Source organism: Haematobia irritans, chromosome 2 (assembly GCF_050003625.1).
Source record: "Haematobia irritans isolate KBUSLIRL chromosome 2, ASM5000362v1, whole genome shotgun sequence".
In the NCBI taxonomy this organism is placed as follows: Eukaryota; Metazoa; Arthropoda; class Insecta; order Diptera; family Muscidae; genus Haematobia; species Haematobia irritans.
The window spans coordinates 173,868,800-173,940,888 of record NC_134398.1 but is presented as its reverse complement, the minus strand read 5'-3'; the positions used below and the strand labels follow the sequence as shown (position 1 = coordinate 173,940,888).

The 72,089-nt window shown below is 33.2% G+C and overlaps 1 long non-coding RNA gene across 1 annotated transcript; it reads right to left on the bottom strand.

Annotated features, from left to right (window-relative positions):
- Positions 1–47,451: 47,451 nt before the first annotated feature.
- On the bottom strand, positions 47,452–47,940 carry LOC142224375 (uncharacterized). The gene is made up of 2 exons (XR_012719134.1): positions 47,862–47,940; positions 47,452–47,793 (listed from the first exon to the last, which is right to left on the bottom strand). It is a non-coding gene; the product is annotated as an uncharacterized LOC142224375 (long non-coding RNA).
- Between the last annotated feature and the right edge of the window lie 24,149 nt (positions 47,941–72,089).

Sequence of the window (72,089 nt, the reverse complement as noted above, 5' to 3'; positions counted from 1 at the left end):
GACTAACTCACAATTTAGAAAACGATGTTAAGAAGTTTTAAGATACCACAACCCAAGTAATTCGATGGTGGATGACAGTCTTTCGTAGAAGTTTCTACGCAATCCATGGTGGAGGGTACATAAGATTCGGCCTGGACGAATTTACGGCCGTATATACTTGTTTTTTTCTATATTCATTCATAAATACAAGGAACTCCAAACTCGCATTTGCATGTCTCCAGTATCTTGCTGTGGCTCGAAATCTAGATCTTATTCTAGCTGCAATAAGATCTAGATTTCGAGCCACAGCAAGAGACTGGAGACTGGATTATTATTACTGATTTTCTACAGCAGAGCCTTTTGCTTTATTTTTTTCAAAAAAAAAAAATGTTATAAATTTTTTGGGGATTTTGTGAGGAAATTTAAATTGGGGATTTTTGCGGACGAAAACATAATTTAGGGACAAGAGCCAGAAAAATACTGGCAATTATGGGCTAGAGTTCTATAGAACCTACTCTGATCAAAAATAGCATAAACTCATTGAACTAAGTTTCACTAAAATTTTAATATTGCAGTCTTTGTATAGAAACTCATACTACAAATTCATTATATATCGCATGCATTAAACAAATCGCATGCTACAAAATTTTCGCTTACAAATCGAATAGCCGATTCACCCCGTAATTCGAATCATAATGCTCATTTTACGCTATCATTTGTACTCGCGAACAATCACTACGGTCACGATAGCAATGCCAGATTTCATTCATAAAAGACCATTAATTTATGGGCCGATGATAAGTTTTATGGTCGTGTAATTAAAAACACGAACACTCTAGGCCCTCCTCGTGTCAAACAAGAAGGCAATAACAACAAAACGACACATTGACTATGTTGCGGTTGGAGTTGCCTATGGTTCGTTTCAATCGTAATCGTTGAACATACAACATGTCTGCTCGCAAACATGTAGGAGTTGCAGTTTGAATGTTCGTTATATACTTGTGTCACAAGCACTGCACCATTTAGTCTTAAAGTTGATGGCATGGTGGAGAATCGTTTCACGGAAGCGGATATTAGAAATCTGCACCTCACTTATTTTCAGATGTCGCGTCTTGTTTTCCAAATGAATCGTTTAACATTTGTTTTAATAAATTTCCTCTATAGCCCCAATATCGTTTAATAATTGTTTTGGTTGAGACAGACATATTTCTATCTAAAAATAATTGAAATTTTTTATTGATCAATTGAATGGAGCCGCTGGCTTTTCCCCACCAACGTTTCTTTTGTTTATTTGTTCATATTTTGAAATTTATGTGCCGCTATCTGATATTTGCACATGCTAACGACCGTACGTAACATTACGTTCGACCAAAGTAATTAATTGCGATTTGTAAAACAGATGTTGAGGATATGTTGTGGTTGTTGCTGTTATAGTTGTTGTCAGCTTGGCGGCAAATTTTATGAGTATGATTTTCTTCTTACCGACCCACTCCTGATCTAATTATTAGGCGAATAAAATGAGCTGCCCAGATGCTTTGGACTTTTTGTTGATTTATAAATTAACATTTTATGGATAAATTTGTTTCTAATTGCTAATTCCGAATGTCTAATTAATATTAATTGAATTCTATATTTCTTAAGATATAATAACAAAATCGAAAATTTCCTATAAAAATGAAATTTTGACCAAATGTCCTATAGAAATAAAATTTTGACAAAACATCCTATGGAAATTAAATCTGGGCTGTGGAGTCGGAGTTGATCAAGTTTGAAATTTTGACAAAATTTCCTATAGAAATGAAATTTTGACAAAACGTGATATAGAAATGAAATTTTTAGAAAACTTCCTATAGAAATGAAATTTAGACAAAATTTCCTATAGAAATGAAATTTTGACAAAACATCCTATGGAAATGAAATCTGGGCTGTGGAGTCGGAGTTGATCAAGTTTGAAATTTTGACAAAATTTCCTATAGAAATTAACTCTTGACAAAATTCTTATAGAAATGAAATTATGACAAAATTTCCTATAGAAATGACATTTTGACAAGATTTCCTATAGAAATGAAATTTTGATAAAATTTTCTATAGAAATGTTGACAAAATTTTCTATAGAAATAAAATCTTGACAAAATTTTCTATAGAAATTAAATTTTGACAAAATTTCCTATAAAATGAAATTTTGACAAAATTTCCTATCTAAATGAAATTTTGGGAAAATTTTCTATATAAATGAAATTTTGGCAAGATTTCCTATAGAAATGAATTTTGACAAGATTTCCTATTGAAATGAAATTTTGACAAAATTTCCTATAGAAATGAATTTTTGACAAAATTTCCTATAGAAATGATATTTTGACAAAACATCCTATGGAAATTAAATCTGGGCTGTGGAGTCGGAGTTGATCAAGTTTGAAATTTTGACAAAATTTCCTATAGAAATGAAATTTTGACAAAACGTGATATAGAAATGAAATTTTTAGAAAACTTCCTATAGAAATGAAATTTAGACAAAATTTCCTATAGAAATGAAATTTTGACAAAACATCCTATGGAAATGAAATCTGGGCTGTGGAGTCGGAGTTGATCAAGTTTGAAATTTTGACAAAATTTCCTATAGAAATTAACTCTTGACAAAATTCTTATAGAAATGAAATTATGACAAAATTTCCTATAGAAATGACATTTTGACAAGATTTCCTATAGAAATGAAATTTTGATAAAATTTTCTATAGAAATGTTGACAAAATTTTCTATAGAAATAAAATCTTGACAAAATTTTCTATAGAAATGAAATTTTGACAAAATTTCCTATAAAATGAAATTTTGACAAAATTTCCTATCTAAATGAAATTTTGGGAAAATTTTCTATATAAATGAAATTTTGGCAAGATTTCCTATAGAAATTAATTTTGGCAAAATTTCCTATAGAAATGAAATTTTGACAAAATTTCCTATAGAAATGAATTTTTGGGAAAATTTTCTATATAAATGAAATTTTGGGAAAATTTTCTATATAAATGAAATTTTGACAAGATTTCCTATAGAAATGAATTTTTGACAAAATTTTCTATAGAAATGATATTTTGACAAGATTTCCTATAGAAATTAATTTTGGCAAAATTTCCTATAAAAATGATATTTTGACAAGATTTCCTATAGAAATTAATTTTGACAAGATTTCCTATAGAAATGAAATTTTGACAAAATTTCCTATAGAAATGAAATTTTGACAAAATTTCCTATCTAAATGAAATTTTGGGAAAATTTTCTATATAAATGAAATTTTGACAAGATTTTCTATAGAAATGAATTTTGACAAAATTTCCTATAGAAATGAATTTTTGACAAAATTTCCTATAGAAATGAAATTTTGACAAAATTTCCTATAAAATGAAATTTTGGCAAAATTTCCTATAAAAATGATATTTTGACAAGATTTCCTATAGAAATGAATTTTGACAAGATTTCCTATAGAAATGAAATTTTGACAAAATTTCCTATAGAAATGAAATTTTGGGAAAATTTTCTATATAAATGAAATTTTGACAAAATTTCCTATATAAATGAAATTTTGACAAAATTTCGTATATAAATGAAATTTTGACAAAATTTCGTATAGAAATGAAATTTTGACAAAATTCGCTACAGAAATGAAATTTTGACAAAATTTCCTATAGAAATGAAATTTTGACAAAATTTTCTATAGAAATGAAATTTTGAAAAAATTCGCTATAGAAATGAAATTTTGACAAAATTTCCTATAGAAATGAAATTTTGACAAAATTTCCTACAGAAATGAAATTTTGACAAAATTTCCTATAGAAATGAAATTTTGACAAAATTTCCTATAGAAATGAAATTTTGACAAAATTCGCTACAGAAATGAAATTTTGACAAAATTTCCTATAGAAATGAAATTTTGACAAAATTTCCTATAGAAATGAAATTTTGACAAAATTTCCTATAGAAATGAAATTTTGACAAAATTTCTTATAGATATGAAATTTTGACAAAATTCGCTACAGAAATGAAATTTTGAAAAAATTTCCTATAGAAATGAAATTTTGACAAAATTTCCTTTAGAAATGAAATTTTGACAAAATTTCCCATAGAAATGAAATTTTGACAAAATTCGCTACAGAAATGAAATTTTGACAAAATTTCCTATAGAAATGAAATTTTGACAAAATTTCCTATAGAAATGAAATTTTGACAAAATTTCCTATAGAAATGAAATTTTGACAAAATTTCCTATAGAAATGGAATTTTGACAAAATTTCCTATAGAAATGAAATTTTGACCAAATTTCCTACAGAAATGAAATTTTGACAAAATTTCCTATAGAAATGAAATTTTGACAAAATTTCCTATAGAAATGAAATTTTGACAAAATTCGCTACAGAAATGAAATTTTGACAAAATTTCCTATAGAAATGAAATTTTGACAAAATTTCCTATCGAAATGAATTTTTGGCAAAATTTCCTATAGAAATGAAATTTTGACAAAATTTCCTATAGAAATAAAATTTTTACAAAATTCGCTATAGAAATGAAATTTTGACAAAATTTCCTATAGAAATGAAATTTTGACAAAATTTCCTATAGAAATGAAATTTTGACAAAATTTCCTATAGAAATGAAATTTTGACAAAATTCGCTATAGAAATGAAATTTTGACAAAATTTCCTATAGTAATGAAATTTTGACAAAATTTCCTATAAAATGAAATTTTGGCAAAATTTCCTATAAAAATGATATTTTGACAAGATTTCCTATAGAAATGAATTTTGACAAGATTTCCTATAGAAATGAAATTTTGACAAAATTTGCTATAGAAATGAAATTTTGGGAAAATTTTCTATATAAATGAAATTTTGACAAAATTTCCTATATAAATGAAATTTTGACAAAATTTCGTATATAAATGAAATTTTGACAAAATTTCGTATAGAAATGAAATTTTGACAAAATTCGCTACAGAAATGAAATTTTGACAAAATTTCCTATAGAAATGAAATTTTGACAAAATTTCCTAAAGAAATGAAATTTTGACAAAATTTCCTATAGAAATGAAATTTTGACAAAATTTTCTATAGAAATGAAATTTTGAAAAAATTCGCTATAGAAATGAAATTTTGAAAAAATTTCCTATAGAAATGAAATTTTGACAAAATTTCCTACAGAAATGAAATTTTGACAAAATTTCCTATAGAAATGAAATTTTGACAAAATTTCCTATAGAAATGAAATTTTGACAAAATTCGCTACAGAAATGAAATTTTGACAAAATTTCCTATAGAAATGAAATTTTGACAAAATTTCCTATAGAAATGAAATTTTGACAAAATTTCCTATAGAAATGAAATTTTGACAAAATTTCCTATAGAAATGAAATTTTGACAAAATTTCCTATAGAAATGAAATTTTGACAAAATTTCTTATAGAAATGAAATTTTGACAAAATTCGCTACAGAAATGAAATTTTGAAAAAATTTCCTATAGAAATGAAATTTTGACAAAATTTCCTTTAGAAATGAAATTTTGACAAAATTTCCTATAGAAATGAAATTTTGACAAAATTCGCTACAGAAATGAAATTTTGACAAAATTTCCTATAGAAATGAAATTTTGACAAAATTTCCTATAGAAATGAAATTTTGACAAAATTTCCTATAGAAATGACATTTTTACAAAATTTCCTACAGAAATGAAATTTTGACAAAATTTCCTATAGAAATGAAATTTTGACAAAATTTCCTATAGAAATGAAATTTTGACAAAATTTCTTATAGATATGAAATTTTGACAAAATTCGCTACAGAAATGAAATTTTGACAAAATTTCCTATCGAAATGAATTTTTGGCAAAATTTCCTATAGAAATGAAATTTTGACAAAATTTCCTATAGAAATAAAATTTTTACAAAATTCGCTATAGAAATTAAATTTTGACAAAATTTCCTATAGAAATGAAATTTTGACAAAATTTCCTATAGAAATGAAATTTTGACAAAATTTCCTATAGAAATGAAATTTTGACAAAATTCGCTATAGAAGTGAAATTTTGACAAAATTTCCTATAGTAATGAAATTTTGACAAAATTTCCTATAGAAATGAAATTTTGACAAAATTTCCTATAGAAATGAAATTTTGACAAAATTTCCTATAGAAATGAAATTTTGACAAAATTTCCTATAGAAATGAAATTTTGACAAAATTTCCTATAGAAATTAATCTTTGAAATGGAATATTCGGAAAATTTCCTATAGAAATAAAATATTCCTATAGAAATGAAATTTTGAGAAAATTTCCTATAGAAATGAAATTTTGACAACATTTCCTAAAAAAAATAAAATTTTGAAGAATAAGAAGAAGAAGAAGAAAAATATTAACAAATATGAAAAAATAGGAAATTAATTTTAACAAAATTTCTTAAAGAAATAAAATGTTGACTAAATTTTCTATAGAAATGAAATTTTGACAAAATTCAATATGGAAATGAAATTCTAACAAAATTTCCTAAAGGAATAAAATTTAAAAAAAAAACATCCATACAAATGAAATTTTGATAAAATTTCCTATAGAAATGAATTTTTGACAAAATTTGCTATAGAAATGAAGTTTTGATAAACTTTCCTATAGAAATGAAATATTCAGAAAATTTCCTATAGAAATAAAATTTTCAAACTAGAAAACTAGAATAGAAATGAAATTTTGACAACAGTTTCCATAGAACTGAATTTTTGACAAAATTTTCTATAGAAATGAAATTTTGACGAAATTTCATTTAGAAATGAAATTTTGACTAAATTTTTTATAGAAATGAAATTTTGACAAAATTTCCTATAAAAATTAAATTTTTAGAAAAATTTCCTATAAACGCGAAATGTTGACACATTTTCCTATAGAAATGAAATTTTGAGAAAATTTCTTATAGAAATTACATTTTGACAAAATTTCCTATAGAAATGAAATTTTGACAAAATTTCTTACAGAAATGAAATTTTGACAAGATTTTCTATAGAAATTAATTATTGACAAAATTTCCCATAAAATGAAGTTTTGACTAAATTTCCTATAGAAATTAAATTTTGACAAATTTTCGTATACAAAAAGAATATTGGTAAAATTTCGTATAGAAATGGAATATTGGGAAAATTTCCTATAGAAATAAAATATTCCTATATATATGAAATTTTGAGAAAATTTCCTATCGAAATGAAATTTTGATAAAACTTCCTATAGAAATGAAATTTTGAAAAAAAAGATTTCGACAAGATTTCCTATAGAAGTGAAATTTTTACAAAATTTCCTATATTAATGAAATTTTGAGAAAATTTCCTATAGAAATTACATTTTGACAAAAAAATTTCCTATAGAAATAACATTTTGATAAGAAATTTTGACAAAATTTCCTACAGAGATGAAATTTTGACAAAATGTCCTTTAGAAATTAAATTTTGACAAAATTTCCTACAGAAATTAAATTTTGACGAAATTTCCCATAAAAATGAAGTTTTGACCAAATTTTCTATAGAAATTAAATTGTGACACAATTTCGTATAGAAATGGAATATTGGGAAAATTTCCTATAGAAATAAAATATTCCTATAGAAATGAAATTTTGTGAAAATTTCTAATAGAAATGAAATTTTGGGAAATTTTCCTATAGAAATAAAATTGTCCTATAGAAATCAAATTTGAAAAAATTTCCTATAAAAATTAAATTTTTAGAAAAAATTCATATAAACGTTAAATGTTGACAAATTTTCCGATAGAAATGAAATTTTGAGAAAATTTCCTATAGAAATGAAATTTTGTGAAAATTTCCTATAGAAATGAAATTTTGAAAAAAAAGATTTCGACAAAATATCCTATAGAAATGAAATTTTCAGAAAATTTCCTACAGAAATGAAAAAAAATTCTATAAAAGTGAACTTTTGATAAAATTTCCTATACAAATGCAATTTTGCAAAATTTCCCATAGAATAAATATTTTAACAAAATCTTCTATACGAGTGAGAATTGGTTGTGTTTAGTTCCCAGATTTCAATATCAAACCTTGCAATTTCTGGCAAGTCTGGTATTTTTGTTTTATTAGTTAGAGGATGGTAATTTAAAAAATATGGATTTTAACAAATTTTCATACAGACAATCCAAACAAGCAAACGTATCCCAAATGAATGGCAAGAATAATTATAAAAACAAATACAATCCATAAAGATGTCAAGGAAATGTGTTTTGTAAATTTGTTCAATTGCTAAATATTTCCAGCCCGGTGGATGGGAAATACACTTAGGTATCGGAAAACATCTGGAACAATTTGTATCAAAAAAAAAAAAAAAAAAAAAATGTAGTTGGCGATGAAATGGGATTAGTGATGGGGGGAAATAGTAAAGTAGAATATTCAACTGTGACAGACTTTTTGATATGAATTTTATAGGTGATAGTAATAAAGATTGTTTGGTATATTCTGATATTAAGCCTTAGTATTTAACGAAACTCAAACCTTTACACTAGCACTATGGCTAACTTAAATTAGCCACGAAATTTACATTTTATAGAAATTGTTTGTGAAATTACAAGTAGACCTTTATTTTCTACGCGATTTATCTGCATATTAAGAAAATATACTCGACTTTGATTATTTATTATACCCACCACCATAGAATGGTGACGGGGGTATAATAAGTTTGTCATTCCGTTTGTAACGCATCGAAATATCGATTTCCGACTATATAAAGTATATATATTCTTGATCAGGGAGAAATTCTAAGACGATATAACGATGTCCGTCTGTCCGTCTGTCTGTCTGTCTGTCTGTCTGTCTGTCTGTCTGTCTGTTGTAATCACGCTACAGACTTCAATAATGAAGCAATCGTGCTGAAATTTTGCACAAGCTCGTCTTTTGTCTGCAGGCAGGTCAAGTTCGAAGATGGGCTATATCGGTCCAGGTTTTGATATAGTCCCCATATAAACCGACCTCCCGATTTGGGGTCTTGGGCTTATAGAAGTCGTAGTTTTTATCCAATTTGCCTGAAATTTGAAATCTGGAGGTATTTTATGCCCATAAAGAGATGTGCCAAAAATGGTGAGTATCGGTCCACGTTTTGGTATAGCCCCCATATAGACCGATCTCCCGATTTTACTTCTTGGGCTTATAGAAACCGCAGTTTTTATTCAATTTACCTGAAATTTGAAATCTAGAGGTATTGTAGGACCACAAATACGTGTGCCAAAAATTGTGAGTATCGGTCCATATTTTGGTATAGCCCCCATATAGACCGATCTCCCGATTTTATTTCTTGGGCTTATAGAAAACGCAGTTTTTATTCAATTTACCTGAAATTGGAAATCTAGAGGTATTGTAGGACCACAAATACGTGTGCCAAAAATTGTGAGTATCGGTCCATATTTTGGTATAGCCCCCATATAGACCGATCTCCCGATTTTACTTCTTGGGTTTATAGAAACCGCAGTTTTTATTCAATTTATCTGAAATTGGAAATCTAGAAGTATTGTAGGACCACAAATATGTGTGCCAAAAATTGTGAGTATCGGTCCGTATTTTGGTATAGCCCCCATATAGACCGATCTCCCGATTTTACTTCTTGGGCTTATAGAAACCGCAGTTTTTATTCAATTTACCTGAAATTGGAAATCTAGAGGTATTGTAGGACCACAAATACGTGTGCCAAAAATTGTGAGTATCGGTCCATATTTTGGGAGAGCCCCCATATAGACCGATCTCCCGATTTGGGGTCTTGGGCTTATAGAAACCGTAGTTTTTATCCAATTTGTCTGAAATTGGAAATCTAGAGGTATTTTAGGACCATAAAGAGGTGTGCCGAAAATGGTGAGTATCGATCCATATTTTGGTATAGCCCCCATATAGACCGATTTCCCAATTTTACTTCTTGGGCTTCTAGAATCCGAAGTTTTTATCCTTTTTGCCTGAAATTGGAAATCTAGACGTATTTTCGGGTCACAAAGAGGTGTGCCAAAAATGGTGAGTATCGGTCCATATTTTAGTATAGCCCCCATAAGAACGATCTCCCGATTTAACTCCTTGGGTTTCTAGAAACCGTAGTTTTTATCTGATATGCCTGAAATTGTAAATATTCTGGTATTTTAGGCTCACAAAAACGTGTATCGGATTAAGTTTTTATCGGTCCATTTGGTAATGCCTCCATATAGACCGACTTCACTTCTTGAGGGTGTAGAAGGCGCACTGATCATGAAAATTGTTTGAAACTCAATGTAAAATTTCCAGATTTTACTTCTACAGATTTAAGATTTCAAATCAAGACGTTATTTTATAATTTTCTTGCACACTTACAAGAGATGTTAATGATTCCTCTAAACCTCAAACAAAAATGGTTCTTATAAATCCAGAATCTGATATAGTCCTCATAGGTGAAATCTTTAAATTTATCTTCGGGTTGTGTCCTCAAGTCCTCAAGCCCTCCTGAAATTTCAAAGGAAACCCTAATATTTGGTTCATGGTGGTGGGTATTTAAGATTCGGCCCGGCCGAACTTACTGCTGTATATACTTGTTTTTTTGTTAAAGTTTTTTTCTTTTTGTCCTTGCAGGCATAATCTGTGGCTTCTTCTAGAGCGGTTGGTCTTCAAGAAATCATGTTACCGATAAAAGGAATACAAGTATGTATAACATTTTGGTTGAAAACAAAAATAATATATTTCTCTCTGTATAGCTCTTAATTTATTGAATTTCATACCACTACCTCGTATATACCCCATACATAAAAAAAAGATCCCCAGATTTCACTTTTTGCGCCGCTTGGAGCAACAAAATTTATACGATCGTTTTAAAATTTATTATCCCAGCAAAAAAATTTGGAAGTTGTCCTAAAGGCACAATTTTAAAAGCACTTCCGAAAATTTCATCTCAAGGAAGTTGTTTATTTTAACTACCCAAGAGGTTCTTTTAATTCAATTCTGTTTAATTTGATTTTTTTTATATTTTTAAGAAATATTTTTTACTTTTTTGTTTGTTTCAAATACTTTAAAAAAAGAGTAAGAATTAATAAAATTGTACAAATTTTTAAAAATTTGTCGAAGAATGTGCTGAATCACTTCTAGAAAAATTGCGAATTTTTGAAAGTATTTAAGGTCAAATGTTCCAGACGAGTGTTGGAATGTATTAAAAAACGTAAAAAAATAAAAAATAATTTATTTGGTAAAGTATTAAAGAATTTTTTTATTCAAATCCACGGATCACACCTTAAGAAGTGATGCAAATTCAGTGCAACGACTGTCAAAATGGCGGACATACGTCTGGTGACAAATTCATCGATTCTACTCCATTTTTGCACCACTTCCGGATTCAAAAACAATATTTTCACTCGTTTGTTGGCATCGCTTTTTAATGGATTTGCGATGTCTGTATATGCCCATGAAAAAATTGGTCCATATCGGTACATTAACCGATCCAGAAGTGGCTCCTATTCAATATATATATATACAATCTTCCTTTTTATACCCTGCGCCACACTGCGGAACAGGGTATTATAAGTTAGTGCATATTATATAATGTAGACTCCATACACTAAAAAAAAGGGGGCGCTAATGCCGAGTTTTAGTGGAATCATAATCATCTCGTGTAAGTGTGCAAGCAAATGATTAAATAACTCCTTGATGAAAAACTGATCTGATAGATTTTCACCCCCATTATTTATATGATTACGAGAAGAAAAAATCTGGAAATTTTACATTCCATATCGGTATATATGGCGGTTCTAGAATCTAGACCCCAAATCGGAGGGATGGTTTTAAAGGGGGGCTATATAAAAACCTGTACCGATCGATACACAATATATTAGCACTTCTATTTGTAGTCCTAAAAAACCTCCAGATTTTCAATTTCAAGCAAATTGGATAAAAACTACGGTTTCTACAAGCCCAAGAAGTAAAATCGAGAGATCGGTTTGTATGGGGGCTATATAAAAAAATGGTCTGATACTCGTCATTTTTGGTGATATACCTCTAGATTTTTAATTTCAGACAAATAGGATAAAAACTTCGGATTCTAGAAGCCCAAGAAGGAAAATCGGGAAATCGGTCTATATGGGGGCTATACCAAAATATGGACCGATAATCACCATTTTGGGCACACGTATTTGTGGTCCTACAATACCTCTAGATTTCTAATTTCAGGTAAATTGAATAAAAACTGCGGTTTCTATAAGCCCAAGAAGTAAAATCGGGAGATCGGTCTATATGGGGACTATACCAAAACATGGACCGATACTCACCATTTTTGGGACACCTCTTTATGGTCGTCAAATACCTCTAGATTTCCAATTTCAGACAAATTGGATAAAAACTACGGTTTCTATAAGCCCAAGACCCCAAACCGGGAGGTCGTTTTATTTGGGGACCATACCAAAACATGGACCGATACTCACAATTTTTGGCACACGTATTTGTGGTCCTCTAATACCTCTAGATTTCCAATTTCAGGTAAATTGAATAAAAACTGCGGTTTCTATAAGCTCAAGAATTAAAATCGAGAGATCGGTCTATATGGGGGCTATACCAAAATATGGACCGATACTCACAATTTTTGGCACACGTATTTGTGGTCCTACAATACCTCTAGATTTCTAATTTCAGGTAAATTGAATAAAAACTGCGGTTTCTATAAGCCCAAGAAGTAAAATCGGGAGATCGGTCTATATGGGGGCTATACCAAAACATGGACCGATACTCACCATTTTTAGGACACCTCTTTATGGTCATAAAATACCTCTAGATTTCAAATTTCAGGCAAATTGGATAAAAACTACTATTTCTATAAGCCCAAGACCCCAAATCGGGAGGTCGTTTTATATGGGGACCATTCCAAAACATGGACCGATACTCACAATTTTTGGCACACGTATTTGTGGTCCTGTAATACCTCTAGATTTCCAATTTCAGGTAAATTGAATAAAAACTGCGGTTTCTATAAGCCCAAGAAGTAAAATCGGGAGATCGGTCTATATGGGGGCTATACCAAAACATGGACCGATACTCACCATTTTTGGGACACCTCTTTATGGTCATAAAATACCTCTAGATTTCAAATTTCAGGCAAATTGGATAAAAACTACTATTTCTATAAGCCCAAGACCCCAAATCGGGAGGTCGGTTTATATGGGGACTATATCAAAACCTGGACCGATATAGCCCATCTTCGAACTTGACCTGCCTGCAGACAAACGACGAGTTTGTGCAAAATTTCAGCACGATTGCTTCATTATTGAAGACTGTAGCGTGATTACAACAGACAGACAGACAGACAGACGGACATCGTTATATCGTCTTAGAATTTCTCCCTGACCAAGAATATATATACTTAATATAGTCGGAAATCGATATTTCGATGTGTTACAAACGGAATGACAAAGTTATTATACCCCCGTCACCATTCTATGGTGGTGGGTATAAAAATATAATAGATAATATTTTCCTAAAATGGAAGCAGTTTTTTTATAGAGTTATTAAGTTTCTCAAATAAGTACATTTCACTAAATTTGTACCTGTCTTGAACTTTGTGCAACGCTAAAAACATTTTCACAATTTTTAAATCCAATTTTTTCCTTGAAAATATAAAGTTTTCCTAAACAATTTTACAAGAAAGTATTATTTTATTTTTAACATGTTGCAATTAGAAAACTATGTTAGTTAACATTTTCTATGAAAAACCTACATTTTCTTTCATGGCGCGTTCACTTTTTTTTGGTGTATGAACTAAATTTTAATTTAGAAGACAATGTTTAGAAATTTTAGGATACCTTGCCATCGGTAGCCCTTACAACAAACCAAATAATTCAATTATGAATGACAGTCTTTAGTAGAACTTTGTACGCAATCCACGTTGGAGAGAACATAACATTCGGTCTGACCGAACTTTCGGCTGTATATACTTTTTTGTTTTAGTATATTCTTTCAGTTTTTGCTGTCATAACCTATGGCATCTTCAGCAACTATTGGCTTTCAAAGAATTATAATATAATTTCAAAACATTGTCGATAAAAATGATCCAAATTTATATGTGGGTGTGTGGGACTCGAGAAAAGAGAAATAGTTGCCAAAAATCGAACTGATGAGGATTAGTGAACAAAATTTTCATCTGTCCATTACACCATAAAAAATGTATAGTGATAGAATAATCAATGAGCCGTATGGTTAATACATGTACTGAAGTACGTTAAATGTACAACAAAATCTTGATTGGGCATCATAGATGATAAAGGCATTTGAACAAGAAATAATTTCAATTGAACATTTTACAACTTCGAACCAACCCTAATTAACGATCCATAGTCCAAAGTTCAATGAAGCGTATGAGCAACATCGTTGAACTTTGGCCTATGGAGCGTATGATTCTAGCGTAAGAGTTATTCAGTCCATCCATCATACGCCCTGTTGTACATGGAGTTATTGGAATTAATTAATAATCTTACTAATTTATATAGTTTTTTAATCTATTAAATCACTTTCCTTAATTTATTCAAACTCTTCTATATCTCCCGATCTTCTAATCGTAGACCAAATTAGCTTCGCCCCTGTATCCAAAGCCATAGTGTTAATATTTTAATTTGCGTGGAAAATGTCACCAAAGTCTATGCCAGTATTTATGCGAGCTATCCATGAACTAGTTAGTGTGTTAGTAAATGCGTATATGGCAAGCAGGCAGATGTACAGCCAAAAACTTAACGCCACTGTGGCAGCCAAATGCATGGCGCCATGCCAAAAAGCCAAATGCAAGTACAACAACAACATCAGCCAATACACTGAGCACAAGCAACAAAAATATTCAGTAGCTAATTTAACGCCCAAACCGCGGAGGCAGTATTTGTTTGTAGGTTTGCAATGCCTGCAACCATGAATGGCCACAGAGAGAAGAGATACAGAGGATATAATCTACTTGTGTGTGAGAGTTGTTGTCATGTGTGTACGCGCGTGTGCGTGCTGTTGTGTGTGTGGTATGTGCACATATTTGTTTTCGGTTGATGTTGCGTTTTGGCATCAACCAAATGGCAGTGCCAAATTGTTAGAACAGCCAGCTATAATAATAATAACAACAAATACAACGGGTTAATGAATGAGGACAACACACTTTGTGTGTGTGTGTAGTGATGATCCAAATTGCACTTTAGACTGTGGTACAAAGTGTCATGCCAATTTAAGATGGTGTTGGGTTTATCGAATAGATGGATAAATAGATTTTGAGAAATAGTTAGATTTTCCTCATGTTTAGGGTTTTCAGAACCAAGATTCGTTTTGAATATCTAATGATCGAGAATCATTTCCAGATGAAGCTGTCTAATGTCTATGGGACTACACGCAGAGAAGCAACATGATAAAGTCATTGAACAAACTGCTATTGTTGGATCGGGGAGATTTTCTTGCATGGGCATCGTACACCAAATTCCAGATGCATCGGATAAAAGTTTTTCCCATATGAGGCACAAATGGAGACCGCTTTATATCAGGGATACATATAATTATAGAGATCATATGCTGACATCACGTACTAAATTTCAACCGGATCGGATGAATTTTACTCCTCTAAGAGGCTCCGGAGGTCAAATCTGGGGATCGGTTTATATGGGGGCTATATATAATTATGGACCGATATGGACCAATTTTTGCATTTTTGTTAGAGACCATAGGTTAGGTTATGTTAAAGTGGCAACCCGATTAAGATTCAGGCTCACTTAGACTATTCAGTCCATTGTGATACCACATTAACTAAAAGTACCTATTACATATGGGCACTTCTAGTTTTAACCGCTGAACCTTCTCGATTATTTTTCTTTGCTGAACCAACCAGATTGTTCCAAAAACATTAGCAGACTGCTTAGGTTAACGTTTTTCAGATCCGCCAGCAATCTGCAGGACACTCACACAAGAGGTGTTTAATTGATTCTTTTTCCTCCGCATCATGACAGCTCATACAATAGTCATTATACCTCGCGCCAATAGTTTTTGCAAAATCGCCTATCAGGCAGCGGCCCGTTATAGCAGATATCAGGAGTGATATCTGACGTCTCGAGAACATTAGCATATCTAGTGAGCGGTTTAAGTTGAAATGGGGCCATATTTGCTTGGTGTCGTTACAACCCTTGCAATTCTCCCATCGAACATTTGCCATCATAAAAGCCTTCTCACGCAGCATGAGCTTGCAGGTAGCTATGGGCATACCAACAAATTCTAGTTCCCCTGGAATATGTAAGGTAGTCCCTAGCCTTGCCAACTCATCCGCTTCGCAGTTCCCCGGTATGTTCCTATGGCCAGGCACCCATATTAGGTGAATATTGTACTGCTCAGCCATCTCATTGAGAGATTTGCGGTAGTCGATGGCCGTTTTCGAGTTGAGGAACACAGAGTCCAAGGATTTTATTGCAGGTTGACTGTCTGAGTATATATTAATGCCAATATTTGTTGGAACATTACTTCTCAGCCAATTCGCCACCTCTCTTATTGCTAATATTTCAGCCTGAAAAACACTACAGTGATTAGGTAATCTTTTCGCTATTCGAATTTCCAGATGTTTAGAATATACTCCGAACCCCACTTGTCCATTCAATTTGGAGCCATCAGTATAGAAATCTATATATCTTTTATTCCCCGGGGTCTGTGTACACCACGCCTCACTGTTGGGAATTAGAGTTTCAAACTTTTTGTCGAAAGGTGGTTTTGCCAGGGTATAATCCACTACGTTAGGCACATCTGGCATTATTTTGAGGACCGAACTATGACCGTACATTTTTTCCGACCACAGCGATAGCTCGCGCAACCGCACAGCCGTTGTTGCAGCTGACTGTTTGGCCAAAATGTCTAAAGGCAATAGATGGAGCATGACATTAAGGGAATTTGTTCCTGTCTTGCTGAATGCACCTGAGATACACAAGCACGCCATACGCTGAACTTTGTCTAAACTTGTCGGCTGGTGAAGTGCCGGCCACCAGACTACAACACCATATAGCATTATAGGTCTAACCACTGCCGTGTATAGCCAATGTACAATTTTTGGTTTTAGTCCCCACTTTTTCCCTATTTCCTGGCCCTTTCTTCAATATTAAGCTTAAAGTTCAGCTTCCTGTCCAAAATAACGCCAAGGTATTTTGCACACTCCCTAAAGGGAATTTCAATACCCCCTAAGGAAAAGGGTCTAACCGTGGGATTTTTGCGGTCTTTGCAATACATGACTATTTCTGTCTTTGCAGGATTTACCCCAAGACCATTGCCTTTCGCCTATTTCTCAGTCATCCGAGGGCCCTCTGAATAATATATCTGATTGTGGATGGGAATTTTCCCCTGACTGCTAGAGCCACATCATCTGCGTATGCCACCACTTTTATCCTTTCTTTTTCTAGGGTAACCAGAAGGTTATTTATAGCAACATTCCAAAGAAAAGGTGATAGAACTCCTCCTTGGGGAGTGCCTCTGTTCGCATACCTTTGTATGTTTGCTTGTCCTAGTGTGGCTGAAATACGTCTCTTCACTAGCAGTTCGTTTAACAGCCTAAGTATACATGGATCAACATTCAGAGTTGTCAGTCCATTTAATATCGAGCTCGGATGGACATAATTGAACGCCCCTTCGATCTCTGGAAACGCCACGATTGTGTATTCTTTGACAGATAGTGAGCTTTCAATAAGGCTGACTAGTTCATGTAATGCGGTCTCAGTAGACCTGCCCTTCGAGTATGCATGCTGTCGTTTCGAGAACAAACTTGAATCGATGCTAGTTCTAAGATAAATATCTATCGTCCTCTCCAGAGTCTTAAGTAGGAATGAGGATAAGCTGATTGGTCGGAAATCCTTCGCCCTCGAGTGAGAGGCTTTTCGCGCTTTAGGTATGAAAATGACTTTTGTTTACCTCCACTTTCCTGGGATATATGATAAGAGACCATATACTTACACCATGTTCCAAATTTCAGCCAGATCGGATGAAATATACTACTCTTATAGGCTCCGCAAGCCAAAGTGCCAAGTTTCAAGTCGATATTTACGTGAAATTAAAGATTATGCAACCTAAATTTTAGGATACGAAATTTACAAAATATTAAGGACAAATTTCTTTAAAATAATGAAATTTTAATTAAAATAAAGTTTTTAAACTTTGCTTCAAAAATTTTTTTATTAAATGTAGGACAGAAATTTTGTAAGTTTGCGTGCGTCCCTCCGTTAAAGTCGCATGTCTTTGAACTAAGAAAATTTTCCTAAAAATAAAGAAACACATTTTTGATCTAAAGAAATCCTTCCTTAAATTAACTGAAATATTGAATCTTTAGATTTAAGATAAAATCGCTTCAAATATAGGCTAAGACTTACTTTGAGGATTTAGCATCTTTGGTTTAAAGTTTTTTTGGAATTAAGAAAATATTTTTTACTGCGAAATATTCGTCATAATTTGGATTTTTTTAAACTGGCATTTGTTTGTACACGAATAGCTTTATTAATATATCGGAAAAATCGGAATGAAGATTCGATAAATGAAATCTGTATCCTAATTTTATTTTTATAGATCCTAGATTTAAAGCCAGATAAGTCGCAAAAAAATGTCCTTATTTTAAAGAACCCGCATCTTTGGCTCAGAAATCAATCAATCAGAATCCTTAAGAGATGGTCAAAATCTTTTGATCCAAGTAAACTTTTTTTTGAGTGTATGCAAAAAACTTATTATTATAAAGGAAACTTTCTCCAAACATAATAATTACATGAACTAAAATAAAGTTAAAGGCTTTAGTGAAATAAAGGGTTCACTTTTGTTTTTTGAGTGTATCCCCCCTATAAACCCCACCCTCCGATTTGGGGTCTAGATTCTGTAGGATTTTCAGAACCACAATTAGGTGTGCTGGATATATAGCACACATATAGACTGATATCCCGATTTAACTCCTTGGGGTCGTAGTTCTTATCAAATTTGCCTGAAATTTTAACGGATTTACTTTTTATCGGTCCGTTTGGTAACGACTCCATATAGACTGTTGTCAGTTCTTGAGATATAGAAGGTGCACCCCCCTGAAATTCTATAAATTATAAACCCGCTACAACGAAGAGTAGCGAAAGAAAGAAACTATTATATTTGATTCACCCCTGCAAACATTTTCTATCGAAAGTGTATCGAAGTAGTTTCACCCTGGAAGATAAAACTTTCATAGGCGATATCATTTTCTTATCGTGTAAGTGTCCCCGTTCGGGAACAAATGTCCCACTACGCGATAGTGTTCTCGGGGAATCGAACCAGTGACCAAAAGAAGTAAAAAAGCGGTAGTTATTTTTATACCCTAAACCACATAGTGGTCAGGGTATAATAAGTTTGATCGGCCAAAAAATGTGCCTACCAGAAATATTGATTTTAGACCCCATAAAATATATACCGATCGACTCAGAATCACCTCCTGAGTCGATCTAGCGCTTGGTGTCCGTCCGTCCGTCTGTCCATCTATTTGTTGTTCACAGGATTCCGGTCGCAATTATTAACCTATTTGGATGAAATTTGGTACAGGGAGTTTTTTGGGCACAAGGACGAACGCTATTGAATTTGGAAGAAATCGGATCACATTTAGATATAGCTCCCATATATATGTATCGCCCGATTTCGACAAATGGGGTCACGTTGCGCGTTTTTTCAAACGAATCGTCACCAAATTTGGCAAAAGGTCTTCAAGTCTGCAAAATTTCATCCAAATCGGTTCAGATTTAGATATAGCTCTCATATATATGTAGGGAAAATTCCCTACATGTAGGGGTTTTCTAATATTTAGCGTAGGGACGTAGGGCCACAATGTTGGACATTTTCACTCAACACAATTTGTAATAATTTTTACATTTTGGTGCCTCTAGAGGAGGAAATTAAAAGCCGGCAAGGCTTGATCTTTAACAATGTGTGGTAAACTTTACTCCTGTAGAGAATTTTGTCAACATTTTATTTCTATAGAACATTTTGTCCAAATTGTATTTCCATAGAAATTTTTTTCAAAATACTATTTCTATAAAAAATGTTCTCAAAATTTTATTTCTGTGGAATTTTTTCTCAAAATTTTATTTCTATAGAACTTATTGTCAAAATTGTATTTCTATAGAAAAATTTCTCACAAAAATTTGTTTATAGAAACTTTTTCCAAAATTTTATTTTTGTAGAGATTTAACAAAAAAGATTACTATTTTGGGTAAAATTCTATCAACTGTGGCAACCGTGGTGGTAATAAAAATTTATATTCTAAGTTATGAGCTATGAGCTATAGTCAGATTGACACAAAGCACCCATAGATATGTACCCCTTAATTTTCTTAAATATGCAACTGCGGTTTATCTCCCAGACCTATATGTTACCCCACAAATGCTTATGATTACTAATTCTGTAATGGTGGTTTAGGGTATGATATAGTCGATCCCGCCCGACTTTCTACTTTACTTACTTGTTTAAAAAATAAAAATGATCGGCCGCACCGAGCTTGGAACTCGGAACCGTTCGTTTTCAAGTCAGAGGCTCTCCCTCTGTGCCACCCACGCTCGTTGGTTGATAGTGTCTGTTTACACACATGTACTCTCAGAGAGGTGCTATTGAAAAATTAGCTATGTCGATGAGTGGAGTCTATATATATAGTTTTGATTGCTGTTAGAGTCGAATTTGTTTCGAAACGGAAACACCCCACGCGATAGTTGTTTTTATTGTTGCTGTGCTTGAGATTTTACTACCAGAAAACTTCCTGGTGATCCGAAATAGTGACATCTTAGCGAAAGACGATAAAACTATCACCCAAATGTTGGCAGAGACGGTGGTGGGTATGTAAGTTTCGGCCCGGCCGAACTTACTGCTGTATATTCTTGTTTATTATTATTATTACTTTTGGAATATCTGACTAATATTGCTGGGGGTTGCTTTAAAGTCAAATAGAATTCAACACTTAAAGCTTTAGCTGTAGGAGTATGACCAACCATTACAAACAGACATTGCATATACGAATAACTGTTAACCATACGACGACAACACTTATGATTGGTATCATTCATTCATACACACGCATTTTGTGAGATAATACCAACAAACCACTACACTAACAACACACCAGAAATTTGCAAACAAACACAAGTGCACACATTCATAACTACTTTCGTATAATTGCAATACGCATTTATCGTAACATTGATGATGAGAATTTTGTATGTGCCAGCCAACAATAATAACAATACACCAATAGCATTACCCACACCAGAAACAACAACAACAACAACAACAACCCAGTTATATATTGGAATCAACAGCACAAGCAATACCAGCAAAAAAAAAAACAAAAAACAAAAAAAGGATGGCGGCTTTTTGTCGCCAATCCATTACTGAAAATAATACCAACAATATAAAAAAATGAGAGAAATATGCAAAACAAGTGCCAAAAACTTAAAACCAACAAAAACGACAACAAATACACAAATGTATAAAGCAAATGTACTGAAGCGGCAGCAAATAGCAGCAACAACATTGGCTATACCATAGCAAGTACCCAGAGGGTTAAGTGATGACCTATTATGCCTTTTATTAGGCCTTCTTAGACGTGCTGGAGGCTTTCTACATTCCAAAAACAATAATAGTTCTTATAAGTCAAGAATGTGTTGTAGTCTCCATATTTGTAGGAGCTTTAAAATTAACTTCGGGTACCGTACGATGTGAGTTGAAAAATTTCAAAATTATTTATGTATCAACAAGTATATACAGCACTAAATTCGGCCGGGCCGAATCTTAAATACCCACCACCATGAACCAAATATTAGGGTTTCCTTTGAAATTTCAGGAGGGCTTGAGGACTTGAGGACACCTACCGAAGATAAATTTAAAGATTTCACCTATGAGGACTATATCAGATTCTGGATTTATAAGAACCATTTTTGTTTGAGTTTTAGAGGAATCATTAACATCTCTTGTAAGTGTGCAAGAAAATTATAAAATAACGTCTTGATTTGAAATCTTAAATCTGTAGAAGTAAAATCTGGAAATTTTACATTGAGTTTCAAGCAATTTTTATGATCAGTGCGCCTTCTACAACCTCAAGAAGTGAAGTCGGTCTATATGGAGGCATTACCAAATGGACCGATAAAAACTAAATCCGATACACGTTTTTGTGAGCCTAAAATACTAGAATAGATACAATTTCAGGTAAATTGAGTAAAAACTGCGGTTTCTCTAAGCCCAAGAAGTAAAATCGGGAGATCGGTCTATATGGGAGCTATACCAAAATATGGACCGGTACTCAAAATTTTTCAGGCAAATCAGATAAAAACTACGGTTTCTAGAAACCCAAGGAGTTAAATCGGGAAATCGGTCTATATGGGGGCTATAACAAAATATGGACCAATAATCACGGTTTTCGGCACAACTCTTTATGACCCGAAAATACCTCTAGATTTCCAATTTCAGGCAAATAGGATAAAAACTTCGGATTCTAGAAGCCCAAGAAGTAAAATCGGGAAATCGGTCTATATGGGGGCTATACCAAAATATGGACCGATTCTCACCATTTTCGGCACACCTCTTTATGATCCGAAAATACCTCTAGATTTCCAATTTCAGACAAATTGGATAAAAACTACGGTTTCTATAAGCCCAAGACCCCAAATCGGGAGGTCGTTTTATATGGGGACCATACCAAAACATGGACCGATACTCACAATTTTTTGGCACACGTATTCGTGGTCCTACAATACCTCTAGATTTCTAATTTCAGGTAAATTGAATAAAAACTGCGGTTTCTATAAGCCCAAGAAGTAAAATCGGGAGATCAGTCTATATGGGGGCTATACCAAGATATGGACCGGTACTCACAATTTTTGGCACACCCCTTTATGGTCATAAAAGACCTCTAGATTTCAAATTTCAGGCAAATTGGATAAAAACTACGATTTCTATAAGCCCAAGACCCCAAATCGGGAGGTCGGTTTATATGGGGACTATATCAAAACCTGGACCGATATAGCCCATCTTCGAACTTTACCTGCCTGCAGACAAAAGACGAGTTTGTGCAAAATTTCAGCACGATTGCTTCATTATTGAAGACTGTAGCGTGATTACAACAGACAGACAGACAGACAGACAGACAGACAGACGGACAGACGGACATCGTTATATCGTCTTAGAATTTCTCCCTGATCAAGAATATATATATACTTTATATCGTTATATCGTCTTAGAATTTCTCCCTGATCAAGAATATATATATACTTTATATAGTCGGAAATCGATATTTCGATGTGTTACAAACGGAGTGACAAACTTATTATACCCCCGTCACCATTCTATGGTTGTGGGTATAAAAAATCACAAAATTTTTTAATTCACATCCAAAGCATTGAATTCGGATTACAACTTAAGAAGTGATGCATATTCAGTGCAACGGCTGTTGAAATGGTGAACGTCCCTCGTATGACAAGCCCATATTAAATTCATCGCTTCTGTGCCAATTTTGCACCACTTGCGGATCCAAAAGGAACATTTTCACTACGCTTTTTTTGCTGGGTTGCTACGGCGAGGGGTTTGCTAAGGAAACTATTATAGGTGATGTATGGTGATGGGTATTTAAGATATTACCTGGTAGAACTTATGGTCATATATATATAGGGTGGCTGATATCTAATGTTACACAGCAAAGCGCTATAGTTTTGATTTATAAACCTAAACCACATAGTGGCCAGGGTTGATCTGCCACAAAATGTGCGTGCCAGAAATATTGATTTTAGACCCCATAAAATATATACCGATAGACTCAGAATCACAGATCTAGCCCTTGGTGTCCGCCCGTCCGTCCATGTATTTGGTGTTCGCACGATTCCTGTCGCTGTTGTATTTCCATTCCCATTCTATTCCCGGGGAAGCGCCGACTTAAGATAATCTGGTATTTTTTAATGCCAAACTTAATCTCCAAAATGTCCCAGGTGCAAAAGTCCTACGGATTGAGATCCGGAAGTTTTGGTGGCCATTGTGTATCGGTTGAAATCAATCGAAGAACCATCTATTTAAAACATTCTTGGTTAACGCGTACTGAATACGAAGACATTGAGTCTGCAGTCGGGAGCTACCGTGGTGCAATGTTTAGCATGCCCGCCTTGCATACATAACAGGTTGGCTGATAAGTCCCCGGTCTAACAAAGAAAAACACATTTTTTTTGTCAAAATTCGTTTTTATTATTCAACATAGTTCCCTTCAAGAGCGATACAACGATTATAACGACCTTCCAATTTTTTGATACCATTTTGGTAGTACTCCTTCGGTTTTGCCTCAAAATAGGCCTCAGTTTCGGCGATCACCTCTTCATTGCAGCAAATTTTTCTCCCTGCGAGCATGCTTTTGAGGTCTGAGAACAAGAAAAAGTCGCTGGGGGCCAGATCTGGAGAATACGGTGGGTGGGGAAGCAATTCGAACCTTTTGAGGGCTGAGAAAAAGTCGCTGGGGGCCAGATCTGGAAAATACGGTGGGTGGGGTAGCAATTCGAAGCCCAATTCATGAATTTTTGTCATCGTTCTCAATGACTTGTGGTACGGTGCGTTGTCTTGGAGGAACAACACTTTATTCTTCTTCATATGGGGCCGTTTTACAGCGATTTCGACCTTCAAACGCTCCAATAACGCCATATAATAGTCACTGTTGATGGTTTTTCCCTTCTCAAGATAATCGATAAAAATTATTCCATGCGCATCCCAAAAAACAGAGGCCATTACTATGCCAGCGGACTTTTGAGTCTTTCCACGCTTCGGAGACGCTTCACCGGTCGCCGACTGTCGATTGGACTCAGGAGTGTAGTGATGGAGCCATGTTTCATCCATTGTCACATATCGACGGAAAAACTCGGGTGTATTACTAGGGTGTATAACAGCTGCAAACACCGCTCAGAATCATCAACACGTTGTTGTTTTTGGTCAAATGTGAGCTCACGTGGCACCCATTTTGCACAGAGCTTCCGCATATCCAAATATTGATGAATGATATGACCAACACGTTCCTTTGATATCTTTAAGGCCTCTGCTATATCGATCAACTTCATTTTACGGTCATTCAAAATCATTTTGTGGATTTTTTTGATGTTTTCGTCGGTAACCACCTCTTTCGGGCGTCCACTGCGTTCACCGTCCTCCGTGCTTATTTCACCACGCTTGAATTTTGCATACCAATCAATTATTGTTGATTTCCCTGGGGCAGAGTCCGGAAACTCATTATCAAGCCAAGTTTTTGCTTCCACCGTATTTTGTCCCTTTAGAAAACATTTTTTTTCACAATAACAAAAGTTGCTTCACAAAAGACGCTCTATCTCACAAACTAATTGACTTACAGACGTCAAATTTTGACACGAATCATTTGAAGGTTGGTAATATATAAAAATAATATGCATTTAATACTAGCGACGCCATCTATGTGTCAGACCGGGGACTTATCAGCCAACCTGTTAGGGTTGTGAGTTCAATCTCAGTTTCGACCGAATACCAAAAATTTTTTCAGTAGTTCGGAGTGTTTTAAAGCACCTCTAAGTAGATTCACCGCAATGTGGAAATTGAGCTAAACATAGAATCGGGCAGCACTCAGTTATAAGAGAGAAGTACACCACTGTAATAACGCAATGGACTGAATAGTCTAAGTGTGTCTGAAATATCAGGCTGCCACACACAAAAAAATATTTTTCTGATTCAATCTCGAAATTAATTGATCCAATTAATTTTTTGATTGAAATGTCTTCAATCACGAAAATGATAGTATCAATCACAGTTTTAATTGGGCATAGAAAAAATCCTTGATTAAAAAATTAATTGATGTCATTAGCAATTTTCAATTAATTTTTTAATTGATTCAATTAAAAATTTAATTGATTTTGAATTCAAACCCCAATTAATTTTTTATTTAAAAAGGTAACTATTTTCAACTACTTTCTGAATTGGCTTAGAATTTTTATTTTGATTAAGAAATGTTCATCACTTTTTTTAACTGACTTCGTCTTCTGAATTTGATTAAAAAGTTAATTCTATCAATTAATTTTTTAATTAAAAATTTTAAAATTTTCAATCATTGACTTAATTAACCTAATGTTTCTACCTTGATTAAAAAGTTAATTGTATCAATTAATTTATTAATTAAAAAAACATTCAACTTCAATTAACTTTTTAATTGGAAATATTCTGGTGATATTTTTTTCTGTGCACTATACCTAATATCCTAACCCATGGTCTGCAGCCGAAATGTTTTTCTGCCCAGGGCTTCAATCTGTCTATACAGTAAATTTTCCGCTAATTTGTGGCATTCATTTGGACCCCACGGTCGATGAATGCGCCTTAAATTTTGAGTCTTCGTAGGCCCTTCCGAAAACATCCAGTTTAAGGAATAGGCTCATAGTGTGGTTGATGTATATTGCCAAAGAGGCCAGCCAAAAATGTACACCTTTTATTGGTTACCAGAAATCAAGCGGAGCCGATGATCATAGTGTGGGCCGCATAGTTAAGGAGTAACTATCGGCTGTTCGGTAGGGCGTACGAAGACTCCAAATTTAAGGCGCATGAAGGCCTTATTAGAGCAATGATTTCTAGAAAAGCTCTCATAAAATTCCCGCTGGACATTGTTAGTAGCAATAGCATCATCAACATCATACAAAAACCACACAGTGGGTTATGGTTTCCATTGATCAATGTAAAATTGTTGACTAAATTGAAGTGAAGAAAGTTTGGCCAGGCCGAATCTTATGTGTCCTCCACCATGGATTGCATACAAATTCTGCTAAAAACTGTCATTCAATACCAAATTACTGATTTGTGGTAACAATTGCCGATGACGGTTATATTGAAAGTTCATAATGTTGTACACAAAAAAAATATTACTAAAATTTTCCTAATTAATTGAATTCTAAAAAAAAATCAATTACAAATTTAATCGGTTGAACAAATTTAACAAAAATCAATCACAGTAATTAATTGTATTGTATATGGTCTCTAACAATCATGCAAAAATTGTACCACATCGGTCCATAATTATATATAGCCCCCATATAAACCGATCCCCAGATTTGACCTCCGTAGCCTTGTGGAAGAGCAAAATTCATCCGATTCGGTTGATATTTGGTACGAGGTGTTAGTATATGGTCTCTAACACCCATGTAGGAATTGGTCCATATCGGTCCATAATTATATGTAGGCCCCATATAAACCGATCCCCAGATTTGACCTCCGGAGCCTTTTGGAAGATCAAAATTCATCTGATTTAGTTAAATTTGGTACGTGGTTTTAATATATGACTTCATAACAATAATGAAAAAATTGGTCGAAATCGGTCCATAATATATAAGCCCCCATATAAACCGATCCCCAGATTTGATCTCCGGAGCCCCTTGGAAGAGCAAAATTCATCCGAATCAATTCAAAAATCAATCACAGTAATTAATTGTATCAATTAAATTTTTTTTCATTTCTGTGAAGAAATTTCAATTAAAAATTAATTGGAACAACTAATCTCGTGAGTGAAAACAAAAAATATCTTTTTATACCTTCCACCATAGGATGGGGGGTATATTAACTTTGTCATTCCGTTTGTAACACATCGAAATATTGCTCTAAGACCCCTTAAAGTATATATATTCGGGGTCGTGGTGAAATTCTGAGTCGATCTAAGCATGTCCGTCCGTCCGTCCGTCCGTCTGTTGAAATCACGCTAACTTCCGAACGAAACAAGGTATCGACTTGAAACTTTGCACAAGTAGTTGCTATCGATGTAGGTCGGATGGTATTGAAAATGGGCCATATCGGTTCACTTTTACGTATAGCCCCCATATAAAGGGGCACTCAGATTTGGCTTGTGGAGCCTCTAACAGAAGCATATTTCATCCAATCCGGCTGAAATTTGGTACATGGTGTTGGTATATGGTCTCTAACAACCATGCAAAAATTGGTCCACACCAGTCCATAATTATATGTAGGCTCCATATAAACCGATCCCCAGATTTGGCTTGCGGAGCCTAAAAGAGAAGCAAATTTCATCCGATCCGGCTGAAATTTGGTATATGGTGTTGGTATATGGTCTCTAACAACCATTCAAAAATTGGTCCACATCGGTCCATAATTATATGTAGGCCCCATATAAACCGATCCCCAGATTTGGCCTGCGAAGCCTCAAAGAGAATCAAATTTCATCCGATGCGGCTGAAATTTGGTACATAGTGTTGGTGTATGGTTTCTAACCACCACGCAAAAATTGGTCCATATCGGTCTATAATTATATATAGCCCCATATAAACCGTTCTCCAGATATGACTTCCGGAGCTTCTTGGAAGAGAAAAATTCATCCGAATCAACTCAAAAATCAATCACAGTAATTAATTGTATCAATTAATTTTTTTTGTTTCATTTCTGTGAAGAAATTTCAATTAAAAATTAATTGGAACAATTAATTTCGTGATTGAAAACAAAAAATATCTTTTTATACCTTCCACCATAGGTTGGGGGGTATATTAACTTTGTCATTCCGTTTGTAACACATCGAAATATTGCTCTAAGACCCCATAAAGTATAAATATTCTGGGTCGTGGTGAAATTATGAATCGATCTAAGCATGTCCGTCCGTCCGTCCGTCCGTCTGTTGAAATCACACTAACTTCCGAACGAAACAAGCTATCGACTTGAAACTTGGTACAAGTAATTGTTATTGATGTAGGTCTGATGGTATTGCAAATGGGCCATATCGGTTCACTTTTACGTATAGCCCCCATATAAATGTACCCTCAGATTTGGCTTGCGGAGCGTCTAAGAGAAGCATATTTCATCCGATCCGGCTGAAATTTGGTATATGGTGTTGGTATATGGTCTCTAACAACCATGCAAAAATTGGTCCACATCGGTCCATAATTATATATAGCCTCCATACAAACCGATCCCCAGATTTGACCTCCGGAGGCTCGTGGAAGAGCAAAATTCATCCGATTCGGCTGAAATTCGGTACATGGTGTTAGTATATGGTCTCTAATAACCATGCAAAAATTTGTCCACATCGGTCCATAATTATATATAGCCCCCATATAAACCGATGCCCAGATTTGACCTCCAGAGCCTCGTGGAAGAGCAAAATTCATCCGATTCGGTTGAAATTTGGTACGTGGTATTAGTATATGATATTTAACAACCATGCCAAAAGTGGACCATATCGGCCCATACACATATATAGTCCATATATAAACCAAACCGATCCCTAGATTTGGTTTTGGAGCCTCTTGGAGGAGCAAATTTCACCTGAGTCAGTTGGAATTTGGAACATTGTGCTAGTATATTGCCGTTAACAACCATGCCTAACTAGGTCCATATCGGTCTATAGTTATATATAGTCTTCATATAAATCGATCTCCAATCATACAAAAATTGGTCCATATCGATGCATAATTGTATATAGACCCCATATTTCAATTCTGGCTCTCTAAGTACCGTGAAAAAGACCAAGTAATTCGATTGTGGATGACATACAATTCGGCCTGGCCGAACTTACGGCCGTATATACTTGTTTTATAACTGGCGTTTTTTCATATTTTTAATAGGAAATTTAATTTATTGTTTCAAATAAGTTAAAAACAGATTAAGATATAAAACAATAGTACAAATTATATAAATTTTGCCGAAAAACATGCTAAATCAAAAAATCGAAAAAAATAGAAAAATTGGGAATTTTTGAAAATATTTGATGTCAAACGTTCCAGACAAGCATTAAACTGCATTAAAAATCATTAAAAAAATTAAAAATTATTTATTTGTGAAAATTTCTCAATTCATATCCAAAACACTGATGCAAATTCAGTGCTGGTGAAATGGTGGGCATCCGTCTAATGACAATCCCTTCTGCGCCAATTTTGCACCACTTCCGGATCCAAAAAGCGACGCTTTTTTGATGGGTATATAAGACCGTAAGTTCGGCCAGGCTGAATTTAAAATATCCATCACCATGGTTGGAATGTAAGTGTTTCGATGGGTAAACAACTCGTCGTAGCAGGTTACTTGGGTAGGTGTAGGAGTTCAGGTGATTTTGATGGAACATACTTCAACTTAAACTACAACAAAATGAAAAAAATCAAAAAATTTAAAGAAAATTTCATTAATTTTGAAGAATTTTTCAGCAATATTATAGACAAGTTGACCTTAGTCAAACAAAATTTTCTTTCATATTAGGATAGCCTATTTTAAGTCGAATTATTTAACTATAAGGACAAAACGACTTTAAAGTTTATTGACTTTTGGCCTACGCAAAAAAAAAGAACCTTTGCAACAGAAAAATTCGTTTCCTATGTTAACCAAAATTCGCATTCATATTTTAAGGACATGAAATTTTTAGCCACACGGTAACATTTTTTCAGTATAGAATAAAAAAATAAAAATCCCATTGTGCAATAGGCAATTTGGTAATCTGAAAACCCACACTCACTATGTTATAGCAGCAGCAATACCACAATCAACATCATCACAATAGTGAAGAATGCAGTAAAGCGTAAAAAAAAATCTTTTGGCGAATACAAGTGACAAAGTCCACATTTACTCATACACACTCAATCATGAACATAGAAAATCTTTCTCTAGAACAAAATGAAATAAATTTGCATTGGATTTCTGTTTGTGTAGAATCACTTGTCGTGGCTCCTGTACTGTTATGCGATATAAGCCTGCGTTCTTTTTTGTCATCGTTCAACCTCCTACAAAGTGAAAGTTCTTAGAGTTGAGGTTGTTGTTGCTGTTTGGGGATTTCATGAGAATTTGGTATTAACAGAGTCCAAAAAAGAAAAAATACTGTTCTGAATTTGTTACCAAAAAGTGAGAACAAAATTTGGTGAAATTCATTCTGTTTAGAAGTGTGATTCAATATTTGTTGACATGTAGAAAATTAAAACGTGTTAAATGATTCCAGCAAAAAAAATACGAAGTTCCCAGCAAACAAATTTGAAAGTTCTTCTCAAGGCACAACTGTAAAAACACTTCTAAAAATGTCCTCCCAAAGATGATTTTAACTACAGAGACAGTTCTTTTAATTCATATTTTTAATGGGTAATTTGATTTTTTTATACCCTCCACCATAGGATGGGGGTATATTAACTTTGTCATTCCGTTTGTAACACATCGAAATATTGCTCTAAGACCCCATAAAGTATATATATTCTGGGTCGTGGTGAAATTCTGAGTCGATCTGAGCATGTCCGTCCGTCCGTCTGTCAGTTGAAATCACGCTAACTTCCGAACGAAACAAGCTATCGACTTGAAACTTGGCACAAGTAGTTGTTATTGATGTAGGTCAGATGGTATTGCAAATGGGTCATATCGATCCACTTTTACGTATAGCCCCCATATAAACGGACCCCCAAATTTGGCTTGCGGGGACTCTAAGAAAAGCGAATTTCATTCGATCCAACTGAAATTTGGTACATGGTGTTAGTATATGGTCTCTAACAACCATGCAAAATTTGGTCCACATCGGTTCATAATTATATATAGCCCCCATATAAACCGATCCCCCGATTTGGCTTGCGGAGCCTCTAAGAGAAGCAAATTTTATCCGATCCGGCTGAAATTTGGTACATGGTGTAAGTATATGGTCTCTAACAACCATGCAAAAATTGGTCCACATCGGTCCATAATTATATATAGACCCCATATAAACCGATCTCCAGATTTGGCTTGCGAAGCCTCAAAGAGAAGCAAATTGCATCCGATCCGGCTGAAATTTGGTACATGTTGTTAGTATATGGTCTATAATGACCATGCAAAAAATGGTCACATCGGTCCATAATTATACATAGCCCCCATATAAACCGATCACCTGATTTGACCTCCGGAGTCTCTTGAAGACCAAAATTCATGTGATTCAGTTGAAATTTGGTACGTGGTGTTAATATATGGCCTCAAACACCCATGCAAAAATTGGTCGAAATCGGTCCGTAATCATATATAGCCCCCATATAAACCGATCTCCCGATTTGACCTCCGGAGCCCCTTGAAAGAGCAAAATTCATCCGATCTGGTTGAAGTTCGGTACGTGATGGTAGTATATGATATTTAACAGCCATGCCAAAAGTGGTCCATATTAGTTCATAATCATATATAGCCCCCATATAAACCGATCCCGAGATTTGGTTTTGGAGCCTATTGGAGGAGCAAATTTCATCCGAGTCAGTTGAAATTTGGTATATTGTGCTAGTATGTGGCCGTTAACAACCATGCCTAAGTAGGTCCATTTCGGTCTATACACTGTTAGAAAAATATGTTTTTCATATGTTCCGATATAAACAAAATGTGTTTCGGGCACGATTTTAAACCACAATATATTTAAGTGCGAACATGTAATGTTCCTAAACTAACACTAAATGTTTGGGACATCTATGTTAATATGTTAGAATATATTATGTTTGGGGCATGAATGTTTCATAAAAATAATATGTGTGAATGTAAACATATATAAATTAACAAATTTCGAGTAAACATATATATGTTGTGATATTTTATTCAGAGAGCGACAAAAAGAGAGTATAGAGAAAGAAATATAGATGGAAACCGGGAGGGTTGACGAAAGATATCAACAGAACAAAGCGAGAGAATGAAAAAAGAACAATTTCTGTGAAACCGCTTGTATGTTGTTTCGGAAAACTGTTTTATGATAAGACTAAATATTTGATATGCTTAAGTCTAAATATTATTTAATTTGAATAAAGAGAATAGACATTCGAAACCAAGAGAATAGACATTCGGAACCAAGAGAATAGACATTCGGAACCAAGAGAATAGACATTTGAAAAACAAACTGCATATGTTTTCGCCTAGAGAGCAGCATTTTATGCATGTGTGAACATGTGTTTTGTTTATCATTTTGGCATTATGGGCACAATTTTTCGTTAAAATAAATCAGGGGTCTTCGTAAAAATAACGAAAGGGCACTATACTCTTTTTAGAGTTGGGACAGTAAAATGAAATAAGGAGGAAATAGTGAAAAATTACACAGTAAAATGCAAAAAAAAACAAACTTTAGTTCCTCTTTATTAAAAAGTAGTCCACGAGGAGTTGACGGACACCATCAAATATAAAAGCGGGCATTTAGTTCGAGTTTTACAGCTAAAACAATTTAAAAAGTTTATTTTCTTTAAAATGAATTATTAAAGAAAAATAAAAGGAATTTTAGAGCGATGGTGTTAAATGCTAGTAAAAAACTGTTCACTCCTAAATAAATTTAGATTTAAAATTATGTATAAATGTTTATACTCGACTCCACATTCTTCTTTTGTTAGTTTTTGAATTCCTTCCAAATTTTAAAGTTTTGTACAAAAACAGTTTTTTATTAAAAAATTGTTATTTTTGCAATAAAAAATAATATTTTATCCAAAAATCAGTCAATTTCGTTTATATTAAGCACTGTTACTGACTATAAATCTTTAATAACACACATTTCGAAGTTTCATTTAAAAAAATTTAATATAGTATAAATATAAATGTGTAAATTAAAAAAAAAAAACAAAACAAATGTTCTATCGGAGCAGGGATTGAACCCACGACCCTTTGTATGCAAGGCAGACATGCTAACCACTGCTCCACGTGGCAAACAAATGTATGTTTCTGTTAAATAATGTTATGTTTGCATGGGCTCGTGGGCGCTGCAAACTATGCTATATAAATGTAACTTAAAACGATAATTATCTACTGGTGACTATAACAGCTACGTAGCCCAGTGGATAGTGTGTTGGCTTACAAACTGTATGGTCCTCGGTTCGATTCTCCGTGCAGGCGAAAGGTAAAATTTAAAAAATTTATTAAAAATTTATTAAATTTCGTGGAAGTGAAAATTACGAGTATGTTAGGGAATGAGCGCAATCGTGTTTGGGAAAAATTCTTCCAAGCATATAATATTTTTGGCTCAAAATGCTTCCAAACATATAATATGTTCACATAAAATAAACATATTAATGTTTCGGCAGTATGCAATAATATATGTGCTTCCTGCAAAATATGTTTGGAACATATGTTAAAGAAGCGATTTTTTTTGAGGGTGTAGTTATATATAGCCCTCAGATAAATCGATCCCCAATCACACTAAAATTGGTCCATATCAAGTTCATAATTGTATATAGCCCCCATACCACGTATGGACTAACTCACAATTTAGAAAACAGTGAACCCGCCAGTAAGAAAACTTTCGGTTAATTTTTTAAAAATTTGAATATATTTAGAAAATTTTAACTAAACAGTATTACAAAATTTATTTCACTATTCCCCTTCACCAAAAATCATGTACTAATTTAATCACCTCCTCCCACGTTCCCTGTAAATTTCAAGTAGATCGGGGAAGATTAAACTTTGCTCTACTGTTTTAAAGGGACGTCACATTACCCGATAAAATAACACTGAAGTGAATGGCAACCTTAAGAAATCTTGGGGAGCCACCGTGGTGCAATGGTTAGTATGCCCGCCTTTCATACACAAGGTCGTGGGTTCGATTCCTGCTACGATTTTGCAGCGGCGGATTATCCCACCTCAGTAATGCTGGTGACATTTCTGAGGGTTTTAAAGCTTCTCTAAGTGGTTTCACTGGAATGTGGAACGCCGTTCGGACTCGGCAATAAAAACGAGGTCCCTTGTCATTGAGCTTAACATGGAATCGGGCAGCACTAAGTGGTAAGAGAGAAGTTCACCACTTTGGTATCACAATGGGCTGAATAGTCTAAGTGAGCTTGATACATCGGGCTGCCACATAACCTAACCTAACCTATCCTATCCTTAAGCTTCCCTGAAAATTCCAAGAAAATCTAGAAACTTTCCTTCAAGTGTGGGGCAAGGAGAAGATTCCCTCCCGCCCAAATAGCCAAACAACAGGTACACGACACTGATTTCATAACTTTCCCCCACGGCCTTTGTAAATTTCGAGAAAACTTGAGAATTTTAGTTTTTGTCAGTTTTAGAGGAGGTCCCCCTCCCCGATCAAATATCGAAAAGTGATGTAACGTAGCTTGTGTAAACGTCCCAGAAAATGTCAAGCAACCCTACGGGAAATAGATCAAACACAGGACTGGTACAGGCCTAGTCCGTGGTGTACATGGACCAGTCCTATTTTTGGTCAAGACGTATGGAAGGGACAGGTAACTTTAATATGGGTTTGTCGTTGACGCGGTAAATTTACACTTTAGGACACGCCTTGGATTCGTTCCTAAGGACACGTATTTCTTTCAATTTTGCATTTAAAAAACCTGAACACCCCTCATTTTGAAGGTGTGTGTGTAGAATGTTGCTCCTATTTTGATTTTGGAATTCACCCTTCAGTTGTCAAAATGCCGTCCAAGCAAGAAGAGCAGCGTATCAAAATTTTGCTCGCGCATCGCGAAAATCCGAGCTACTCGCACGCAAAGCTGGCAAAATAGCTAAAAGTTGCCAAATCAACCGTTACAAATGTAATTAAAGTGTTTGGGGATCGTTTGTCGACAGCCAGGAAGTCTGGACCAGGGGGAAATCGAAAACCGGAAGCCGCTGAGACGACAAAGAGAGTTGCCGGTAGTTTCAAGCGAAACCCTAACCTCTCTCTCCGAGATGCCGCAAATAAGCTGGGTGTATCGTCTACAACCGTGCATCGAGCCAAAAAACGAGCCGGACTATCGACTTACAAGAAGGTAGTGACTCCAAATCGCGATGATAAACAAAATACGACGGCCAAAGCGCGATCCCGGAGGCTGTACACGACGATGCTGACGAAGTTTGACTGCGTGGTAATGGACGACGAAGCCTACGTCAAAGCCGACTACAAGCAGCTTCCGGGACAGGAGTTTTATACGGCAAAAGGAAGGGGAAAGGTAGCAGATATTTTCAAGCACATAAAACTGTCAAAGTTCGCAAAGAAATATCTGTTTTGGCAAGCCATCTGTACCTGTGGCTTGAAAAGCAGCATTTTCATAGCTTCCGGGACTGTCAACCAAGAAATTTACGTGAAAGAGTGTTTGAATAAACGTCTGCTGCCTTTCCTGAAGAAACACGGTTGTTCCGTACTGTTTTGGCCGGATTTGGCATCTTGCCATTACGGTAAAAAGGCCATGGAGTGGTACGCCGCCAACAACGTGCAGGTGGTTCCTAAGGACAAGAACCCTCCCAACACGCCAGAGCTCCGCCCAATTGAGAAATACTGGGCTATTGTCAAGCGGAACCTAAAGAAGACCAAAAAAAACTGCTAAGGACGAGCAGCAGTTCAAGGCAAACTGGCTTTCTGCGTCGAAGAAGGTGGACAAGGTGGCTGTACAAAATCTGAAAAAGAAATTTAATTTGATTTTTTAAATAAACGATTTCAACGATTTACACGCGTTTTCCCTTGACCAAATTTTGACCGTATAACCCTTTACTTCACTAAATGTGTAGATCCATAAAGATTTTTATATTAAGCGAGTATGGAAATCATTAAATTATCACTATTTACGAACTGCGAAAAACTGGATCACCGGTACCAGCTCTGTGATAGGTCTGTCAGTGGCAATTTACACCAATTTCCCGTAAGGAAATTATAAGCCCAATTTTCAAAAAAGCATGGCAAGGGTTGGCCCCTCTTTCCGATCAAATATGACAAAATCAAGTATCCAATATTAATTTCATTTATTGGAAAAGTTCAATTGTTCCTCTGTATGTACTTAAGGAGAAGTGGATGTCTCCGTAAGCCCTTTTATTTTTCCCCGACCAAATATTAAAAACTCAGGAACCTGATATAAGTTTCATAACATCAACCAGTTATTCCATACAATTTCAGTCAGAGGACTTTAATTTTGTTTTCTCTGTACTTTAAAAAAAATCGGGCAAAGGCGAGATCGCCCTCCCCGACCAAATATCGAAAAATAATGTATCCGTTCTTTGTCTAGATGCGTCCTTCAACCTTCCCTGAACATTTCAAGGAAATCGGATAATTTTGTTCCAAAAGTCGGGTAAGGGGGATGTCCCCCTCCCCGTGCACATATGAACACACCAGGTACCCCATATTAATTTTATAACGTCTCCGCATGTTCTCTGTAAATCTCACACAGAAAGAAGAGTTTTCTTTTCTGAGGAACGAAATTTTAGACAAACAAAGTTTTCTTTTGATACAAAAAAATTTTCCTTTAAAGCAAATAAAAAATATCAGAGACAATCGTTGAATCGCTCCGCGACCAAATATCAAAAAATAAATTAGCGAATCTTTGTGTAGATGCCAACCCCAACCTTCAGTGAAAATTTCAAGCAAATCGGCCAACTTTGGTCCAATTTTCAAAAAATTGGACAAAGGAAAGGTCCCCTCCGCGAACAGGTGTTAAAAAATGAGGTACCCTATTTTCACCACATGACCGCCCCTTACGATCTCTGAAAGTTTCAAGTAAATCGGTTCGGCCGTTTCCAAGCTTACCCCGAACATACAAACAAACAAATAAACAAACATAACAGGTTGGCTGATAAGTCCCCGGTCTGACACATAGATGGCGTCGCTAGTGTTAAATGAATATTATTTTTATATAGTACCAACCTTCAAATGATTCGTGTCAAAATTTGACGTCTGTAAGTCAATTAGTTTGTGAGATAGAGCGTCTTTTGTGAAGCAACTTTTGTTATTGTGAAAAAATGGAAAAAAAGGAATTTCGTGTTTTGATAAAATACTGTTTTCTGAAGGGAAAAAATACGGTGGAAGCAAAAACTTGACTTGATAATGAGTTTCCGGACTCTGCCCCAGGGAAATCAACAATAATTGATTAGTATGCAAAATTCAAGCGTGGTGAAATGAGCACGGAGGACGGTGAACGCAGCGGACGCCCGAAAGAGGTGGTTACCGACGAAAACATCAAAAAAATCCACAAAATGATTATGAATGACCGTAAAATGAAGTTGATCGAGATAGCAGAGACCTTATAGATATCAAGGGAACGTGTTGGTCATATCACTCATCAATATTTGGATATGCGGAAGCTCTGTGCAAAATGGGTGCCGCGCGAGCTCACATTTGACCAAAAACAACAACGTGTTGATGATTCTGAGCGGTGTTTGCAGCTGTTAACTAGTAATACACTCGAGTTTTTCCATCGATATGTGACAATGGATGAAACATGGTACCATCACTACACTCCTGAGTCCAATCGATAGTCGGCTGAGTGGACAGCGACCGGTGAACCATCTCCGAAGCTTGGAAAGACTCAAAAGTCCGCTGGCAAAGTAATGGCCTCTGTTTTTTGGGATGCGCATGGAATAATTTTTATCGATTATCTTGAGAAGGGAAAAACCATCAACAGTGACTATTATATGGCGTTATTGGAGCGTTTGAAGGTCGAAATCGCGGCAAAACGGCCCGATATGAAGAAGACAAAAGTGTTGTTCCACCAAGACAACGCACCGTGCCACAAGTCATTGAGAACGATGGCAAAAATTCATGAATTGGGCTTCGAAGTGCTTCCCCACCCACCGTATTCTCCAGATCTGGCCCCCAGCGACTTTTCTTGTTCTCAGACCTCAAAACGATGTTCGCAGGGAAACATTTTGGCTGCAATGAAGAGGTGATCGCCGAAACTGAGGCCTATTTTGAGGCAAAACCGAAGGAGTACTACCAAAATGGTATCAAAAAATTGGAAGGTCGTTATAATCGTTTTATCGCTCTTGAAGGGAACTATGTTGAATAATAAAAACGAGTTTTGACAAAAAAATGTGTCTTCCAGCGAAAAGCAAATGGAAAATTATATTTATCTAATATTTTGTTTGGGTAGGAAGGAATTATTTTTTTGCATGTATACTAAGCACCATTAGGTTAGGTTAGGTTAGGTTACGTTAGGTTATGTGGCAGCCCGATGTATCAGGCTCACTTAGACTATTCAGTCCATTGTGATACCAAAGTGGTTAACTTCTCTCTTATCACTGAGTGCTGCCCGATTCCACGTTAAGCTCAATGATAAGGGACCTCCTTTTTATAGCCGAGTCCGAACGGCGTTCCACATTCCAGTGGAACCACTTAGAGAAACTTTGAAACCCTCAGAAATGTCACCAGCATTACTGAGGTGGGATAATCCACCGCTGAAAAACTTTTTGGTGTTCGGTCGTAGCAGGAATCGAACCCAAGACCTTGTGTATGCAAGGAGGGCATGCTAACCATTGCACCCATTCGTATTTAAAGGACAAGAAATCTTTGTTCTCAAGATTTTTCTAAGACGATCCAAAGATGTCCATTTGTTCTTCTGTCTACCTATGGCAATCACTTCAATAATGAAATTTAGCACATTGCCCTTTTTCTATTCACCCTAATACATTGCCTCTAAATGATGCAGTTGACCGAATATGTGTCCGCCATTCACAAAAATATAACAATTGAACTTTTGCATTCGTATTCAAAGTCCAATTCTAAAACTTTGTAAAAACAAAATAAAAACTAAAATGCTACAAAAAACAAAAAAAAAACAACAAGAACAAATGCAAAACTTTTTGTAGCGGCATCTAGAAAACAAAAACAAATAAAACAACTAACACGAGATGCCAACATAAAAAAAGCAAACCTTCGATTTTGTTAGAGTATTTAGATGCAGTAGTTTTTGTTGATCCGATTGCACTTAATTGCAGGCGCCTCAATTGAACTTTTTTACAATTTCAATTATCTGCCTCCCAACACCCCTGGGGTTTCATGTGTTATTTGAAAAAAAAATTGCTTTAGTTTTAAATTCTAACAATTGTTCGGGAAAATAAGTTTTTAAATTGTTTTTGATTTTTGAATTTTTCGAAAAATATTTACTTATTTTTGTAAAATAGAAGCATCGATTTGACCTAAATTTTCTAAAATGAGCCAAAATTTCCCTTTCCAGCGGGGTCATTGTTGTTTGAGTGTACGTACTGCTGTTCCATCCACAATATTCTTCTAATTTAACTTTATGCAAATTATTCTTCTTAACCTAAAAAATCATTCGCTGATTTTTTTAGTTCAGAAGAATAAGTGAGTTGAAAATAAGTTGTCATTTTTTTTAAATTTTAAGATTATACATGTCGGTCCATTTCCGATAAAACTCGATCTCGCTGTTCGATATTGTCAAGACCTAGGAGATATATTTTCAAATGGCCAGAAAATACAATTAGAAAACTATCAGATCACACATTAGTGTTATCGGTGACTGTTTCTAAAATGGAACGAAACGTAGCATTCGCAACAAAAGGTGCCGCTGTAATTTAAGAAAAGTGGCACAAAGAGTGGCTCTCTTTCTCAAAAGGGAAAAACGATTTAAATGCTCTATATATGTCAGAAATAAAATAAAGAATTCATCAAACCGGAAAGCATTTTTATTTATCTATAAAAAATTTTGTCAAAATTTTATTTCTATAAAAAATTAAAAAAAAAAAAAAATTATTTCTATAGAAAATTTTGAAAAAAATTTATTTCTATAGAAAGCTTTTGTAAGTATTTTATTAATATTTTTTTATTTCTGTAGAAAATTTTATTTCTATAGAAAATTTTGACAAAATTTTATTTCTATTGAAAATGTTGTCAAAATGTTATTTCTATAGAAAATTTTGTTAAAATTTTATTTCTACATAAGATTTTTTTTTTATTTCTTTAGAAAATGTTGTCAAAATAGTATTTCTATAGAAATTTTTGACAAAATTTTATAGAAATCTAGCGAAACTCGGCCCGCTTCGCTGCGCCTCTCGAAGCATATTTCGTTAACAAATTCGAAAAGATTTGAACTCTTTTAAAGAGTAGGGTCAGGGGAGGTCTTGCACAAAAACTGAAGTACTGCTTAATCACTCCATGGTTTCCACACACATATCCCGTACATTTAAAAAAAAAAATCGTACTACTTTCTTTTTCGTTTATATACAGAAATAGGGCGGTTATGCAGATGTAAAACGGACCGTCTTAACAAACGACGGTAGGAGGTGTTCCCTTTGAATCAATTTTTTGTTTTTTAATTGTTCTGTATTCACATCGTTGGACAATCAAGGGAAGGTATACTTCTCCTCAACATACCGTCCAATAAATCGGAAAAAGTAAAAGTTCTTAAAAACTGACCATATTAAGATTTGTTAAAGTGTTGGACACGGAGAACATGCCTTTCCCAAACATATACCGGAAATTTTTTCTGCAAATTCCAAGAAAATCTGTAAACTTTCCTTCAAGTTTCATAGTGTGTGGCAACGAGAAGTTTCCCGTCCAAATACCCGATGAGGTCTCCCTCCCCGTCCCAATATCGAAAAACAAGTAAGGAAAGTCTAAAGTCGGGCGGGGCCGACTATATTATACCCTTCACCACTTTGTAAGTCCACATTTTCGATACCATATCAAATCCGTCCAATGTGTTGGATGCTATATGAATCCATACACATATATTCTGTATATCCGAGCAGATCTGTACAGAGTTCTGCAATACTTATAGATTTTACATTTAAGTCGGCTAATGCGCTGAGGTGGAACACAATGTTAGTAAAAAAATATAGGAAACATTTAAATATGAACCAGTTTTGAGGCAACTTCGCAAAAGTGTATTCATGATTTATCGGTCGATAGATGTGTAATAGAGTAGTAGGAAAATTTGAGTCATTTTGATAAGTTTTCGACTTAGCAGTGGCGATTTGATAAGGAAAATGTAGGTATTTCGGCCAGTTTTGCCTAAATCGGAAAAACATATATATGGAATCTATATCGAAATCTGAACCGATTGCAATCAAATTTCACATGAATAGTTACTATCTTGAATCTACTCCCTGTGCAAAATTTCACGTAAATCGGATAACAACTTTGACCTCTGTGGTCATATGACGGAAAATCGGGCGAAAGATATATATGGGAGCTATATCAAAATCTGAACCGATTTCAACCAAAATAATCACGCATATGCAGAACCTTAATTCTACTGCCTATGCAAAGTTTCAAGTTCAATTATACTTCCTCTGCAAAATTTCACGTAAATCAGAGTAGCACTTTTGCCTCTGTGGGCATATTAGTCCAAATCGGGCGAATGATATATATGGGAGCTATATCTAAATCTGAACCGACTTCAACTAAATTTTGCACAATTAACGATACTACACCCAGAGAAGGGATATGATCACCTCAAACATGTTTTAAGAGCAACATGTTATTTTTGGGTGGTGACCATGTAACATGGTTTTCGCAACCATGTTATTTTCTCGGAAATCATGTATCTGATCTCGGCAAGCAGGTTATATTTGACGAGAAAATAACATTTTAGTGACAAACATGTTACATGGTCACCATACAAAAATAACATTTTGCTCTTGAAACATGTTTGAGGTGATCATATTCCTTCTCTGCGTGTATAAAACGTACTCCTTGTGCAAAATTTCAAGCAACTCAGGGCAAAACTCTGGCTTTTGAGGTCATATAAATCCAAATCGGAAGAAAGATATATATGGAAGCTATATCTAAATCGGAACCGATTTCAACCAAATTAAGCACACTTAACGATACCATTAAACGTACTCGTTGTGCAAAATTTGAAGCAAATCAGGACAAAACTCTGGCTTTTGGGGCCATATAAGTCCAAATCGGACGAAAGATATATATGGGAGCTATATATAAATCTGAACCGATTTAGCTGATATTTTGCAGTTTTTACGGGACTGACAAAACATTCAGATGTACAAAATTTGAAGAACGTCGGTTCATAAATACGTGAAATATGATCAAATCGGTGATAACTATATATATGGCAGCTATATCTAAATCTGAACCGATTTTTTCCAAAATCAATAGCGATTGTCTTCTACCCGAAGAAAGACGTTATGTCAAATTTGAGGACGATCGGACTTAAACTGCGACCTGTACTTTGTGCACAAAATTACATATACAGACAGACGGACGGACAGACAGACGGACATCGCTAAATCGACTCAGAATTTAATTATAAGCCGATCGGTATACTAAAAGATGGGTCTATGACAATTATTTCTTGGCGTTACATACAAATGCACAAACTTATTATACCCTGTACCACAGTAGTGGTGAAGGGTATAAATATGGGAAACGTTTAAATCTGAAGCAATTTTAAGGAAACTTCAAAAAAGTTTATTTATGATTTATCGCTCGATATATATGTATTAGAAGTTTAGGAAAATTAGAGCCATTTTTACAACTGTTCGACTAAGCAGTGGCGATTTTACAAGGAAAATGTTGGTATTTTGACCATTTTTTTCGAAATCAGAAAAACATATATATGGGAGCTATATCTAAATCTGAACTGATTTCAACCAAATTTGGCACGCATAGCAGCAATGCTAATACTACTCCATATGCAAAATTGCAACTAAACCGGAGCAAAAAATTGGCCTTTGTGGTCATATGAGTGTGAATCGGCCGAAAGCTATATATTGGAGCTATATCTAAATCTGAACCGATTTCAACCAAATTTGGCACGCATAGCTACAATGCTAATTCTTCTCCCTGTGCAAAATTTCAACTAAATCGGAGCAAAAAATTGGCCTCTGTGGTCATATGAGTGTAAATCGGGCGAAAGCTATATATGGGAGCTATATCTAAATCTGAACCGATTTCAACCAAATTTGGTACGCATAGCTACAATGCTAATTCTGCTCCCTGTGCAAAATTTCAACCAAATTGGGGTAAAACTCTGGCTTCTGGGACCGTATTAGTCCAAATCGGGCGAATGATATATATGGGAGCTATATCTAAATCTGAACCGACTTCAACTAAATTTTGCACAATTAACGATACTACACCCAGAGAAGGGATATGATCACCTCAAACATGTTTTAAGAGCAACATGTTATTTTTGGGTGGTGATAATGTAACATGGTTTTCGCAACCATGTTATTTTCTCGGAAATCATGTATCTGATCTCGGCAAGCAGGTTATATTTGACGAGAAAATAACAATTTAGTGACAAACATGTTACATGGTCACCATACAAAAATAACATTTTGCTCTTGAAACATGTTTGAGGTGATCATATTCCTTCTCTGCGTGTATAAAACGTACTCCTTGTGCAAAATTTCAAGCAACTCAAGGCAAAACTCTGGCTTTTGAGGCCATATAAATCCAAATCGGAAGAAAGATATACATGGGAGCTATATCTAAATCGGAACCGATTTCAACCAAATTAAGCACACTTAATGATACTATTAAACGTACTCGTTGTGCAAAATTTGAAGCAAATCAGGGCAAAACTCTGGCTTTTGGGGCCATATAAGTCCAAATCGGTCGAAAGATATATATGGGAGCTATATCTAAATCTGAACCGATTTCAACTAAATTTGGCACAATTAACGATACTATTAAACGTACTCCATGTACAAAATTTTAATCAAATCAGGGCAAAACTCTGGCTTTTGAAGCCATATAAGTCAAAATCGGACGAAAGATATATAGGGGAGCTATATCTAAATCTGAGCCGATTTCAACTAAATTTGACACAATTAACGGTACTATCAAACGTACTCGTTGTGCAAAATTTGAAGCAAATCAGGGCAAAACTCTCGCTTTAGGGGCCATATAAGTCCAAATCGGACGAAAGATATATATGGAAGCTATATATATATATATATATATATATATATATATATCTGAACCGATTTAGCTGATATTTTGCAGTTTTTACGGGACTGACAAAACATTCAGATGTACAAAATTTGAAGAACGTCGGTTCATAAATACGTGAAATATGATCAAATCGGTGATAACTATATATGGCAGCTATATCTAAATCTGAACCGATTTTTTCCAAAATCAATAGCGATTGTCTTCTACCCGAAGAAAGACGTTATGTCAAATTTGAGGACGATCGAACTTAAACTGCGACCTGTACTTTGTGCACAAAATTACATATACAGACAGACGGACGGACAGACAGACAGACGGACATCGCTAAATCGACTCAGAATTTAATTCTAAGCCGATCGGTATACTAAAAGATGGGTCTATGACAATTATTTCTTGGCGTTACATACAAATGCACAAACTTATTATACCCTGTACCACAGTAGTGGTGAATCGTATAATGATATAGCGTATATTGTGTAGACGTCCCAGAAAATCTCAAGCAAAATATAAGCCCATTTATTAACAGCAGGGCAAGGGGAGGCCCCTCTTCCCTTCCGAATATTACAAAATCACATATCCATTATAATAATATAACCTATTGTTTCCCGTTATGTACTTGAGGAGAAATGAGGTCTCCCTGTGCCCTTTTATTTTTCCCCGAACAAATATTAAAAAATCATATAACTTATATAAATTTCATAATCTCCCCCAAGTTCTCCGTAAAATTTCAGTAAGTCGGAAACTTTTAGTTTTTTTCACTATACTTTAAACAAGTCGGACAAAGGGGAGGCTGCCTCCTCGACCAAATATCGAAAAATAAAGTAGCTGTTCTTTGCCAAATTTTGTTAATAGTTTATTTCTAGAAAAATTTTTTCTATAGAAAATTTTTGCAAAATTTATTCCTATAGAAAATTTTGGTAAAAATCTTGTTTCTATAGAAAATTTTGGTAAAAATTTTGTTTCTACAGAAAATTTTGTAAAAATTTGGTTTTACAGAAAATTTTGTAAAAATTTGATTTCTACAGAAAATTTTGTTAAAATTTTATTTCTATATAAGATTTTGTCAAAATTTTATTTATATACAAGATTTTATCAAAATTTTTGTAAAAAAAATAGTATTTCTATAGAAAATTTTATTCCTTTGTTAAAATTTTATTTCTATAGAAAATCTTCTTAACATTTTATTTCTATAGAAAATTTTGTTAAAATTTCATTTCTATAAAAATTTTGTCAAAATTTTATTTCTATAGAAATTTTTGTTAAAATTTTATTTTTATAAAAATATTGTCAAAATTTTGTTTTGTTTAAAAATTTTGTAAAAATTTTATTTCTATGGAAAATTTTGTGCAAATATTGTTTCTATAGAAAAATTTTATTTCTATAAATAATTATGTCAAAATTGTATTCCTAAAGAAAATTTTGTCAAAATTTAATTTCAATTGAAAATTTTGTTAATAGTTTATTTCTAAAAAATTTTGTCAAACTTTTTTCTATAGAAAATTTTTGCAAAATTAGAAAATGTTGTTCAAATTTTATTTCCATAAAAATTCTGTCAGAATTTTATTTCTATAAAAATTTTATCAAGATTTTATTTCTATAAAAATTTTCTCAAAATTTTATTTCTATAAAAGTTTTGTCAAAATTTTATTTCTATAAACATTTTATCAAGATTTGATTTCTATAGAAACCCTATGGGAAATTGGTGCAAATTGCCACTGACGGACCTATCACAGAACTGGTACCTGTGCTCCAGTTAGTTGCAATGTTTAAATAGTCGCAATTTATTTATTTCCGTACTCGCTTGATATTAAAATCTTAGATCCCTTAAGATTTTGTCAAAATTTCATTTCTATAGCGAATTTTGTCAAAATTTCATTTCTATAGAAAATTTTGGTATTTTTTTTTTCAATAGAAAAGTTTGACAAAGTTTTATTTCTATAGAAAATGTTGTCAAAATTTTATTTCCATAGAAATTTTGTCAAAACTTTATTTGTATCGAAAATTGTGTCAATATTTTATTTGTATAGAAAATTCTGTCAAAAATTTATTTCTATAGAAAATTTTGTGCAAATATTGTTTCTATTGAAAAATTTTATTTCTATAAATAATTATGTCAAAATTGTATTCCTAAAGAAAATTTTGTCAAAATGTTATTTCAATTGAAAATTTTTTTTAATAGTTTATTTCTAAAAAATGTTGTCAAACTTTTTTCTATAGAAAATGTTTGCAAAATTTTGTTTCTATAGAAAATTTTGTTAAAATTTTATTTTTATAGAAAATTTTGTTCAAATTTTATTTCTATAAAAAATTTTTCAAAATTTCTATAAAAATTTTATCAAGATGTTATTTCTATAAAAATTTTCTCAAAATTTAATTTCTATAAAAATTTTGTCAAAATTTTATTTCTATAAAGATTTTCTCAAAATTTTATTTCTATAGAAACCCTATGGGAAATTGGTGCAAATTGCCACTGACGGACCTATCACAGAACTGGTACCTATGCTCCAGTTAGTTGCAATTTTTAAAAAGTCGTAATTTTTTTATTTTCATACATGCTTGATATTAAAATCTTAGATCCATTAAGATTTTAATATCAAGCATTTTCACATTTAGTGAAATAAAATTATTAGAATAACCTTTTGTTCGACATATAGGCAAATATTTGACCAAAACGAGTGTCCAACTTTTTTCCAGGACTATTTTCGAAATATCTGGATACAATTTTTGAAAAATTCTCCTCTTAGTGTGAACTAGGCCTTTAGTTGTAGAGGAATATGTTGTAAAATCTACCAAACCATCAAGAATTCTACCAATCTACCAAACAATGAAAAATCCAACATTGTTGGTATAATTCTATCAACTGTTGCTAGCGTTTTTGTGACAATAGAAGTTTTACCAGAAATTCGGAGTGAAAGGTGAATATATTCTACATGGTTTCAGATACATTGAAAAAAGGTTTCATTTGGTTTTATTTGGAATGAAAATGCTATACATAATCGTAAAACACCAGCAAGGCGATCTCTTTCCTATTTAGATTAGATTCTCCCATCTCTGTGTGCTATTTCGTTTTTGTTTTTTTTTAGATTATTTTTTTCAATTTTTTGTTAATTTGAAAATTCATTCAACATTTTTTTATTTGCTTCCTGCAATTCTGGTCACTGTCGCCAATTCCATTTGGTTGTTGCTGTTGTTACAGTTTTTGTTGTTTTACACCTGTGTGATGAAATCATTGCAACAGCATGCCATGCCTTTCATTGGTGATTGATTGTCTTCAATTACCAGGCTAAACGATACAATCAATTAAATGCTAAATAAATCGATGATCTTAATCAGTTAGAATTTCAAATTCACCATTGCTGCTATTGCTTTGGTCAATTGTCCGTCCATTCGTTCGTCCGTCCGTCTGTTCATCTACGACTGCCGATCAAAACTAATTGATTACAATGGTAGTACGCCGCTTCTGTTCTCTGCTGGTATTCAAGTCTGCCACACATGTTTCAATGGGGTGGAATTCTGCATCAACATCAATCGACATTTGGCTGCGTCAATGAAATTGTTTTGTCTGTTTTTGTTGTTGTTTTATTTTCGAACGGAATAGTGAAAACATCATCGTGAAAAGATAGACTGTTTTGGCAAAGGTGATAAAATAAATTTTTAAAATTTCTTAAATTTCAATATGTTTTGATCATTATCAAAAAAAGAAGTTACATAGAAACTTAACAATGTTTGGCTATTTCGAATGGTAGTGGTTAACTACGTGGTATTTTGTGCAAAAAGCGAAACTAATTTATTGGGTTTCTGTGGACCATATTTGATAGTTTTGGCTTTTGATGGAACCACATCAACTAGAGTTTTGGGAACAACGCTGGACTTCAAACCTGCAGCCAAAGAAGAAATACTTTCCTCCGGAAATAAATTTCCCCTTTGTTATAAAGTATTTGCTTTAAGAGCAAATTAACAAATTTATTGTCTCTAATCTTTATGTGCTGCGCCACACTGTGGAACAGGGTATTATAAGTTAGTGCTTATGTTTGCAACACCCAGAAGGAGACGAGATAGACAAATGGTGTTTTTGGCAATAATGATCAGGGTGGCTCCTAAGCACGGTTGCCACAAATAATCTACCAAAATATAAAGAAAGTTTTACCAAAAATGTAACAAATATAAAAAAAAATATTTTTTATTGACGAAACGGACCAACACTAAAATTACCATTTTTAAAGATATTAAATATAGAACATTTAGTCAACATTTATTTTTTTTTAAGTTTTGTCAAAATTTTATTTCCATAAAAATTTTTTTCAAAATTTTATTTCTATAACAAATTTTGTAAAATTTTATTTTCTATAGAAAATTTTGCCAAAATTTTATTTCTATAGAAAATTTTGCCAAAATTTTATTTCAATAGAACATTTTGTCAAATTTGTTTTTTTTCTATAGAAAATTTTATCAAATTTGTTTTTTCTATAGAAAATTTTGACAAAATTTTATTTCTATAAACAATTTTATCAAAATTTTATTTCTATAGAAAATTTTGTCAAAATTTTATTTGTTATTGTTGTTTTTGATCTCAGCTTAAAGCCATGCATTGACTAAACTACAAGTGTAGCTTAACCAACAGAGGAAAAGTATGCTTGTCAAATTTATTGGGGCAAAGCCCTATAGACTGCAAGATGGTTGGATGTACAGCTGTTTCGGAATTACCACATTCCTCATCAGCATCATCTACTTGCAGCAAAACTATCAACCAATTATCAGAATAAATTCGGGTAATTCACTCAACCCAAAGTGAACTACACTTGAACCTCCCGAAAAAGGGTTTGATAGTCGGCTACTGCCTAAACAAATTTGCCAGCATATCTCTTTTCCTTTGCCAAAAGTCAAATCATCGATTTGAATGTATTTGGCTGGGTTTGTTTTTGAGCGCGCTTCCTCTATCTTCATTCGTTTTGTTTGTTATTGTTGGCTTCTCTTCAATCGTTATTGTTGTTTTTGATCTCAGCTTAAAGCCATGCATTGACTAAACTACAAGTGTAGCTTAACCAACAGAGGAAAAGTATGCTTGTCAAATTTATTTGGGCAAAGCCCTATAGATATATGTTTAGGCAGTAGCCGACTATCAAACCCTTTTTCGGGAGGTTCAAGTGTAGTTCACTTTGGGTTGAGTGAATTACCCGAATTTATTCTGATAATTGGTTGATAGTTTTGCTGCACGTAGAGGATGCTGATGAGGAAAGTGGTAATTCCGAAACAGCTGTACATCCAACCATCTTGCTGTCTATAGGGCTTTGCCCAAATAAATTTGAGAAGCATACTTTTCCTCTGTTGGTTAAGCTACACTTGTAGTTTAGTCAATGCATGGCTTTAAGCTGAGATCAAAAACAACAATAACGACTGAAGAGAAGCCAACAATAACAAAAAAAACGAAAAAAAATTTATTTGTACAGAAAATTTTGTCAAAATTTTATTTCTATAGAAAATTTTGTCAAAATTTTATTTCTATAGAAAATTTTGTCAAAATTTTATTTCTATAGAAAATTTTGTCAACATTTTATTTCTATAGAAAATTTTGTCAAAATTTTATTTCTATAGAAAATTTTGTCAAAATTTTATTTCTATAGTAATTTTTTTAAAAATGTTATTTCTCTAGAAAATAGAAAAATTTTATTGCAATAGAAAAAAAATTATTTCTAATGAAAATTTTGTAAAAATGTTATTTCTACAGGAAATTCTGTAAAGATTTGACTTCTATAGATTTTGTCAAAATTTAATTTCTATAGAGAATTTTGTCACAATTTTATTTCTATAGAAAATTATGCCAAAATCTTTTTTCTATAGAATTTTTCCAAAATTTTATTTCCATAAAAACAATTCTAAAAATTTTAATTCTGTGGAAAAATTCGTCGCAATTTTATTTCTATAGAACATTTTGTCAAAATTTTATTCCTATAAAAAATTTTGTCTAAATTTTATTTCTGTAGAAAATTTTGTCAAAATCTTATTTCTATAGAAAGTTTTGCCAAAACCTTATTTCTATAGAAAATTTTGTCAAAATCTTACTTCAACAAAATTGTTGCTAGAGAAAATTTTGTCAAAATTGTCAAAAGTTTATTTCTATAGAAATTTTTGTCAACATTTTATTTTTATAGAGATCTCTATTTTTTTATAGAAAATATTTGCAACATTTTATTTCTATAGAAAATTTTGTCTAAATTTTAGTTCTATAGAAAATTTTGTCAAAATTTTAATTTATATAGAAAAGTTTGTCAAAATTATGTTTCTACAGAAATTTGTGTCAACATTTTATTTCTAAAAAAAATTTGGTCAAAATTTTATTTCTATAGAAAATTTTGTCAAAATTTTAATTTCTATAGAAAATTTTGTTAAAATTTTTTTTCTATACAAATTTTGTTAAAATTTTATTTCTATAGAAAATTTTGTTAAAATTTTATTTCTATAGAAATTTTTTTTCAAAATTTTATTTCCATAGAAAATTTTGTCAAAATTTAATTTCTATAGAATATTTTGTCAAAATTTTATTTCTATAGAAAATTTTGTCAAAATTTTAATTCTGTGGAAATATTCGTCGCAATGTTATTTCTATAGCAAATTTTCTCAAAATTTTATTTCTATAGAAAATTTTGTCAAAATTTTATTTCCATAGACAAATTTGTCAAAATTTTATTTTTATATAGAAAATTTTGTCAAAATATTATTTCTATCGAATATTTTGTCAAAATTTTATTTCTATAGAAATTTTTGTCAAAATTTTAATTCTATAGAAAATTTTGTTAAAATTTTATTTCTATCAAAAATTTTGTCAACATTTTATTTCTATCGAAAATTTTGTAAATATTTTGTGAAAATTTTATTTTTATAGAACATTTTGTCAAAATTTTATTTCTATAGAAAATTTTGCCAAAAATTTATTTGTATAAAAAATTTTGTCAAAATTTTATTTCTATAGAATCGTCAAGATTTTATTTCTATAGAAAATTTTATTTTTTAAATGGTTAATATGCCCACATTTTCCTTGTAACATCGCCACTGCTAAGTCGAAAACTTGTAAAAATGACTCCAATTTTAATATACTTCTAATACACATCCACCGATCGATAAATCATATCGAAATATCATACAAATGGCTTTAGATTTCAATATTTCTCATATTTGTTTACTAACATTGTGCTGCGACCCAAGGCATTAGCCGATTTAAATTTTTGTTTATAGAAGTCTAACATTTTTTTCCAAATCGGGTCAGATTTGACGTGGTATCAAATGTAGATCTTCAAAGTGATGCAGGGTGTATTATAGTTGGGTCAACTTTAGATTTTTTTTACTTGTTTTTATTAAAATAAATTTGTTTAGCGTCCAAAAAATGGTTTGTCTGAAATTTTGTTCCTCAGAAAAAAAACTGTTTTTTCAATGTATAGAGGTAAATATTTGCACAAAATTGGAAATCGAAAGGTATTACATATCTTAGGTTATTGATCTACGTATATATTGGGCTGGCACATTTTAATTGACCTATTCGACGAATTCGCAGAATTTTAAACGTAGAAATTTTATATCTATCATTTAAGAATATAAAATTTAATGTACAAAACAGTTTCACCTCAGTTAGCATTAACTAACACGTGATATAAAATTATTGCAATAGTGTTGGCAAATTATATACCAATTAATTAGATTTTACACATTCCAAATTGATTTTGGTGAATATTGACCATGCTGTAATAAAGCACGAGTGTTATTTTATTATTAGACATACTAAGTAACCCGGTGCGAATTGTTAAACTGTCCCGCTGTAAGTGTAAGTGTAAGTCAATAATTTTATGATAGGATGAAAACTTTCCAAAAATATTAATAACAAGTTAGGAAAGTCTAAAGAAGAGCGTTGCCGACTATAGTATACCCGGCACCACTTTGTAAATCTACATTTTCGATACCACCTCAAATCCTTCAAATTTTTTTGGTTGCCATATATAAAGTTTTATGTTTCCATATACATATATTTAAATTTGATCCGATTCGGACAAACTTGAAGACTTCTACCGTGGCTTCTACTAGCTATATCTATATCTGAATCAATTTCAACCAAATTTGACATGCATAGTAAGAATGTTAATTTTACTCCCTGCCTAAAATTTTACGTGAATCGATTTCTGTTGTCATATTAGTGTAAATCGGGCGAAAGATATATTTGGGAGCTATGCCTAAATCTGGACAGATTTCTACCAAAATCAATAGGGTTCTATTTTGACCCAACACACAAACCTGTGCCACATTTGAAGTCGATTGGACTAACTAACTGCGACCTAGATTTTGATCACAAAAAATTCGTTCGCCGACAGGCGCACGGATGGACAGACGAACATGTCTAGATCGACTCAGGGGCCGGCCCTGAGCATTATTGTGAAAGACACCATGTGTCGATCTTGCCTCTTTCTTCCACAGTGTGTCGCAGGTTATAAAATCGGCCAATACGTCTAAAATATTTTTAGTTATTCGGATACTTATTTGGATACCTAGAATACCTCTTGATTTCGAACTCCAGGTAAATTGAAAAAAAAATTGTGGTATCTAAAAGCCCAAGAAATTTAATCGGGAGATCGGCCTACTAGCCCATAGTCGAACTTGAGTTGCTTGTAGCAAAAAACCCGAATCTGTGCAAAATTTCAGAGTGATAGCACCACTATTGGCAAATTGGAAAAAATTGTGGACTCTAGAAGCCCAAGAAATCGAATCGGGAAATCGGTCTATCAAATCACAGTCGAACTTAAGTTGCTTGTAGCCAAAACCCGAATCTGTGCAAAATTTCAGAATGATAGCTGTTGATTACAACAGACATACGAGCAGATCTCCATATATCGTCTTGCTCCCTGCTCGTGAATACATACGGACTATACAATCGCAATGTTTCCACTTCCTTTGGACCATACAACTCCCGATATTGGTATTACAAGTTATTGATTGTGTGGGCAATAACTCACATTTTTGTTTCCCCGGTTAGCGATAGAAAAATCCAATATCATGTCATATTTCTAAGTATATGTAGATGTGCGATAAATAAACTCAAACCATTTGACCTCAAAGTGTTCTTAATTGCAGCTACAGTTTTTCTTTATTTCTTCATTACATGTACGAAACAATGTTTATCATAGTCATTGATTTTAACCACATTATTAAAACAGGGTAGATTAAATTTAATACGTTTAAATTAGTAACCTAGTTCACATTTTTTTTCACGCCTCTTATATACGCAACAATTATTAGTAAGATTTGTTCACATACATTTAAGTAATTTGTTGATATCGGTGGTATGAGGTTAATATGTAAGATCAAGATCAAGTGGCCCTGGTGACGTATAAGTCATTATGATTTTTTTTTCGTTACTCATACGCAATAGTGTATTATCGAGCCTTTGAACCTTACTCCATAGACATCACAATTACCGAATTAATAAAACCAGGCCGATTCTAAATACCCACCATGCATCATATTAAATAGTTTTCTTTGAAATTGAAAGCTTCTACATGCGTCTGGATTTATCAACAAGTAAGGAAAGTCTGAAGTCGGGAGGGGCCGACTATATTATACCATGCACTACTTTGTATAACCACATTTTCGTTACCATATCAAATCCGTCAAATGTGTTGGGTGATATATGTTATATAACCCTCTCCATACCCAATGTTGCCTATAGGAATATTGTGCTTATATGCTTCTAAGTCCCGTTATTTTTATACCCTTCACCATAGGCGATCCCCATATTTGACCTCCGGAGCCTCTTGGAGGAGCAAAATTCATCCGATCCGGTTGAAATTTAGTACGTGGTGTTAGTATATGGTATCTAACAACCATGCCAAAATTGGTCCATATCAGTCTATAGTTATATATAGCCGATCCCCAATCACACAAAAATTGGTCCATATCGGTTCATAATCATGGTTGCCACTAGAGCGAAAAATAATCTACCGAAATTTTATTTTTATAGAAAATCTTGCCAAAATTTTATTACTGTAGAAAATTTTGTCAAAATTTTATTTCTATAGAAAATTTTGTCATACAGGGCCGTTTTGCCGCGATTTCGACCTTCAAACGCTCCAATAACGCCATATAATAGTCACTGTTGATGGTTTTTCCCTTTTCAAGATAATCGATAAAAATTATTCCATGCGCATCCCAAAAAACAGAGGCCATTACTTTGGCAGCCGACTTTTGAGTCTTTCCACGCTTCGGAGACGGTTCACCGGTCGCTGTCGATTTGACTCAGGAGTGTTGTGATGGAGCCATGTTTCATCCATTGTCACATATCGACGGAAAACTCGGGTGTATTACGAGTTAACAGCTGCAAACACCGCTCAGAATCATCAACACGTTGTTGTTTTTGGTCAAATGTGAGTTCGCGCGGCACCCATTTTGCACAGAGCATCCGCATATCCAAATATTGATGAATGATATGACCAACACGTTTCTTTGATATATTTAAGTCCTCTGCTATCTCGATCAACTTCATTTTACGGTCATTCAAAATCATTTTGTGGATTTTTTTGATGTTTTCGTCGGTAACCACCTCTTTCGGGCATCCACTGCGTTCACCGTCCTCCGTGCTCATTTCGCCACGCTTGAATTTTGCATACCAATCAATTATTGTTGATTTCCCTGTGGCAGAGTGCGGAAACTCATTATCAAGCCAAGTTTTTGCTTCCACCGTAGTTTTTTTCCTTCAGAAAACAGTATTTTATTAAAACACGAAATTCCTCTTTTTCCATTTTTTTTACAATAGCAAAAGTTGCTTCACAAAAGACGCTCTATCTCACAAACTAATTGACTTACAGACGTCAAATTTTGACACGAATCATTTCAAGGTTGGTAGCATATAAAAATAATATGCATTTAATACTAGCGACGCCATCTATGCGTCAGACCGGGGACTTATCAGCCAACCTGCTAAATCGGACGAGAAATATATGCCGGACCTATATCTAAAGCTGAATCGATTTCCTACAAAATCGATAGAGTTCTATTCTGATCCAAAACACATGCTTGTGTCAAAATTGTAGGCGATTGTACTAAAACTGCGACCTAGACTTTGATCACAAAAATGTATTCACCGGCAGACACACGCACATAGCTAGATCGACTCAGGGGCCGACCCTGAACATTATTGTCAACGACACAATGTGTCTATTTCGTCCCCTTCTGGGTGTTGCAAACATATGCACAAAAGTAAAGGTATTATGAGATAATGGAAGTATGAAAAGATGATGCACAGTGGTGTTGGAAATAGTTCATTTTGGGAAGAAGAATTCCATTAGAAATTAGCATATACACTTGGGTCCAAGGAGTTTGACCTTCCCTTAAATATTTTGGTATTGATTCCGAACCAAAGATTCGGCTTCTTTAAAATAAAGACATTTAAGCTTCCCAAAATGTAGGATGCCTAATCTTTAATATCACGTATGTATATATTTTTCTCAGTCTAAGGTCCAAAATAAGTCATCTCTAGTGGTGTGCACGTGACAAGAAATTGTCGTGACATGCATGAGTCACGCTGATGGTAACGACGTGAGTGTGCGTAAGCGTGTTTAAAAACCAAAAGCCGCGCGTGAGCTGGAGTCAAGAAAATAATTTCTGCGTGAGTGTGCGTGAGCGTGAGCGTGATTAAAAACCAAAAGCCGTGCGTGAGTTGGAATCAGGAAAATAATTTCTTCGTGAGTGTGCGTGTGTAAATAATTTCGGAAAATACGCTCACAAAACTAATCCCGCCCACGGCCATAAAACGTTTACTAGTTGACTTCATTTACAATTTTACTGACACCTGGGATGTTGAGAGTTTAATAACGCTCTCGATTTTAATCATGCTCATGTTTTGCGTAGAAACTTCTACGAATGGATTGCGTAGAAACTTCTACGAAATACTGTCATCTACAAATTTCAACTCACTCGGATGAAATTTGCTCCTCCAAGAGGCTCCAAAACCAAATCTCGGATTATAGACTGATATGGACCACTTTTGGCATGGTTGTTAAATATCATATAAAGGGTGATTCTTTTGAGGTTAGGATTTTCATGCATTAGTATTTGACAGATCACGTGGGATTTCAGACATGGTGTCAAAGAGAAAGATGCTCAGTATGCTTTGACATTTCATCATGAATAGACTTACTAACGAGCAACGCTTGCTAATCATTGAATTTTATTACCAAAATCAGTGTTCGGTTCGAAATGTGTTTCGCGCTTTACGTCCGATTTATGGTCTACATAATCGACCAAGTGAGCAAACAATTAATGCGATTGTGACCAAGTTTCGCACTCAGTTTACTTTATTGGACATTAAACCAACCACACGAATGCGTACAGTGCGTACAGAAGAGAATATTGCGTCTGTTTCTGAGAGTGTTGCTGAAGACCGTGAAATGTCGATTCGTCGCCGTTCGCAGCAATTGGGTTTGTGTTATTCGACCACATGGAAGATTTTACGCAAAGATCTTGGTGTAAAACCGTATAAAATACAGCTCGTGCAAGAACTGAAGCCGAACGATCTGCCACAACGTCGAATTTTCAGTGAATGGGCCCTAGAAAAGTTGGCAGAAAATCCGCTTTTTTATCGACAAATTTTGTTCAGCGATGAGGCTCATTTCTGGTTGAATGGCTACGTAAATAAGCAAAATTGCCGCATTTGGAGTGAAGAGCAACCAGAAGCCGTTCAAGAACTGCCCATGCATCCCGAAAAATGCACTGTTTGGTGTGGTTTGTACGCTGGTGGAATCATTGGACCGTATTTTTTCAAAGATGCTGTTGGACGCAACGTTACGGTGAATGGCGATCGCTATCGTTCGATGCTAACAAACCTTTTGTTGCCAAAAATGGAAGAACTGAACTTGGTTGACATGTGGTTTCAACAAGATGGCGCTACATGCCACACAGCTCGCGATTCTATGGCCATTTTGAGGGAAAACTTCGGAGAACAATTCATCTCAAGAAATGGACCGGTAAGTTGGCCACCAAGATCATGCGATTTGACGCCTTTAGACTATTTTTTGTGGGGCTACGTCAAGTCTAAAGTCTACAGAAATAAGCCAGCAACTATTCCAGCTTTGGAAGACAACATTTCCGAAGAAATTCGGGCTATTCCGGCCGAAATGCTCGAAAAAGTTGCCCAAAATTGGACTTTCCGAATGGACCACCTAAGACGCAGCCGCGGTCAACATTTAAATGAAATTATCTTCAAAAAGTAAATGTCATGGACCAATCTAACGTTTCAAATAAAGAACCGATGAGATTTTGCAAATTTTATGCGTTTTCTTTAAAAAAAAAGTTATCAAGCTCTTAACAAATCACCCTTTACTACCACCACGTACCAAATTTCAACCAGATCGGATGAATTTTGCTTCTCCAAAAGGCACCGGAGGTCAAATCTGGCGATCGATTTATATGGGAGCTATATGTAATTATGGACTGATAGGAACCAATTCCTGCATGGTTGTTGGATACCATATACTAACATCACGTACCATCACGTATTTCAACCGAATGGGCAGAATTTTGCTCTTCCAAGGTGCTCCTGAGGTCAAATCTGGGGATCGGTTTATATGGGGCCTATATATAATTATGAACCGATATCGACCAATTTTTGCATGGGTGTTTGAGGCCATATATTAACATCACGTATCAAATTTCAACTGAATCTAGATGAAATTTGGTCTTCCAAGAGGCTCCGGAGGTCAAATCTGGTGATCGGTTTATATGGGGGCTATATATAATTATGGACCGATGTGAACCAATTTTTGCATGGTTGTTAGAGACCATATACTAACACCATGTACCAAATTTCAGCCGGATCGGATGAAATTTGCTTCTCTTAGAGGCCTCGCAAGCCAAATTTGGGGGTCCGTTTATATGGGGGCTATACGTAAAAGTGGACCGATATGGCCCATTTGCAATACCATCTGACCTACATCAATAACAACTACTTGTGCCAAGTTTCAAGTCGATAGCTTGTTTCGTTCGGAAGTTAGCGTGATTTCAACAGACGGACGGACATGCTCAGATCGACTCAGAATTTCACCACGACCCAGAATATATATACTTTATGGCATCTTAGATCAATATTTCGATGTGTTACAAACGGAATGACAAAGTTAATGTACCTCCCATCCTATATAAATAAAATTATATAATAAAATTATTCGTGAGTTACAACATTTTTCGTGAGTTGCGTTTTTTTCCGTGAGTCGCGGTATTTTTCGTGAGTCACGACATTTTCGTGCGTGAGTACACATTTTCTTGTCGCGAGTGTGCGTGAGAGTGAGTTTTACCAAACATTATCGTGCGTGAGTATGCCTGAGCGAGAGTAAGATATTATTCACGTGCACAGTCCGCCAGATTTACAATGACAATGGAAGACAATGGAAGTAGGACTTAACCAGCGACCAAATCTGTGTATAATCAATTCTACGCTTCCGCAAGATAATTTATTAGAGCTTTTATTGTTGTTATTAATGGAAATTAAAACATTTACATTTTATATAAATATATTTAATTTCATTATCTATTTCCAAACCCTATTTCATTTCTCCTAAAATTAAACAATTTGACTCGGGGTGACGTATACGTATTATTAATTATCCCATTAGCCTTTCTGTATCTCTCCCACATTATGTATAGGCAACAATGCATAGCGTGATTATTGATTTAAGCGTTTAATTAAATCTCTTTGTAATATAAAAATTCATAAACAATAGTTGTAATTGGATATAAAATTTATAACTTTACATTTATTACCAACATCACCTGCTGTGGTCCAATAGTTCAATGAAAAAAAAATGCTGCTTTTGCTCGCTCCCGTTAACATTAATGGCATACAACACTTTTATAATTTATGGAAATTTAAATAATTTTGTTTTATGTCAATTTTATTTAAATGTCAAGATTTCAAGTCAACTCAACTGTGAGTGACTAATAAAAAGAAAAACAAACCTGGTGGAATACTGCTACGAATTATTCAATCGGTGGTTGGTTGGCTGTCTGTCTGTAGTAAGGCGAGGTAGTTGCGCCCCCCAGTTCGTCACTTAAGATTGTCACTTTTTTTTTTTGCTATAAACGACAATTTATGTACCCATATCTATGAAACTCTCACTCTCTTATATACATCCAACTGACAATCATTGGCTATAGTCTATAAACGTCAATTGGGACAATAAGTAATAATTTTTATAAGTTAATTCCGGCATTTGTGATTAATGGGACATGCCTGGCAACTTAAGAATGTTTATGTAAACTTATGCGACATATGTTAATGAAATTAAATCTGGTTCTCATCGCTTGTCCATTGGAAATGTTGCAGGGTGGAGTAATCTATATAAAAATAACAAAACAATGCAATTGTTGTAATTAAACCATTTTTCATAGATTTGTTTTTTTTTGTAATATTTTTCTATTCAAAAACCACCTAGAAGTTCAATGATTGTGTAACATTCTCCTTATTGCAAAATATTCTGCCAATCATTTATGTCTCTCTTAATAATTTCCATTTTTTTTTTCAAATTGATTGGTTGAACCGTTCAACCTGAACCGTTCGATGTTTACGATTTTAATGTTACAATTGCAAATGCATTGTTTGTTGTTGTCTTTGAAAGCTAACAGTGGTTGACAGTATCTCAGGAAATATGAAAAGTTAACATATTTTGTTAAATATTTTAATTGGAGCTATAAATACCTTGTTCAAATTTATATACCTACGAATTTGAATCGGGTCAGGTAATAACTGTGCCCCAAGGAAGCAGATCTGGTAATAGATTTATGCGTTATTTCTAAGACACAAAGTTTTCATGGTGCCCAAACAATTTTACTTGGATTCCTAAATTTTTGTCTTATAATAATAATTTCGGTATTGATTTCGAGCCAAACATGAGGCTTCCTTAAAAAAAAAAAAAAACAAACAAGTAAGGAAAGTTTAATATATGATCTAGAAGTATTGGAAATGTAGAAATAAAATTTTGACAAAATTTTCTTTAGAAAGGAATACAATTTTGAAAAAAAAAAATTGCTACAGAAATAAAAATAAAGTTTTGACAAAATTTTCTATAGAAATAAAATTTTGACAAAATTTTCTATAGAAACAAAATTTTTACAAAATTTTCTATAGAAATAAAATTTTGACAAAATTTTCTATAGAAATAAAATTTTGACAAAATTTTCTATAAAAACAAAACTTTTGACAACATTTTCTATAGAAATACAATTTTGGCAAAATTTTCTATAGAAATAAAATTTTTATAAAGGGTGATTTGTTAAGAGCTTGATAACTTTTTTTTTAAAAAAAACGCATAAAATTTGCAAAATCTCATCGGTTCTTTATTTGAAACGTTAGATTGGTCCATGACATTTACTTTTTGAAGATAATTTCATTTAAATGTTGACCGCGGCTGCGTCTTAGGTGGTCCATTCGGAAAGTCCAATTTTGGGCAACTTTTTCGAGCATTTCGGCCGGAATAGCCCGAATTTCTTCGGAAATGTTGTCTTCCAAAGCTGGAATAGTTGCTGGCTTATTTCTGTAGACTTTAGACTTGACGTAGCCCCACAAAAAATAGTCTAAAGGCGTCAAATCGCATGATCTTGGTGGCCAACTTACCGGTCCATTTCTTGAGATGAATTGTTCTCCGAAGTTTTCCCTCAAAATGGCCATAGAATCGCGAGCTGTGTGGCATGTAGCACCATCTTGTTGAAACCACATGTCAACCAAGTTCAGTTCTTCCATTTTTGGCAACAAAAAGTTTGTTAGCATCGAACGATAGCGATCGCCATTCACCGTAACGTTGCGTCCAATAGCATCTTTGAAAAAATACGGTCCAATGATTCCACCAGCGTACAAACCACACCAAACAGTGCATTTTTCGGGATGCATGGGCAGTTCTTGAACGGCTTCTGGTTGCTCTTCACTCCAAATGCGGCAATTTTGCTTATTTACGTAGCCATTCAACCAGAAATGAGCCTCATCGCTGAACAAAATTTGTCGATAAAAAAGCGGATTTTCTGCCACTGATTTTGGTAATAAAATTCAATGATTTGCAAGCGTTGCTCGTTAGTAAGTCTATTCATGATGAAATGTCAAAGCATACTGAGCATCTTTCTCTTTGACACCATGTCTGAAATCCCACGTGATCTGTCAAATACTAATGCATGAAAATCCTAACCTCAAAAGAATCACCCTTTATAAATAAAATTTTTACAAAATTTTCTATAGAAATAAAATTTTCGTAACATTTTCTATAGAAATAAAATTTTTACAAAATTTTCTATAGAAATAAAATTTTTACAAAATTTTCTATAGAAATAAAATTTTTACAAAATTTTCTATAGAAATAAATTTGGGAAAATTTTCAATAGAAATAATAATTTGATCAAATTTTCTATAGAAATAAAACTTTGATCAAATTTTCTATTGAAATAAAACTTTGATAAAATTTTCTATAGAAATAAAATTTTGACAAAATTTTCTATAAAAAATAAAATTTTGATCAAATTTTCTATAGAAATAAAATTTTGACAAATTTTTCTATAAAAATAAAAATTTGACAACATTTTCTATAGAAATGAAGTTTTGCCAAAATGTTCTATAGACATAAAATTTTGACACAAATTTCTAGCAAAAAAAATTGACAAAAATTTCTATAGAAATAAAGTTTTGATAAAAATTTTCTATAGAAATAAAATTTTGATCAAATTTTCTATAGAAATAAAATTTTGACAAAATTTTCTATAGAAGTGAAGTTTTGCCAAAATTTTTTATAGAAATAAATTTTTGACACAAATTTCTAGGAAAAATTTCAAAAATGTCTTTAGAAATAAAGTTTTGATCAAATTTTCTATAGAAATAAAATTTTTACAAAATTTTCTGTAGAAATAAAATTTTTACAAAATGTTCTATGGAAACAAAATTTCCGTAACAAAAGATATACAATTTTTGTAAAATTTTCTATAGAAATAAAATTTTGGGAAAATTTTCAATAGAAATACAATTTTGATCAAATTTCCTATAGAAATAAAATTTTGATCAAATTTTCTACAGAAATAAAATTTTGACAAAATTTTCTATAAAAATAAAATTCTCTATAGAAATAAAATTTTGACAAAATTTTCTATAAAAATAAAATTTTGACAACATTTTCTATGGAAATAAAATTTTGATCAAATTTTCTACAGAAATAAAATTTTGATCAAATTTTCTACAGAAATAAAATTTTGACAAAATTTTTTATAAAAATAAAATTTTGACAAAATTTTCTATAGAAATAAAATGTTGACACAATTTTTTTATAGAAATAAAATTTTGTCACAATTTTCAATGGTAACAATAATTTTTACAAAATTTTCTATAGAAATAAAATTTTGACACAATTTTCAATGGTAACAATAATTTTTACAAAATTTTCTATAGAAATAAAATGTTGACAAAATTTTCTTTAGAAATAAAATTATGACAAAATTTTATTCAGAAATAAAATTTTGATAAAATTTTCCATCGCAAACTACCAGATATTGTTCTGATAATTGGTTGATAGTTTTGTTGCAAGTAGAGGATGCTGATGAGGAATGTGGTAGTTCCGAAACGTGCGTCCATCCAACCGTTTTGCAGTCTATTTGGCCAAATAAATTTGACAAACGTTCTTTTCCTCTGTCGGTTAATCTACTCTTGTAGTTTAGTCAAAGCTGAGATCAAAACAACAATTTAAATAAAAAACCAACAAATAAAACAAGTAAGGAAAGTCTAAAGTCGGGCGGGGCCGAGTATATTGTACCCTGCACCACTTTGTAGATCTAAATTTTCGATACCATATCATATCCGTCAAATGTGTTGGGTGCTGAATATATAGAGGTTTGTCCCAAATACATACATTAAGATATCACTTGATCTGGACAGAATTTGATAGACTTCTACAAATTCTATAGACTCAAAATTTAAGTCGGCTAATGCACTAGGGTGGAACATAATTTTAGTAAAAAAAAATATGGGAAACATTTAAATCTGAAGCAATTTTAAGGAAACTTCACAAACTTTTATTTATTATTTATCGCTCGATATATATGTATTAGAAGTAGAGGAAAATTAGAGTAATTTTTACAACTTTTCGACTAAGCAGAGGCGATTTTAAAAGGGAAATGTTCGTATTTTGACCATTTTTGTCGAAATCAGAAAAACATATATATTGGAGCTATACCTAAATCTCAACCGATTTCAACCAAATTTGGCACGCATAGCAACAATGCTTATTATACTCCCTGTGCAAAATTTCAACTAAATCGCAGTAAAAAATTGGCCTCTGTGACCATCTAAATTGAACCGATTTCAATAAAATTTAGCACACTTGATTACGCTACTAATTGTACTCCATGTGCAAAATTTCAAACAAAGTGGGCCTAAACTCTGACTTCTGGGGCCATATAAGTCCATATCGGGCGAAAGTTATATATGGGAGCTATATCTAAATCTGAACCGATTTCAATCAAATTTTGCACACTCGACTATACTACCAATTGTACTCCTCATGCAAAATGTCAAGCACATCAGGATAAAACTCTGGCTTCTGGATCCATATAAGTGCATATCGGGCGAAATATATATATATATATATATATATATATATATATATATATATATATATATATATATATATATATATATATATATATATATATATATATATATATATATATATATATATATATATATATATATATATATATATATATATATATATATATATATATATATATATATATATATATATATATATATATATATATATATATATATATATATATATATATATATATGGGAGCTATATCTAAATCTGAGCCGATTTCTTCCAAAATCAATAGGGTTCTATTCTGACCCAAAACAGGAACATGTGCCAAATTTGACGTCGATTGGACTTAAACTGCGACCTAGACTTTGATCACAAAAATGTGTTCACAGACAGACGGACGAAGGGACGGACAGGCACCATGTGTCTATCTCGTCTCCTTCTGGGTGTTACAAACATAGGCACTAACTTATAATACCCTGTTCCACAGTGTGGCGCAGGGTATAAAAATGATTGAAGTACAAACCAACAATAACAAAACAAACCGAAGTAAAAATTTGACAAAATTTTCTATAGAAATGTAACTTTGACAAAATTTTGTATGGAAAGTAATAAAAAATATTTTTATAAGAATTTTTAGTTTATTTCTATAGAAATAAAATTTTGAAAAAATTTTGTATAGTAGAATAACTTTGACAAAATTTTCTATAGAAATAAAATGTTGACAAAATTTTCTATAGAATTAAAATTTTGTTAAATTTTTCTATACTATTAAAATTTTGAAAAATTTTTCTATTGGAATAAAATTTTCGCAACATTTTCTATAGAAATAAAATTTTAACAACATATTCTATAGAAATAAAATTTTGACAAAATATTCTACAGAAATAAAATTTTTACAAATTTGTCTATAGAAATAAAATGTGACAAAATTTAACAGAAATAAAAAATTCGATAAAATCTTCTGTAGAAAAAAAGTTTTCACAAAAGTTTCTATAGAATTAAAAGTTTGCCAAATTTAATACTATAGAAGTATTAAAATTTTGAAAAATTTTTCTATTGAAGTAAAATTTTGACAAAATTTTCTATGAAAAAAAAAAATAAAAAAATTTTCTATAAGGATAGAATTTTTATTTTATTTCTAAGGAAATAAAATTTTGACAAAATTTTCTATAGCAATAATAATTTTCGAAAAATTTTCTATAGAAATAAAATTTTCGCAAAATTTTCTATTGAAATAAAATTTTCGCAAAATTTTATGTAGAAATAAAACGTTGACAACATTTTGAATAGAAATAAAATGTTGACAAATTTTCTATAGGAATTAAATTTGGACAAAATTTTCTATATAAATAAAATTTTGACAAAATTTTCTATAGAAATAAAAATTTGACAAAAATTTCTATAGAAATTAAATTTTGACAAAAATTTCGCAAAATTTTATATAGGAAAAAAATTTTATATAGAAATAAAAAAAAAAGAAATAAAAAAATTTTCTATAAGGATAGAATTTTTATTTTATTTCTAAGGAAATAAAATTTTGACAACATTTTCTATAGCAATAATAATTTTCGCAAAATTTTCTATAGAAATAAAATTTTCGCAAAATTTTCTATATAAATAAAATTTTCGCAAAATTTTATATAGAAATAAAATGTTGACAAATTTTCTATAGGAATTAAATTTTGACAAAATTTTCTATAGAAATAAAAATTTGACAAAAATTTATATAGAAATTTAATTTTCGCAAAATTTTATATAGAATTAAAATTTTCGCAAAATTTTATATAGAAATAAAATGAATTTTATATAGAAATAAAAAAAAGAAATAAAAAAAATTTCTATAAGGATAGAATTTTTATTTTATTTCTACGAAATAAAATTTTGACAAAATCTTCTATAGCAATAATAATTTTCGCAAACTTTTCTATAGAAATAAAATTTTTGCAAAATTTTCTATAGAAATAAAATTTTCGCAAAATTTGATATAGAAATAAAATGTTTGCAAAATTTTATATAGAAATAAAATGTTGACAACATTTTTTATAGAAATAAAATGTTGACAAATTTTCAATAGGAATTAAATTTTGACAAAATTTTCTATAGAAATAAAAATTTGACAAAAATTTCTACAGAAATTAAATTTTGACAAATTTTTCGCAAAATTTTATATAAAAATAAAATTTTCGCAAAATTTTATATAGAAATAAAATGTTGACAACATTTTTAATAGAAATAAAATGTTGACAAATTTTTTTATAGAAATTAAATTTTTACAAAAATTTCTATAGAAATAAATTTTGACAAAATTTTCTATAAAAATAAAATTTTGACAAAATTTTCTATAAAAATAAAATTTTGACAAAATTTTCTATAGAAATAAAATTTTGACAAAATTTCTTATAACTGGAAACCTCAAAAAGGGGATAAAATTTAAGCGAGAGTGGATCTACACTTTTCAGAGGTTCCATTGTATATAATGTATGCATTTATTTTCCTCCATTGAATATGATCCATCGATGTCATTTAAAATGTTCAAGTTGAATGATTGCAAATTGTTGGGAAAATTTAAAGCGTTGTTAAATTGATGTAAATGTCTGCCGTTAAACTAGCTCGGTGGTTTAGCGAACATTTTAATGGCCAGTCAAACCACTGTCTCATCATAGTCTTCACATAGTGGAAGACAATATTTTTGTTTTTGTTTAATTAACATATTTCAAATTGTTGTCATTTATCGCGAGAGTGCCGGTGGCGATGGTGGTGATGTTGTCGTTGTTCATTGTTGTTCGTGCTGTTGCTGTTAATGTTGTTGTTTTAGCTGCAATTCATTGGTATAAAATATTCGATAGATAGATAATCGAATAACAAATGTTGCAATTAATATAACAACAATAACACCTTTACTTGTCATACGTTTAGATGTCGGTGTGTGTGTGCGTGTGAGAGTTGTGCTTTGTTTCTGTTCCATTGAATTGTAACTCTAGGAATTGTTTACCCATGCCAAGAACACCTTGTCAAGGTGTTCAACCTGATCGAATAAAAATGGGTGTTCTCATAAAAACCGTTGGTTATATGTGACGAAATCCCATTTTGAATTTCTAATGGAGATGCTAATATTATGACAATTGAATAGCTCAATGTTTCGTTTTTTGTTTTTGTTGAATTGTTTGCATATGTAGACACCGTTACTCAAGCGGTATCGTAACGTTATTTGAAAATACATTGAACTTTATGAATATATGTGATTTTAATTCCGAATATATTTTATGATTATTAAGTAACATAGGTTAGCTGAGGATGATTTGGAAAAAAACGGATATATTTTATTCAATTCCTAATGGATCTCAACAAAAACTGTTGAAAGTTGTTTTCTAAGCATTTTTGTTGCACATCCACATATTCATTTCGATTAAGTTCTTTTGAACAAGTCTTAGAAAATAAACCGTTTGATCGTTTTAAGTGATCATATTAAATTTGGTAATTTCAATTTCGCAAAATAATAAGGAAAAAACAAATATAACCGGTGTCTTTTGGCTTTTTTCACTTCCATAGAAGTTCTTTTGAGAAGGCTTTGGAAATTAAGAGAATTATATTTTTTTCATGAATATTAATAGAAACAAGTATATACGGCCGTAAGTTCGGCCAGGCCGAAGCTTATGTACCCTCCATCATGGATTGCGTAGAAACTTCATCTAAACACTGCCATCCAGAATCGAATTACTTAAGTTGCGGTAACGCTTGCCGATGGCAAGGTATCTTAAAACCTCCTAACACCATCTTCTAAATTGTATGTAAGTCCATACGTGGTATATATTAAATCAAAAAAGATCGATCCAATACGTATATAATTCAGTTTGACAAAGTAGACATAAAATTTTGACAAAATTTTCTACAGAAATAAAATTTTAACAATATTTTCTATAGAAATAACGTTTTCACAAAATTTTCTATAGAAATAAAAATTTTGACAACATTTTCTATAGAAAGACAATTTTGACAAAAATTTCTACAGAAATAAAATTTTAACAAAATTTTCTATAAAAATAAACTTTTGACAAAATTTTCTATAGAAATAAAATCTTGGTAGATTATTTTTGGCTCGAGTGGCAACCATGATTATGAACCGAATAAAATTTGAACAAAATTTTCTATAGAAATAAAATTTTGATAAAATTTTCTATAGAAATAAAATTTTGACAAAATTTTCTATAGAAATAAAATTTTGGTAGATTATTTTTGGATCTAGTGGCAACCATGATTATGAACCGATATGGACCAATTTTTGTGTGATTGGACCAATTTTGGTATGGTTGTTAGCGACCATATACTAACACCACGTGCCTAATTTGAACCGGATCGGATGAATTTTGCTCCTCCAAGAGGCTCCGGATGTCAAATCTGGAGAATGTTTTATATGGGGGCTATATATAATTATGGACCGATATGGACCAATTCTGGCACGGTTGTTAAGGATCATATACTAACACCATGTTCCAAATTACAACCGGATTGGATGAAATTTGCTTCTCTTGGAGACTTCGCAAGCCAAATCTGGGGATCGGTTTATATGGGGGCTATATATAATTATGAACCGATGTGGACCAATTTATGCATGGTTGTTAGAGACCATATACCAATATCATCTACCGAATTTCAGGCGGATCGGATGAAATTTGCTTCACTTTGAGGCTCCGCAACCCAAATCTGGGGATCGGTTTATATGGGCGCCATATATAATTACGGATCGATGTGGACCACTTTTTGCACGGTTGTTAGAGACCATATACCAATACCATGTACCAAATTTCTGCCGGATCGGATGCAATTTGCTCCTCTTTGAGGCTTCGCAAGCCAAATCTGGAGATCGGTTTATATGGGGTCTATATACAATTATGGACCGATGTGGACCAATTTTTGCATGGTTGTTAGAGACTATATACCAACAGCATGTACCAAATTTCAGCCGGATCGGATGAAATTTTCTTCTCTTTGAGGCTCCACAAGCCAAATCTGGGGATCGGTTTATATGGGGGCTTTATATAATTATGGACCGATGTGAACCAATTTTTGCATGGTTATTAGAGACCATATGCCAACACCATGTACCAAATTTCAGCCGGATCGGATGAAATATGCTTCTCTTAGAAGCTCCGCAAGCCAAATCTGGGGATCGGTTTATATGGGGGCTATATATAATTATGGACCGATGTGAACCAATTTTTGCATGGTTGTTGGAGACCATATACCAACACCATATACCAAATTTCAGCCGGATCGGATGAAATATGCTTCTATTAGAGGCTCCACAAGCCAAATCTGGGGATCGGTTTATATGGGGGCTATATATAATTATGGACCGATGTGGACCAATTTTTGCATGATTGTTATAGACCATATACCAACACCATGTACCAAATTTCAGCCGGATCGGATGAAATATGCTTCTCTTAGAGGCTCCACAAGCCAAATCTGGGGATCGGTTTATATGGGGGCTATATATAATTAAGGACCGATATGGACCAATTTTTGCATGGTTGTTAGAGACCATATACCAACACCATGTACCAAATTTCAGCCGGATCGGATGAAATATGCTTCAGTTAGAGGCTCCACAAGCCAAATCTGAGGGTCCCTTTATATGGGGGCTATACGTAAAAGTGGACCGATATGGCCCATTTTCAATACAATCCGACCTACATCGATAGCAACTACTTGTGCCTAGTTTCAAGTCGATAGCTTGTTTCGTTCGGAAGTTAGCGGGATTTCAACAGACGGACGGACGGACGGACGGACGGACGGACATGCTTAGATCGACTCAGAATTTCACCACGACCCAGAATATATATACTTTATGGGGTCTTAGAGCAATATTTCGATGTGTTACAAACGGAATGACAAAGTTAATATACCCCCATCCTATGATGGAGGGTATAAAAAGGCCGATTAATTACGTATATAATTAAGTTTAAAGTTTCTATACAAATAAAATTTTGACAAAATAAAATTTTGACAACATTTTCTATAGAAGTAAAATTTAGAAAAAATTTTCTATAGAAATAAAATTTGGATAAAATTTTCTATAGAAATAAAATTCTGACAAAATTTCCTATAGAAATAAAATGTTGACAAAATGTTCTATAGAAATAAAATTTTGACAAAATTTTCTATAGAAATAAAATTTTTACAAAATTTTCTATAGAAATAACATTTTGACAATGTTTTCTATAAAAATGAAATTTTGGTAGATTATTTTTGGCTCGAGTGGCAACCATGATTATGAACTGATAAGGACCAATTTTTGTGTGATTGGGGATCGCCTATATATAACTATAGACCGATATGGACCAATTTTGCCATGGTTATTAGCGGCCTTATACTAACACCACGTTGCAAATTTCAACCGGATCGGATGAATTTTGCTCCTCTAAGAGGCTCCGGAGATCAAATCTGGTGAATGGTTTATATGGGGCTATATATAATTATGGACCGATATGGACCAATTCTTGCGTGTTTGTTGGAGACCACATTCTAACACCACGTTGCAAATTTCAACCGTATCGGATGAATTTTGCTCCTCCAAGAGGCTCCGGAGGACAAATCTGGGGATCGGCTTATATGGGGGCTATATATAATTATGGGCCGATGTGGACCAATTCTTGCATGGTTGTTAGAGACCATATACTAACACCACGTACCCAATTTCAAACGGATCGGATGAAATTTGCTCCTCTAAGAGGCTCCGGAGGTCAAATCTGGGGATCGGCTTATATGGGGGCTATATATAATTATGGGCCGATTTGGACCAATTTTTGCATGGTCATTAGAGAACATATACCAACACCATGTACCAAATTTCAGTCGGATCGGGTGAAATTTGCTTCTCTTAGAGGCTCCGCAAGCCAAATCGGGGGATCGGTTTATATGGGGGCTTTATATAATTATGGACCGATATTGACCAATTTTTGCATGGTTGTTAGGGACCATATACTAACACCATGTACCAAATTTCAGCCGTATCGGATGAAATTTTCTTCTTTTAGAGACTCCGCAAGCCAAATCGGGGGATCGGTTTATATGGGGGCTATATGTAATTATGGACCGATATGGACCAGTTTTTGTATGGTTGATAGAGACCTTATACTAACACCATGTACCAAATTTCAGCCGGATCGGATGAAATTTGCTTCTCTTAGAGCAATCTGAAACCAAATTTGCGGGTCCGTTTATATGGGGGCTATACGTAAAAGTGGACCGATATGGCCCATTTTCAATACCATCCGACCTATATCAATAACAACTACTTGTGCCAAGTTTCAAGTCGATAGCTTGTTTCGTTCGGAAGTTAGCGTGATTTCAACAGACGGACGGACGGACATGCTCAGATCGACTCAGAATTTCACCACGACCCAGAATAAAGGGAGATACGGTCAAAATTTGGTCAATATAAACTTGACGTATTTCTTTCCCCTCATTTTGAAGGTGGATGTGTGTAGAATGTTGCTCCTATTTTGATTTTGGAATTCACTCTCCAGTTGTCAAAATGCCGTCCAAGCAAGAAGAGCAGCGTATCAAAATGTTGCTCGCGCATCGCGAAAATCCGAGCTACTCGCACGCAAAGCTGGCAAAATCGCTAACAGTTGCCAAATCAACCGTTACAAATGTAATTACAGTGTTTGGGGAACATTTGTCGACAGCCAGGAAGTCTGGATCGGGGGGAAATCGAAAACCGGAAGCCGCTGAGACGACAAAGAGAGTTGCCGGTAGTTTCAAGCGAAACCCTAACCTCTCTCTCCGAGATGCCGCAAATAAGCTGGGTGTATCGTCTACAACCGTGCATCGAGCCAAAAAACGAGCCGGACTATCGACTTACAAGAAGGTAGTGACTCCAAATCGCGATGATAAACAAAATACGACGGCCAAAGCGCGATCCCGGAGCCTGTACACGACGATGCTGACGAATTTTGTCTGCGTGGTAATGGACGACGAA